At 42.1% G+C, this 70,542-nt stretch overlaps 6 protein-coding genes across 7 annotated transcripts; 5 read left to right on the forward strand and 1 right to left on the reverse strand.

Annotated features, from left to right (window-relative positions):
* Positions 1-4,353: 4,353 nt before the first annotated feature.
* LOC138215689 (hatching enzyme 1.2-like) lies at positions 4,354-10,228 on the forward strand. The gene is made up of 10 exons (XM_069177966.1): positions 4,354-4,459; positions 4,771-4,801; positions 4,897-4,962; positions 5,128-5,280; positions 6,907-7,024; positions 7,185-7,363; positions 9,079-9,160; positions 9,421-9,545; positions 9,764-9,821; positions 10,025-10,228. Coding segments are annotated over exons 1-9 (819 nt in total). The 5' UTR covers positions 4,354-4,396; the 3' UTR covers positions 9,766-9,821; positions 10,025-10,228.
* A 9,264-nt stretch (positions 10,229-19,492) lies between these two features.
* Positions 19,493-28,836, forward strand: LOC138215686 (high choriolytic enzyme 2-like). Its single transcript, XM_069177962.1, has 10 exons — positions 19,493-19,597; positions 19,909-19,939; positions 20,035-20,100; positions 20,266-20,418; positions 25,719-25,836; positions 25,997-26,175; positions 27,687-27,768; positions 28,029-28,153; positions 28,372-28,429; positions 28,633-28,836. Coding segments are annotated over exons 1-9 (819 nt in total). The 5' UTR covers positions 19,493-19,534; the 3' UTR covers positions 28,374-28,429; positions 28,633-28,836.
* Positions 28,837-34,835: 5,999 nt separating this feature from the next.
* Positions 34,836-40,710, forward strand: LOC138215688 (hatching enzyme 1.2-like). The gene is made up of 10 exons (XM_069177965.1): positions 34,836-34,941; positions 35,253-35,283; positions 35,379-35,444; positions 35,610-35,762; positions 37,389-37,506; positions 37,667-37,845; positions 39,561-39,642; positions 39,903-40,027; positions 40,246-40,303; positions 40,507-40,710. Coding segments are annotated over exons 1-9 (819 nt in total). The 5' UTR covers positions 34,836-34,878; the 3' UTR covers positions 40,248-40,303; positions 40,507-40,710.
* A 5,693-nt stretch (positions 40,711-46,403) lies between these two features.
* On the forward strand, positions 46,404-51,224 carry LOC138215676 (low choriolytic enzyme-like). 2 transcript variants are annotated; one of them, XM_069177954.1, is made up of 10 exons: positions 46,404-46,557; positions 46,833-46,863; positions 47,250-47,315; positions 47,444-47,596; positions 48,177-48,294; positions 48,396-48,574; positions 48,743-48,824; positions 50,039-50,163; positions 50,271-50,334; positions 50,999-51,224. In XM_069177954.1, the coding sequence occupies exons 1-9, from the start codon at positions 46,495-46,497 to the stop codon at positions 50,330-50,332; spliced, it is 879 nt and encodes a 292-aa protein (XP_069034055.1). In that variant the 5' UTR covers positions 46,404-46,494; the 3' UTR covers positions 50,333-50,334; positions 50,999-51,224. The 2 variants fall into 2 exon arrangements, with proteins under 2 accessions (XP_069034055.1, XP_069034053.1); XM_069177952.1 differs by having other exon boundaries at positions 46,406-46,557; positions 50,996-51,224.
* A 1,766-nt stretch (positions 51,225-52,990) lies between these two features.
* LOC138215679 (high choriolytic enzyme 2-like) lies at positions 52,991-54,281 on the reverse strand. The gene is made up of 4 exons (XM_069177957.1): positions 54,113-54,281; positions 53,807-53,837; positions 53,355-53,420; positions 52,991-53,226 (listed from the first exon to the last, which is right to left on the reverse strand). The coding sequence occupies exons 1-4, from the start codon at positions 54,173-54,175 to the stop codon at positions 52,991-52,993; spliced, it is 396 nt and encodes a 131-aa protein (XP_069034058.1). The 5' UTR covers positions 54,176-54,281.
* A 5,598-nt stretch (positions 54,282-59,879) lies between these two features.
* On the forward strand, positions 59,880-62,330 carry LOC138215677 (hatching enzyme 1.2-like). The gene is made up of 10 exons (XM_069177955.1): positions 59,880-59,885; positions 59,982-60,058; positions 60,212-60,229; positions 60,512-60,574; positions 60,691-60,846; positions 61,148-61,268; positions 61,355-61,533; positions 61,760-61,841; positions 61,932-62,056; positions 62,194-62,330. Coding segments are annotated over exons 2-10 (813 nt in total). The 5' UTR covers positions 59,880-59,885; positions 59,982-59,991; the 3' UTR covers positions 62,196-62,330.
* Positions 62,331-70,542: the final 8,212 nt, after the last annotated feature.

Here is a 70,542-nt window from a genome sequence, read left to right on the forward strand (position 1 = left end):
TGGAGGCCAGGGTCACCGAGGAGGAGGAGGAGGAGGAGTGTAGTTAGGGCTCTGGAGGGTCATAGAATTAGAATCACTGCTGTGCACCATGCTACACAACCAGCTAGCAGTAGGAGCTCCTCAGGGAGGGGGGTGGGGGGAGGGGGTGTACAGCTGTCCAGGATATAGGTTTAGTTAGCCGGTCCCCCGCAGCACCCGAACAGCCGGGCGGCCGGGGGACAGTACGAAGGAGACATCGTCCCAAGAAGAAGCCCACGGTTCACCACCGACCTTCACGTCTCCAACTGATGTTCCACATTCTGTGAAACACCTGCTGAGAAACCAACTCTGGTTATTGGAGACTCTATTTAACATGAAGTTAGTGAAACCAGGGGACAGAGACAGATGTCTTCCAGGGGACAGAGTCAGATGTCTTCCAGGGGACAGAGTCAGATGTCTTCCCGGGGACAGAGTCAGATGACTGCAGTATCTCTGCTCCAACTCTAGATGATGTCGCCCCTCTGAAGAAGAGAGTCATGAACCAGAGGAAGTTGTCTCCATGGTACAACTCAGAACTACGCTCTGCTAGGCAGCGACTAGAAAGATGGAAAGGAAATGGAGTTCCACTAATTTAGAAGAATTTCACCTGCCTGGAAGGAGAGTCTAATATTATATAAGAAAGCTCTTGGTAAGGCCAGAACTTTATATTATTCATCATTAATAGAGGACAACAAGAACAACCCCAGGTTTCTTTTCATCACTGCAGCAGGCTGACAAAGAGTCCCAGTTCTGTTGAGCCCTCTATTCCTTCAGCTCTCAGCAGTAATGACTTCATCAACTTCTTTACTAATAAAATTCTTACTATCAGGGAGAGAATCGGGCCGACCCTTCCTGACACCATCACTGATGTGTTGCTAAGCAACAGCAGCCCTGAAAGCAACTGTAGGACCAGATGTAAACTTGGAACATTTCTCTCCTGTTGAGCTCTCTGAGTTAACTAGAATTATTTCTTCATCTGGATCCTCTAGCTGTCTGTTAGATCTCATCCCAACTAAACTTTTTAAGGAAGTCTTCCCTTTAATTAATACTTCCATATTAGATCAGATCAACCTATCTATTGTAACCGGCTATGTACCGCAGGCTTTTAAAGTGGCTGTAATTAAACCTTTACTTCAAAAGCCGACTCTTGATCAGCTGTTTTAGGAAACTACAGACCAATTTACAACCTGATGTTTGTTTCTAAAATCCTTGAAAAAGTTGTTTCAAATCAACTTTGTGATCATTTCCAAAGGAATGATCTGTTTGAAGATGTTCAGTCTTTAGAGTTCATCATAGCACAGAAACAGCTCTGGTGAAAGTTACTAACGACCTTTTATTAGCCTCAGATAATGGACTCGTCTCTGTACTTGTTCTTCTGGACCTCAGTGCTGCTTTTGATACGATTGATCATACGATCTTATTACAGAGATTAGAAGACGTTACGAAGATTAAAGGAACTGCATTAGACTGGTTCAAATCCTACTTATCAGATAGAGTCCAGTTTGTCCATGTCAACAATGAGTCTTCCAGACAAACAAGAGTTCGTTATGGAGTTCCACAAGGCTCAGTGTTAGGCCCAATACTTTTTACTTTGTAGATGCTTCCATTAGGAGATGTCATCAGGAAGCACTGCATCAACTTCCATTGTTATGAAGATGACACTCAGCTATATCTTTCTATAAAACCAGATGAAACTAATCAGTTAGTAAAACTTGAAGCCTGTCTAAAAGACATAAAGGCCTGGATGACCAAAAACTTCCTGCTTCTAAATTCAGACAAAACAGAAGTTCTTGTACTTGGTCCTAAACACCTCAGAAACTCTTTCTGTAATCACTTAGTTACTCTAGATGACGTTGTCTTGGCCTCCAGCAAAACTGTGAGGAACCTTGGAGTCATCTTTGATGAGGATTTGTCCTTTAGACACCATATAAAGCAAATCTCCAGAACTGCCTTCTTTCATCTACGTAATATTAATAAAATCAGGAAAATCCTTCCTCAGCGTGATGCAGAAAAACTCATTCATGTGTTTGTTACTTCTAGACTAGATTATTGTAATTCCTTGTTGTTGGGATGTCCACATTACTCATTAAAAACCTGCAGCTGATCCAAAATGCTGCAGCAAGAGTACTGACGGGATTTATCAAGAGAGATCATATTTCTCCAGTTTTAGCTTCTCTTCACTGACTTCCTGTGAAATCAAGAATAGAATTTAAAATTCTCTTGATGACTTACAAAGCTCTACATGACCAGGCTCCATCATATCTTAGAGATCTTATAGAACCATATAATCCTAGCAGAGCACTTCTCTCTCAGTACGCTGGTCTACTTGTGGTTCCTAGAGTTTCCAGAAGTAGAATGGGAGGCGGAGCTTCAGTTTTCAGGCTCCTCCCCTGTGGAACCAGCTCCCAGTTTGTGTTGGAGGGGCAGAAACCCTCTCTAGCTTTAAGATTAGACTCAAAACGTTCCTTCTTGATAAAGCCTATAGTTAGAGCTGGCTCAGGTAGACCTGAACCAACCCTTAGTTATGCTGTTATAGGCCGAGGCTGCTGGAGGACCTCGTTACATGCTGAGCTTCTTTTCTTTCCTCCTACTCTTTAACTGATTCATACCTCACCATCTTCTTCTCTCCCATAGTTTCTTCTTATTATCTGTTGTCTCCATTCAGTTCCTTCACTCGTGTAGTTTCTGTTCTTTCTTTTCCAGATGTCCCGTCATGGAGCTGCATGTCTCTGCTCTGCGCTTGTCGTCTCCACCAACAGTTCTTCTCTTCTATCTCTATGCTGTCCTTTTCTCTCTCTGCTCTCCTCTCACCCCAACCGGTCGAGGCAGATGCTCCGCCCACCTCTGATCTTGGTTCTGTCAACAGATGCTCCGCCCACCTCTGAGCCTGGTTCTGTTAACAGATGCTCCGCCCACCTCTGATCCTGGTTCTGTAAACAGATGCTCTGCCCACCTCTGATCCCGGTTCTGTTAACAGATGTTCTCCACCTCTGATCCTGGTTCTTTTAACAGATGTTCTCCACCTCTGATCCTGGTTCTGTTAACAGATGTTCTCCACCTCTGATCCTGGTTCTGTTAACAGATGTTCTCCACCTCTGATCCTGGTTCTGTTAACAGATGTTCTCCACCTCTGATCCTGGTTCTGTCGGAGGTTTCTTCCTGTTAAAGGATGTTTTTCTTCCCTCTGTTGGAGGTTTTTCTCCCTTAAAGAGGAGTTTTTTCCTCCTAGTTTATGTGGGAATTGTTGAATTGTTGGTTTCTCTGTATAATATTGTAAAGTTCTGATGTAAGGACTTTAATGTGTTAAGTGCCATGAAATAACCTTTGTTGTGATTTGGCACTATATAAATAAAGTTGAATTGAATTGAATTAACTGCCCCTAAATGTTCCTTTCAAAGTGAGACATGGATCACTGTGTGAAAAGAAGCGAGACTTACTTTGGCAAGTTGCACACTAATCTTTAAGCTGGGGGTTCAAACCCCAGGTTCCTTCTGTCCACATGCCAACGTGTTCTTGTGCAAAACACTGAACCACAAGTTCCTCCTGATGGCCAGCGAGCCCTTTGTGAGGTGTGTGAATGTGTGTGTGAATGCAAACTGTAAAGCGCTTTGAGACTGCTCAGGTGATACAGAGCTGTATAAGAATGATTACATAATTATAAATAACTAATTTAAGAGTTTTGAACCTTTTTGCTGTGAGGCGACAATGCTAACCACTGCAAACTGAGCCACCCCACTGAGCAGCAGTTAAAGTCAAATGTCAGATTAAAGCTGGAGCAAAAAACGAATTTGCTGTTGTGTTAGTTTTGGATGACCAAATAATTAGATCTCAGACAATGTTGAATAATTTAATAGGAATAAATGACAAATGCACCTTTATTCATGTCAGTTTCTCACCACATCATTGCTGCTGTTTTTGTAAGACTGTGAACCAAACATTTAGTGCAACTGTGTCTCAATGTGGAGAAGTAACACAAACACAAAACAGGCTTTTGTAACTTGAATCACAAGATTTTGTGTAATTGTGCAGCCTGTAGTGTCACAACAGAAACAGAATAAAAAGGTAAATATCATCATAAAGATGTTTTATTTGCAGCATTTGACTGCAATGTTTAATAGTTTTTAGAAATATGAATAGGTAGAAATATATTCACATTTCACTGTGATACAAAGCAGCCAGTCTGATTTCACACTGAAGTGTTACACAGTCCCCTTTAAGTAATAACTGCCACTTCCAGTACATCTGAATTTGTCAACATGTCTTTGTTGTGCACCATATTAGGATGAAAGGCAGTTGGCTTCACCACCTATATAAGTTTGAGCACTTGAGTGTCTCTCAGGTGTTTTCTTGGTCTGCTGCTGCCGTCCAGTAACCAGCCATGATCCTCCAGACTGCTGTGCTCAGTGTGCTCCTCTGCTCCGTCCACAGCTTTACTCTACAGGTAAGAACCAGCAGACACGTTGCATTCATATGGACACATGGAGACTTCTGACATCTCTCATGCAATAAAAATGGAATATTTTCAAACCCAATTTTGAAATTTATTAAAAAACTTTACAACAACATGACAGCTGTCAACGTGACAACATGCAGCATTTTGATGTGTACTCTCTGGACGTCCCAAGTAAAGACTCAGCTTGATCTAAATTGTCAATTTGAACTTCTATAGTAGAACAGTTTACCAGCTTTAATTTTGATAATACCACTATGTCCATTTCTTTTTAACTCTATTTACCAAACTTCTTCTTTCAGGCTTCTTTTGAAAAGAGCGATGAAAACTCAGGTGAGACTCAGACACTTCTCATACAGTAAAATACCATAAATATACAGTCCTACAACATGGAACTGAAACCTGAACAAACTGTGTCTGTTCCCCAGGCAACACCATTGAGGATGAGGATGTCAGTATCTCTGCGCTGTTAGAAAAGGCCAATGCTAACGCTGGTATGTTCATCTGCTCTGCAGCTGCTTCATCCATTCCCTCCGGTGAAATGATCAACTTAAAAACAGAGCTGATATGTTCATCAAAGCATTCAGATGAAAGCGGTGACAATGAAAATTAGATACAGAAGACAATATTTTCTCTTCAATCCTCATGCCATTTTGCAGGAAAGAACCTGAATGGATCTCGGCTGATGTTTGGAGACATATTAGTGCCAACAGATCTGAAGAATGCTGATCCCTGCACACGTCAAGGCTGCATGTGGCCCAAAAACAGAGATGGAAAAGTCTACGTACCTTACCGCCTCTCCAACCAGTACTGTAAGTATCAGAAAGCCTTTAATTTTGGTGTCAGTGAAGATATTTCATGAAAGGGCTTTCAGTTCATCTCATTAACATCAGTGGGAGTAGTAGTTGGGTTTGCATCTAAAAGTCTCTCCTTCATATAGTGGCAGGATTACAGAGCCCGGGAGTCGCCATAGAGAGAAAGAAAAATTTAAACATTGCATGACATACTAAATCTTTCCCACAACATACTAAATTGTTTCTTGAAGACACTAAATCGTTCCCAAAAATAGTAAATCATTCTCAAGAGAGTTTAAATCGTCCCTACAAAATACTAAATTGTTCCCAAAGATACTAAATCATTCTCACAAGATACTAAATCGTTCTCACAAGATACTAAATCTTTTTAGCAAGATAATAAATCATTCCCAAAGATACTAAATTGTTCCATAAATATACTAAATCATTCTCACAACGTACTAAATTGTTCCTAAAAGATAGTAAATCATTCCCAAAGAACCTAAATTATTCTCACAAGATACTAAATCATTCCCAAAGTTACAAAATTGTTCCCACAAGACTTTAGATTGTTCCCAAAGATACTGAATCCTTCCCACAAGATAATAATTGTGCCCGACAGATACTAAATTGTTTCCACAAGGTACTAAGTTATTCCCACAGATACGAAATAGGTAGGTAGGTAGGTTGGTAGGTATTTACTTTATTAATCCCCAATGGGAAATTTTTTCGCTACAGCAACATACAGATACAAATAATCCTCAATATATACTAAATCATTCCCAAAGATACTAAATCGTTCCCAAAAGATACAAAATCATGCCCAAAAGACAATTAAACATTCCTACAATGTACTAAATCGTTCCCAAAAGTTACTAAATCATTACTACAAGATACTAAATCGTTCCCAAAGATACTGAATCATTCCTACAAGATACTAAATCGTTCCCAAAAATACTAAATCGTTCCCAATGATACTAAATCGTTCTCACAAGATATTATATCATTCCCAGATACTAAATCGTTCCCACGAGATACCAAATCATTCCTACGAGATACTTAATCATTCCAAAAAGACATTAAATTTCTCCAAAAGATACAAAATCATTCCCAAAGATACTAAATCCTTCCCTCAAGTTAAAGATTGTACCCACGAGACACTAAATTTTTCCCACAGATACTAAATAATTCCTAATAGATACGAAATCATTCCCAAAGAAAATAAATCGTTTCCAAAAATAGTAAATCATCCTCAAGATATTCTAAATCGTTCCTATAACCCACATTGTCCCCAAAGATATTAAATCTTTCCCAAAGATACTAAATCATTGTCACAAGATACAAAATTGTTCCAAAAGATACTAAATCATTTTCACAAGATACTAAATCGTTCCCAAAGATACTAAATCATTCCCACCTAATACTAAATAGCTCATAAAAGAAACTAAATTGTTCAAAAAAGATACAAAATCGTTCCCAAATATACTTAATCAATTTCAAAGATAGTTAATCACTCCCAAGTGTACTAACTAGTTCCCATCTGAAATTTAATTTTTTTTCTCTGTATGGCCACTCCCAGACTCCATACAGGATCAATCAGAAGATTTCAATAAAATGATGAATAAATGTTTTTTCTCTGTCAAGCCCAAAGTGAGAAAAACACCATCATCAAAGGCCTGCAGTCTTTTTCAGCGTCCACCTGCATCCGCTTCATCCCCCAGACACAACAGAAAGACTTCTTGAACATTTATTCTGACGACGGGTACGAACCACACGATGTGCAGATATGAATGCATCACAGTCTCTTTTTCCAGTCAGAGCCTGCAGATTTGTCATCAGACAGTGTGTCTCGGGTAAAGTGAAGCAGTGTGATATGATTCTCATGGGGCTGCTGAGCTCCTTTATTTACTCCTCTCTTTCAGGTGTTACTCATCTCTCGGACGTCAGCGTGGTTCCCAGACCCTGTCATTGCAACGCAGAGGCTGTACTGTGTTTGGAACTGTCCAACACGAGCTGCTCCACGCCCTGGGCTTCCATCATGAACAATCTCGGTCCGACAGGGACGAGCATGTTCGCATCCTGTGGGAGAACATCAAACGTGGTGGGTCACGTTACGAACACTGTTTTGACTCGGTGAATAATCAGGCTCGTTCCAAATCAGCACGAAACCATTTCACTCTTACAGAAAAAACTAAAACCCTGTTTCCAAAATAGTTGAGACGCTGTGAAAAATGTAGATAAAAACAACTGATTATTTACAAGTCACCCGAACCCATATTTAACTGAAAATAGACCAAAGACGACAAATCAAATGTAAAAGCTAAGAAATTGTATGGTTTTATAAAAAATATCTGCTCATTTTGAATTTGATGGCAGCAACACATCGCTATAAATTTAGGACAGGATGATGTTCACCACTGAGCTGCATCACCTCTTCTTCTAACAACACTCTGTAAACGTTGGGGAACTGAGGAGACCAGTTTCTGGAGTTTTGAAAGTGAAATGTGGTCCCATTCTTGCCTGATAGAAGATTTCAGCTGCTCAACAGTTGCTGAAATAAACAAGACCTTCCCTGAAAGAGACGTTGTCTGGATGGCAGCATATGTTGCTCCAAAACCTGAATATATCATTCAGCATTAATGCTTCCTTCCAGATGTTCAAGCTACCCATGCCATGTGCACTAATGCATTCCTGTACCATCACAGATGCTGGCTTTAGAACTGAGCTGATGACAAGCTGGATGGTCCCTCTCCTCTTTAACCTGGAGGATGCAGCGTCCATGATTTCCAAACAGAATCTCAGATTGTGATCCATCAGACCTCAGGACAGTTGTCCACTTCACCTCAGTCCATCTTCAATGATCTCGGTCCAGAGAAGGCGGCGGTGTTTCTGGGTCATGTTTCTATCTAGTTTCTTCTTTGGAGAGTTTTAACATCATTTGTGGACGCAGCGATGAACTGTGTTCACAGACGATGGTTTTCACAAGTGTTCCTGAGCCCATGCAGTGATTTCCACTCCAGAATAGTGTTTTTAATGCAGTGCTGCCTGAGGGCCCGAAGATCACCACCATCCAATATTGGTTTCCAGCCTTGTCCCTTGTGTTCAGAGATTTCTCCAGATTCTCTGAATCTTTTAATGATATTATGAACCGTAGATGATGAAATCCACTAATTCTTTGTAGTTTGACGTTGAGGAACATTATTCTTAGATTGTCACACTTTTTGCCCCTGTGGTCTTTCAGAGTGGTGAACCTCTCCAGGTGTTTTTTTTTCAGCTTTAAACAACTTTTCCAGTCTTTAGTTGATGTTGTCTCAACTTTTCTTTTCAACGTGTTGCTTCCATCAAATTCAAAATGAGCAGATATTTGTCATACAACAATAACATTTCTCAGTTTCAACATTTTATACATTGTCTTTGGTCTATTTTTAATGATATATGGGTTCACATGATTTTCAGAGCATTACGTTCTGATTTTATTTGAATTTTACACAATTTTCTTTGGAAACAAGTAAATATAAAATTATAACATGTAACATAAACATACATTATCATTCATGGAGAGATTTTTATCAGTCTCATATATTACAAAGTGCTCGTGAAAAATGTAGGGAACAAATAAATATGACTTTACTTATCTTGTTATTTCAGGTGTACAGCAGCTGCAGATGTGAAAAATGAGCGAGCAGTCTTGTGTACAGAATTAATGACCTGCAGATATAATTAACCCCTCTTTTCTCTTTAAGCATTTTCCGGCATTTTGACCGACAGCCTGCAATTAAAAAAAATAATTTGATTGAGTGTGTGACTTCCCTGCAGGAAAAAGTTCCCAGTTTCGGAAGGTTGATACAAGGAACCTCAACACTCCCTACGACTACAACTCTGTCATGCACTATGGAAGGTAACGTCTCACTTCGCTCATCAAACTAACAACAATGTACACTAACATCATTATTTAATCGTAAAATCATGTTGTATATAAAACAAATGAGCCTTTTAAATAACGTAATCCTGTATTAAATTGATACAGGCCTGTACTAGTTAGTGTAGACTGACTGTTGACAGATGAAGAAGACATTCTGAGCAGATTAGAGGTAAACTACAGGACACGCTGGTAGATGTACGGTTTAGACCTCTAATCACGTATTGTCTCCACTACAGGAAGTTCTTCAGTGGGAACGGAAAACCGACCATCGTTCCCATTCCCAATCCGAATGTGCCCATCGGCGAAGCCACCCGGATGAGTTCCAACGACATCCTTCGGGTGAATCGTCTTTATGGCTGCTGTAAGTATCTTTTTTAATTGACTGGACGACTACCTCCAAACAAAGGAACTGCCTACTTGTTTCTGTGTTTGTCTGCAGTGTTTCCTCTGACCGTCCTGCAGACAACTGAACTCAGTCCAGCAAAGACTAAAACCTGCGTATGATTATGTTCAGTGTCGCCATCTCACAAACAAATGAAACTGTTCTGCAGCTCTGATTTTTGAATTCATTCACTGCAGGAGCAGAAGCTTCCAGACGTGGACCTGAGCCATGAAACCATTTCCTCTGACGATGAAAGTAAGTGAGTCGAAGGTTTGAACTTGGTATGTTCACATCATCATCAATGTGACCTACAGTAAGTGTAATATTGAGTTGAACACAGCTGTATACTGTATTCAGTTGTTCATACTCTTACTGTTGCCATATGGCTCGAAGATTGAGTGTGTGTTCATATCCATGTTCATTCCTTAGTTTTAACATCTTCCTTCTGCTTCCAACAGGAAATCGAGAGGAAACGCGGCTGACTGGTGCAGCTTTTAATCAACATGCAAAATCACAAAATGCATCTTGTGCTTTAATCAAATTTGGTTCAATTAGCTTTTGTGCTGATCTAAAGAGAAATAAACAGGATTCTCTGAATTACATGAATAACTGCTTGCAAGCTTGATGAAGTATAAAAATGAATAAAAAAAGATATTCACCTACTGTTTGTCACTCTCCTTGTCTCTGAGTCAGACCCAAAGTAAGCTCTGAACGTAGCTGTGGCCATCGTGGCTGAATGTACAGGGACTAACATCATGTTCATTATATGTACCTGAAATGTACACCTGATAATATATGGTGTCATGAACGAGTCTTTGTTTCACACCTGGATTCATTCATGTTTATTATCACCACCTGTTTGCTTGTGGTTTGTCAGGGCTTCTAGACTTCATGTGAGAGAAAGGCTGAACAACACTATCAGACTATAGTGAGCACTGATGGGGTTTATTTTAAAAGTCCAGTCAGACATATCTGAGAGGAAACCTTTGGCACTGCAATTAAAACATGTTTCATTGCAAACAAAAACTCTCAAAATAGGTAGAAAGTAAAAAGTATTTGCAAGAAGAAGTTTCAGATGGTCAAATATTATATGGAGCTGTAACTCCATTGGCTGATCTCGTCTGACGTCACGGTGAGCATATGACATCACTTCCTGTCTACAAACATTGTGACTAGTGTTACTTCTGTTATTTCAGCTTCTCTTCCTGAATTCTACGTATCTAAATCTCTATCTATATATATCTATATATATACGTATCTAAATCTCTATCTATATATATCTATATATATACGTATCTAAATCTCTATCTATATATATCTATATATATACGTATCTAAATCTCTATCTATATATATCTATATATATACGTATCTAAATCTCTCCACTTCTTCTAATCTCAAGTTAAAACTCACCTTTGCTCTTCTTGAACAATTCTACTGTTAAATCTAAGGAGGAGGAGGAGGAGGAGGAGGAGGAGTGTAGTTAGGGCTCTGGAGGCCAGGCTCACCGAGGAGGAGGAGGAGGAGGAGGAGGAGGAGGAGTGTAGTTAGGGCTCTGGAGGCCAGGGTCACCGAGGAGGAGGAGGAGGAGGAGGAGGAGGAGGAGTGTAGTTAGGGCTCTGGAAGCCAGGGTCACCGAGGAGGAGGAGGAGGAGGAGGAGAAGTGTAGTTAGGGCTCTGGAGGCCAGGGTCACCGAGGAGGAGGAGGAGGAGGAGGAGTAGTGTAGTTAGGGCTCTGGAAGCCAGGGTCACCGAGGAGGAGGAGGAGGAGGAGGAGAAGTGTAGTTAGGGCTCTGGAGGCCAGGGTCACCGAGGAGGAGGAGGAGGAGGAGGAGTAGTGTAGTTAGGGCTCTGGAGGCCAGGGTCACCGAGGAGGAGGAGGAGGAGGAGGAGGAGGAGGAGTGTAGTTAGGGCTCTGGAGGCCAGGGTCACCGAGGAGGAGGAGGAGGAGTGTAGTTAGGGCTCTGGAGGCCAGGGTCACCGAGGAGGAGGAGGAGGAGGAGTGTAGTTAGGGCTCTGGAGGGTCATAGAATTAGAATCACTGCTGTGCACCATGCTACACAACCAGATAGCAGTAGGAGCTCCTCAGGGAGGGGGGTGGGGGGAGGGGGTGTACAGCTGTCCAGGATATAGGTTTAGTTAGCCGGTCCCCCGCAGCACCCGAACAGCCGGGCGGCCGGGGGACAGTACGAAGGAGACATCGTCCCAAGAAGAAGCCCACGGTTCACCACCGACCTTCACGTCTCCAACTGATGTTCCACATTCTGTGAAACACCTGCTGAGAAACCAACTCTGGTTATTGGAGACTCTATTTAACATGAAGTTAGTGAAACCAGGGGACAGAGTCAGATGTCTTCCCGGGGCCAGAGTCAGATGTCTTCCCGGGGCCAGAGTCAGATGTCTTCCAAGGGCCAGAGTCAGATGTCTTCCAGGGGCCAGAGTCAGATGTCTTCCCGGGGCTAGAGTCAGATGTCTTCCCGGGGCCAGAGTCAGATGTCTTCCAGGGGCCAGAGTCAGATGTCTTCCAAGGGCCAGAGTCAGATGTCTTCCCGGGGCTAGAGTCAGATGTCTTCCCGGGGCCAGAGTCAGATGTCTTCCAGGGGCCAGAGTCAGATGTCTTCCCGGGGCCAGAGTCAGATGTCTTCCAAGGGCCAGAGTCAGATGTCTTCCCGGGGCCAGAGTCAGATGTCTTCCCGGGGCTAGAGTCAGATGTCTTCCAAGGGCCAAAGTCAGATGTCTTCCAGGGGTCAGAGTCAGATGTCTTCCAGGGGCCAGAGTCAGATGTCTTCCAGGGGCCAGAGTCAGATGTCTTCCAGGGGCCAGAGTCAGATGTCTTCCAGGGGACAGAGTCAGATGTCTTCCCGGGGACAGAGCCGGCGACATTGAATCAAACCTGAAACTGCTGACTAAGGCGAATCATAAATCCAGTCAGATTGTTATTAACGTCGGCAGTAACGACACCCGGTTACACCAATCAGAGGTCACTAAAGTTAATCTTGAATCGGTGTCCAACTTTTGAAAAACAACGTGGGACTCCGTAGTTTTCTCTAGACTCCTTCCTACCCGGACCAGTGATGATATGTTCAGCCGTAAGTCTTCACTTCACCGCTGGTTGTCGAGGTGATGTCCCGCTAACAACGTGGGCTTCATTAACAACTGGAATACTTTCTGGGGGAATCCTGGTCTGATCCGGAGAGACGGCATCCATCCTACTTTGGATGGTGCAGCTCTTCTTTCTAGAAACATGGCCATGTCTCTTAACAGCCCTAAAACCTGACATCCAGGGTTGAGGTCAGGACGCAGAGCTGCAGTCTTACAGCTCCTCTGCAGCTTCTTTAGAGCTGTCACTCACCCAAAACCTTCAACATCCTGTAGAGGTTGTGTCTGTACCCAGACCACCGATATTTAAAAAACTCAACAAAAGATCTATCAATAAAAATGGAATAAAAATGGATCCTACCAAATTAATGGATCAAAAAAATCTGACAATTAAAAGCGGACTATTAAATATCAGATCTCTCTGGTCTAAATCTCTGTTAGTAAATGACTTGATAACTGATCATCAGATTGATTTACTCTGTCTCACAGAGACCTGGCTGCAACAGGAAGAATATGGTAGGATTAATGAAGCAACTCCTCCCGGTCATATTCATTATCATATTCCTAGAGATTCAGGAGGAGGAGGAGGGGGAGGAGGAGGAGTGGCAGCAATCTTCCACTCAAGTTTACCAATTAATCCAAAGCCTAAACTTAGTTATAAATCATTTGAGAGTCTGACTCTTAGTCTCTCACCCAAACTGGAAAGCAGAGAAACGGATTGTATTGTTGTTGTTTATCTCCCACCTGGTCCTTATTCAGAGTTTCTAACTGAATTCTGACTTTTGATCAGATTTAGTGCTGAGTTCAGATAAAGTGATGATAGTGGGAGACTTTAACATTCATGTTGACATGGACAACGACAGCCTCAGTTCTACTTTCAGCTCATTATTAGATTCTGTAGGCTTTTATCAGGATGTAAATAAACCCCGTCACCGTGGTAACCACACCCTCCATCTGGTTCTGTCGTATGGCATGGAAACTGAAAATGTAATAGTATTTCCTCAAAACCCTGTTTTGTCGGACCACTTCTTATTAACATTTGAAGTTCCAATAATGGACTACACAGCATGTGGGAATAAATCCCACTACAGTAGATGTCTGTCAGATGATGTCGTGGCCAAGTTTAAGGAAGCAGTTACATGTTTATCCTCTTCGATGCCGTGTGTTAAAGCAGTGGAAGACATCTACGTTGATCTTAGTCCCACACAAGTGGATCATCTGGTAGAAAACACTGCAGTATCTCTGCTACAACTCTAGATGATGTCGCCCCTCTGAAGAAGAGAGTCATGAACCAGAGGAAGTTGTCTCCATGGTACAACTCAGAACTACGCTCTGCTAGGCAGCGACCAACCTCCAGTAAAGATGGGACCACCCTCCAGTAAAGATGGGACCACCCTGCAGTAAAGATGGACCACCTCCATTAAAGATGGACCACCTCCAGTAAAGATGTTACCACCCTCCAGTAAAGATGGGACCACCCTCCAGTAAAGATGGGACCACCCTGCAGTAAAGATGGACCACCTCCAGTAAAGATGTTACCACCCTCCAGTAAAGATGGACCACCTCCAGTAAAGATGTTACCATCCTCCAGTAAATATGGGACCACCCTCCAGTAAAGATGGGACCACCCTCCAGTAAAGATGGGACCACCCTGCAGTAAAGATGGACCACCTCCAGTAAGGATGGACCACCTCCAGTAAAGATGTTACCACCCTCCATTAAAGATGGACCACCTCCAGTAAAGATGGACCACCCTCCAGTAAAGATGGACCACCTCCAGTAAAGATGTTACCACCCTCCAGTAAAGATGGACCACCTCCAGTAAAGATGTTACCATCCTCCAGTAAAGATGTTACCACCCTCCAGTAAAGATGGGACCACCCTGCAGTAAAGATGGACCACCTCCAGTAAGGATGGACCACCTCCAGTAAAGATGTTACCACCCTCCAGTAAAGATGGGACCACCCTCCAGTAAAGATGGACCACCCTCCAGTAAAGATGGACCACCTCCAGTAAAGATGTTACCACCCTCCAGTAAAGATGGACCACCTCCAGTAAAGATGTTACCACCCTCCAGTAAAGATGGGACCACCCTCCAGTAAAGATGGACCACCCTCCAGTAAAGATGGACCACCTCCAGTAAAGATGTTACCACCCTTCAGTAAAGATGGACCACCTCCAGTAAAGATGGACCACCTCCAGTAATGATGAGACCACCCTCCCTCCAGTAAAGATGGGACCACCCTCTAGTAAAGATGGGACCAACCTCCAGTAAAGATGGGACCACCCTAACCCTGCCCTGACGTTTGAGGGGCCCCCTGTTGGGTGGGAAGAGTGCCGGTGTTTGCTGGGGCCTGTGGATTGGAGGAATGATGGAGGGGTGGCGACCGTGGAGCTGATAGGGGCCGAGCCAGAGAGCCGCTGTAACTTCCTCCGTGGTCAGGGAGTTGGCCGGGCTGAAGCCAGCGGGCAACCGCTGTCCCCCTGACCGCTGTAATGGACAGCAAGGTGGTGCTTTGCCAGGATGATGGTGGTCTCCAGCGCCGTAGGGCGGTGGCAGTGGACCCATGCTGACGTTCTGACCGGCAGACACTCCACAAATTGTTCGATGACCACCTTCTTTATCACGGGCTGAAACCCTCCTGAACTCCCCGGTTGCAGCCACATGGTTGCAGCGTCCCTCAGCCACTGCGCATATGTGAAGGGCCGTCCTTGGGCCCCAGCCTGGCTTTGTGGAAGCTCCTCCGATGATCTTCCGGGGAAGGGCCCAGCATGTCCACGATGGCTTTCCATCGCGTAGGCATGCCTGGCTGCTGGGGACATCTGTTACTACAGTGGGTTCTTGTTGCACAAATCACACCATCCAGTATCAGTACAGTTCAATCAGTTTTATTCTACCAAAGTTTCAGATCAGCCACAGTCTGTGCACTCTGCTGCCGTGTTCTTTCTCGCAGAATGCCAGAAAGAGGTCTTTGTCCGCCAAGTGCAGACCTCCCAGGCCCGTGTAGAGAACCTCCTCAAGCAGGTGGAATCCCTCACTCAGCGTCTGGAGCATTACCAGATGCTGAGAAGGCTGATGGTTGTGTAAGGAAAGCAAGTAGAGAGAGCTGACCAAAGCCACTGTGTGCAGTGCTAGTAACTTCTCCACCGCAAGGACTCTCCACGGTGCATGGAGTGTCTGTGTCATAATGACAGCTGAAGCATCGAGTGTTTTGGGAGCTCCTGGAGGACGTTTGAAAGATCGTTGTACACCACATGAAGACAGTCACGGAGAGACTGTTTATCACACACACCTGCTGACATCATAACGCCCGCAAGTACACGCAGACACAAGTAGCAATAATGCACGTACAAAACAGACTCCCACATCATATGTTTTGCCACAACACACACATATTGACACTATTTGGCCGACACATACACTCACTGGCTCGTATATTGCATTCTCAGCCAGATAACACTTATACTGATTGATGCAAAACAACATATAGAGGAAACTACTGATCGAGGAAACAATATATAAAGGAAACCAACATATAGAGGAAAACAAATATACTCATTGTGTAACCCAACAAGTATTCCAATGTGCCTTAATGTGTGTTTTTCCCTGCACCCCGATCTGTTTGTTCAAAAAATACAAAAACGCTCTCCCCGTGGTACACGTGGAAACATGTATTATTCTACAGGCGGGGGCCCAATACAATTACATATATATATATATATATATTTGAATATTTTCATCATAACTTTTGCTTGCTCAAAATATGTTAACATCAAAAACAGCTCGAAGCTATGTTAATGCAATTGCCTTTTGTGTTTAATGATCATGTTATTAGTGTAGAGCAGGGGTCTTCAAAGTTTTTCAGACCAAGGACCCCCAACTATATATATTGTATAAAATAGTGTTTTATTTTAAACTGGAGGAGTGCAGGAGGCTTGGAGGGACAGGTCCAGGAATGGAGGGACAGGTCCAGGAATGGAGGGACAGGTCCAGGCGAGTCTCGCTGTGAGTGAACTGGTGTCCAGCTTGAGAGCTCCTGTGTGTCGCTGAATGTGTGCATTTCTGACTGAAAGATAACATCTTCTGCCTCCATTTATCTATTCACTACAATATGTTGGATTCCTGTTAATGTGTATTAATAGACATTTAAATTTGTGGGGGGGGGGGGAATAGTTTTGTTTTTTTATTTATTTTTATTATTATTTTTTTTTTAAACGAAAAATTGTCTCATCACCCAAAAATTTCACGGACACCCTGTTGAAGACCTATGGTGTAAGGGGAAAAGTAAAGTGTGCCTGTGGAAAGTCACAAAGGGGGGAATGTTGGAGGGAAAATTAAGGGTTAAAACATCTATGCTAACTGTGCTAGCATATCCAAACAAAAAAGGCTTCAACCTTTGACCATAGAGCCTGTTTTTAACAAGTTTGCCATGAGTAACTTGTAGGAGTCAGACAGTCCAAAGGGAGGGGCTGCGCTCAGAGTTTGCGCCTGTGCAGTGTCTATGAAGGCCAGCTGTGAGTCCGAGAGAGGGAAAAAAGCTGAGTCAGCAGTCTTGAGTCAAGTGGCCCAGTGGAAAATGCCAAGGTTGGGCGTAACGGATGACATTTCTGCTGACTCGGCACGTGGATGACATTTCTGCTGACTCGGCACGTGGGGGAGGGTCCCAAGTGGGTCGTAACGGATCATATTTCTGCTGGCTCAGCGGGAAATGACCAGATATGGGCGTGCCACCTGCGCATGGTGAGCAAAGGGGGCGCTGTTTTCATGCCAACAAAAACAAAGATAAAGGTAAAGGGAGGTGCCCAGAAAAGTATAAATAGAGGAGTCAGAAAGTCCGGGAGTACGAATGTCTGTTTGTCCCCCGTCATTTTATTGATGATTTTGCTCAATAAAATGTTTTGTATCAGACTTTGGAAGACTTCATTGCCTTGTTTCTGAGTCGTCTGAGTTTTTCAAGGAGTATTTTGACGAAGTGTTGACGAGCAGCCAGAGCCTTCTTCCCTATACAAGGCTGCACAATTTATCCACGACAAAGGTGCAGAGGGTTTAGTCTGCTTCACTCGGTAAACGAAGCACTGTGCTCACTGAAGCAGTGATGTCATTAAAAAAAAAGTAGAAAATGAATGTGTAAATTAATATCAGCACTTGTGGTAGTGGAGGTAACTATACAGTTACAACTGAATTTACAGAGTATTTCTACACCATGATATGCTGTATTTACTAAAGTAGAAGATCTTAGTTCTCTGATTAGAGAAGGAAGGTTTGCAAACCTTTTACATTTATTTTCATCAGGGAAGTCTCAGATGTGAAAACATTAAAGTTCAAGAGAAAAATCTTACTGCAAGTAATCACATGCAATCGGAATTTATCAAAGCTTTCCCCATTGTTGTCATGGTTTGCAAGACTATGTGTCAACCAAACATTTACTGCAACCTTTCCCACAATTTGGAGAAGCAACACAAAACCAAAACCGTCTTTTGCAACTCTGCCTGTCTGATTTAAACGAGGCAGATGTTGAGTAAATGTGCCTGTTGATTAGTGCAATAATAAAGGCCCTCTCAGCTTATACATCCCCTTCTAACATGGTTTAACAAGTTTCTGAAATATTTGAATAATAATAGTTTTTTCACTCAAAAGTTTTAATTATCGTTTAGAAATCCTTAAATTTGATCTACTCCCTCTATTCACTCATTAAAAGTCCAAATTGTACGAACATGCAAATATGTTTCATTTCTCAAGTTTAACTCGTAGAAACACGACATGTTTTACTTCGCTGTGAACTTCCTTGTCAGGGTTTGTGCTCTGGAGGTTTCAGGTTTCCACAGGTGTGAGCTGGACATCATTCTGCACAGTGAAGCTCAAACAAGAAGAAAAACTAAACAACCATACAGGGGGTTTGTCCCCGGCCTTTAATGTGTCCTACAGGAGCACACAGCAGGAGAGGTGAATAACTGGTAAAGGTTTCATTAGGGTTGAAGACCATCACTGTGTTTGTCAAAGTAATGAAGAGGCCACATTGGAACAGTCACGGCAGAAAGGACCAACGGATTCCTGTGAAGTCCAGTGATTTGTGAGCCATCAACAAGTCTTATCAAATTCATTTTACACTGAACTCCAATTTATCTTTCCAGACCAGATCACTACTATTGCTTCTTATCTTGCACACAGGTTTGAACACAAAGATCCAGTTATGTGCAAGAAATGTCTGGCTGAGGTTTGGGAAAATGTGTTTAAAATTATCAACAAGATGTGAAATATTTATAAAAACCTTGAGATGTTTATGCCAAAAAGTTTTTGTGTTTCAACTTTACCTGAGAAGTGGAACATAAAACCTTCCTGAAAAGTCATAGATTCTGTCTTTCATACCTGATGATCATTAACGTAAGATGATTCTGTTGTGTTGAGTCCTAAATAAAATCATTTTGGCCAAAGAATTGATCAATTTGACCTTTTTTCTTTCTTTGTCATCAATGACAGGACAAACAGCTGAAAAAAGTATTCTGGTTACCTAATATTAATGATGCAGGTTAGTCTTTACTTGTATAAACATAATTTTATCTGCTTGCATTTCTAGTTAACCCCACGTTCAGCTGTAAAACCCTATAATATGTTTCACAGCAGTAAACTGTTAAGTTAGATTCCAGTGGTGACTGTGTAGTAATAGCAGGGTAAAGTTGACCACAAAGTTTGTTACATGGAACAACAGTTTAAGTAATATCACTTCCAGTACATCTGAATTTGTCAACATGTCTTTGTTGTGCACCATATTAGGATGAAAGGCAGTTGGCTTCACCACCTATATAAGTTTGAGCACTTGAGTGTCTCTCAGGTGTTTTCTTGGTCTGCTGCTGCCGTCCAGTAACCAGCCATGATCCTCCAGACTGCTGTGCTCAGTGTGCTCCTCTGCTCCGTCCACAGCTTTACTCTACAGGTAAGAACCAGCAGACACGTTGCATTCATATGGACACATGGAGACTTCTGACATCTCTCATGCAATAAAAATGGAATATTTTCAAACCCAATTTTGAAATTTATTAAAAAACTTTACAACAACATGACAGCTGTCAACGTGACAACATGCAGCATTTTGATGTGTACTCTCTGGACGTCCCAAGTAAAGACTCAGCTTGATCTAAATTGTCAATTTGAACTTCTATAGTAGAACAGTTTACCAGCTTTAATTTTGATAATACCACTATGTCCATTTCTTTTTAACTCTATTTACCAAACTTCTTCTTTCAGGCTTCTTTTGAAAAGAGCGATGAAAACTCAGGTGAGACTCAGACACTTCTCATACAGTAAAATACCATAAATATACAGTCCTACAACATGGAACTGAAACCTGAACAAACTGTGTCTGTTCCCCAGGCAACACCATTGAGGATGAGGATGTCAGTATCTCTGCGCTGTTAGAAAAGGCCAATGCTAACGCTGGTATGTTCATCTGCTCTGCAGCTGCTTCATCCATTCCCTCCGGTGAAATGATCAACTTAAAAACAGAGCTGATATGTTCATCAAAGCATTCAGATGAAAGCGGTGACAATGAAAATTAGATACAGAAGACAATATTTTCTCTTCAATCCTCATGCCATTTTGCAGGAAAGAACCTGAATGGATCTCGGCTGATGTTTGGAGACATATTAGTGCCAACAGATCTGAAGAATGCTGATCCCTGCACACGTCGAGGCTGCATGTGGCCCAAAAACAGAGATGGAAAAGTCTACGTGCCTTACTGCCTCTCCAACCAGTACTGTAAGTATCAGAAAGCCTTTAATTTTGGTGTCAGTGAAGATATTTCATGAAAGGGCTTTCAGTTCATCTCATTAACATCAGTGGGAGTAGTAGTTGGGTTTGCATCTAAAAGTCTCTCCTTCATATAGTGGCAGGATTACAGAGCCCGGGAGTCGCCATAGAGAGAAAGAAAAATTTAAACATTGCATGACATACTAAATCTTTCCCACAACATGCTAAATCGTTTCTTGAAGACACTAAATCGTTCCCAAAGATAGTAAATTATTCTCAAGAGAGTTTAAATTGTCCCTACAAAATATTAAATTGTTCCCAAAGATACTAAATCATTCTCACAATATACTAAATCGTTCTTACAAGTTAATAAATCATTCCCAAAGATACTAAATCATTCTCACAAGATACTAAATTGTTCCTAAAAGATAGTAAATCATTCCCAAAGAAACCAAATCATTCTCACAACATACTAAATCGTTCCCAAAGATACTAAATCAATTCCAAAGATAATTAATCATTCCCAAGCATACTAACTAGTTCCCATCCAAAACTAAATAGTTCCCAAAGATATCAAATTGTTCCCACAAGATTCTAGATTGTTCCCAAAGATACTAAATCATTCCCACCTGATACTAAATCGTTTACAAAGATGCTAAATTGTTCAAAAAAGAAACTAAATCATTCTCAAAGATACTAAATCATTCCCAAAGACACAAAATGGTTCCCAAAAGATTTTAGATTGTTCCCAAATATACTTAATCCTTCCCACAAGATAATAATTGTACCCACAAGATAATAATTGTTTCCACAAGATACTAAATTGTTCCCACAGTTACGAAATAATTCTCAATAGCTATTAAATCTTTCCCAAAGGTACTAAATCGTTCCCAAAAGATACAAAATCATGCCCAAAAGATAATTAAACATCCCTACAACGTACTAAATCGTTCCCAAAGATACTAAATCATTCCCAAAGATACTAAATATTTCCCACAAGATAGAAATTGTACCCACGAGATACTAATTTGTTACTACAGATACTAAATAATTCCCAATAGATACGAAATCATTCCCAATGAAACCAAATCGTTCCCAAAAATAGTAAATCATCCTCAAGAGATTCTAAATCATTCCTATAAGATACTACATTATTCCCAAAGATGTTAAATCTTTCCCAAAGATACTAAATTATTGTCACAAGATACTAAATTGTTCCCAAAGATACTAAATCGTTCCATAGAGATGCTAAATTATTTTCACAAGATCCTAAATCGTTCCATACAGATGCTTAATTACTTTCACAAGATACTAAATCGTTCCCAAAGATACTAAATCGTCATCACAAGTTACTAAATTGTTCCTAAAAGATACTAAATAGTTCCCAAAGAAGCAAAATCTTTCCCTTGAGAAATTAAATCGTTCCCAAATATACTAAATCATTACCACTCGATACTAAATCATTCATAAAAGATTCTAAATTGTTCAAAAAAGATACAAAATCATTCCCAAAGATACTTAATCGACTCCAAAGATAATTAATCATTCCCAAGTATACTAACTAGTTCCCATCCGAAACTAAATCATTCCCAAAAGTGACTAAATCGTTCCTAAAAAAATACTAAATTATTCAAAAAAGATACTAAATTGTTCCCCAAAATACTAAATCATTCCCAAAGATATCAAATTGTTCCCACAAGATTCTAGATTGTTCCCAAAGATACTAAATCATTCCTAAAGACACAACATCTTTCCCACGAGATACTTAATCAGTCCCAAAGATACTAAATCATTACCACCTGATACTAAATCGTTTGCAAAGATACTAAATTGTTCAAAAAAAGAAACTGAATCGTTCTCAAAGATACTAAATCATTCCCAAAGACACAAAATGTTTCCCACAAGATTTTAGATTGTTCCCAAATATACTTAATCTTTCCCACAAGATAATAATTGTACCCACAAGATACTAATTGTTTCCACAAGATACTAAATTGCTCCCACAGATACAAAATAATTCTCAATAGATATTAAATCATTCCCAAAGATACTAAATTTTCTCAAAAGATACAAAATCATGCCCAAAAGATACTAAATCATTCCTACAAGATTCTAAATCATTTCCAAAGATGCTAAATCATTCCTACAAGATACTAAATCGTTCCTAAAAGGTAAAACAAATCCTTCCCAAAGATACTAAATCATTCCTACAAGATACTAAATCGTTCCTGGAGGTAAAAAAATAATTCCCAAAGATTCTAAATCATTCCAAAAAAAATACTAAATCGTTCCCAATGATACTAAATCGTTCTCACAAGATATGACATCATTCTCAGATACTAAATCGTTCCCACGAGATACCAAATCATTCCTACAAGATACTTAATCATTCCAAAAAGACATTCAAGTGTTCCAAAAGATACAAAATCATTCCCAAAGATACTAAATCCTTCCCACAAGATAAAAATTGTACCCACAAGATACTAAATTGTTCCTACAGATACTAAATAATTCCCAATGGATACGAAATCTTTTCCAAAGAAACTATATCGTTCCCAAAAATAGTAAATCATCCTCAAGAGATTCTAAATCATTCCTATAAGATACTACATTGTTCCCAAAGATATTAAATATATCCCAAAGATACTAAATCATTCTAACAAGATACTAAATTGTTCCCAAAGGTAATAAATTGTTCCATAGAGATACTTAATTATTTTCGCAAGATAGTAAATCGTTCCAAAAGATACTAAATCATTCTCACAAGATACTAAATCATTCCCAAAGACACAACATCTTTCCCACGAGATACTATATCGTTCCCAAAAATAGGAAATCATCCTCAAGAGATTCTAAATCATTCCTATAAGATGCTACGTTGTTCCCAGAGATATTAAATCTTTCCCAAAGATACTAAATCATTCTAACAAGATACTAAATTGTTCCCAAAGGTACTAAATCGTTCCATAGAGATACTTAATTATATGCACAAGATACTAAATCGTTCCAAGAGATACTAAATCATTCTCACAAGATACTAAATTATTCCAAAAGATACTAAATCATTCCCACAAGATTCTAGATTGTTCCCAAAGATACTAAATCGTTCCCAAAGACACAAAATCTTTCCTACGAGATACTAAATCGTTCTTAAAGATACTAAATCATTCCAAAAGATACTAAATCGTTCCATAGAGATACTAAATTATTCTCACAATATACCAAATCGTTCCCAAAGATACTAAATCATCATCACAAGATACTAAATTATTCTCACAAGATACTAAATCGTTCCTGAAGACACAAAATCGTTCCCACGTGATACTAAATCATTCCCAAATGTACTAAATAATTCCCACCTAATACTAAATCGTTTCCATTGATACTAAATCGTTCCCACCCGATACTAAATAGTTCATAAAAGATACTAAATTGTTCAAAAAAGATACTAAATCGTTCCCAAAGATACTTAATCGAGTCCAAAGATAATTAATCATTCCCAAGTATACTAACTACTTCCCATCCGATACTAAATCGTTCCCAAAGATACTTAATTGATTCCAAAGATAATTAATTATTCCCAAGTATACTAACTAGTTCCCATCCGATACTAACTCGTTCCCAAAAGTGACTAAATCTTTCCTAAAAGATACTAAATTGTTAAAAAAGATACAAAATCATTCCCAATGATACCAAATGGTTCCCACACGATTCTAGATTGTTCCCAAAGATACTAAATCATTCCTAAAGACACAAAATCTTTCCCACGAGACACTAAATCATTCCCAAAGATACTAAATCATTCCCACCTGATACTAAATCGTTTACAAAGATTCTAACTCATTCCCACCCGACACCAAAAGTGACTAAATCATTCCTAAAATATACTAAATTGTTCAAAAAAGATACTAAATCATTCCCAAAATTACTAAATCATTCCAAAAGATACAAAATGGTTCCCACAAGATTTTAGATTGTTCCCAAAGATACTGAATCCTTCCCACAAGATAATAATTGCACCCGCGAGATACTAAATTGTTTCCACAAGAAACTAAATTGCTCCCACAGATACAAAATAACCCCCAATAGGTATTAAATCATTCCCAAAGATACTAAATCATGCCCAAAAGATAATTAAACATTCCTACACCCTACTAAATCGTTCCCAAATATATTAAATCATTCCTATAAGATACTAAATCGTTACCAAATATACCAAATCATTCCTACAAGATATTAAATAGTTTCCAAAAGATACTAAATCATTACTACCAGATACTAAATTGTTCCCAAATATATAAATCATTCCTACAACATACTAAATCGTTCTGAAAGATACTAAATCGTTCACAAATATATAAATCCTTCCTACAAGATACTAAAACAATCATCCAAGATATTAAATCATTCCTACAATATACTAAATCATTCCATAAAGATACTAAATCTCTGCTCTCTGCAGCCTTCTGCACATGTAGTTGGGCTCGTTTATCCGGACCTGTACCGGTACATGTAACCGAGTGCGTCCGTGAACTGCATCTGTCTCCGGTCCAAGTTGAAACTGTCCGTCGTGAAATGGTCACTGCAGAGGTGGCTGTTGGTGTTAATCCTAAGGTATCCTTTAGCGAGGCTCTTCAATAAATCAATCCACTCCTTTTTCCCTTTTTCATCACTAGGAAATTTAAATAGCGATGCAGTGCTGCTTTGGAGGTTCTTGCATCCAAGAAAGATGCACTTGCGGGTGGAGGGAGACATCCTGTAGCAGCGAGCTGATGTACAATAACAACCTGACTACGGCAGGAGTAGCACTGAAGTCGAGTCGGATGACCTCTTATGCAAATGAGCTCAAGGCTTTTATAGCGTTTCAACGTATGAACTGACGTTTAATACAGAGCGTATCCTTATCTGTCATCGATTAGTCAGACTGGCTGTAGTGGCTACGCCAACTACAACAACTCCATTTACTAAGGACAGCTGTAATACAAGGGAGGCAAAAGATTATTGTTGGTAAAAGGCAATGACGATGATATTGAAAGTTTTTGGATTATATTGTTGGTAACATGCTAACTGTGAGGATATTATCAACTTTATAGTTTCTGAACTGACAGTTGAAGGAGGTTCAGTGAACTTCATACTGAGAGAAGGAAGTCTGTTGTGAGGTGCTGATTCTCTCTCTATAAACTTGTCTCGTGCTTTTTTGTGGTCACAATTTTAATTTTTTTTTCTCTGTATGGCCACTCCCAGACTCCATACAGGATCAATCAGAAGATTTCAATAAAATGATGAATAAATGTTTTTTCTCTGTCAAGCCCGAAGTGAGAAAAAAACCATCATCAAAGGCCTGCAGTCTTTTTCAGCGTCCACCTGCATCCGCTTCATCCCCCGGAAACGACAGAAAGACTTCTTGAACATTTATTCTGACAACGGGTACGAACCACACGATGTGCAGATATGAATGCATCACAGTCTCTTTTTCCAGTCAGAGCCTGCAGATTTGTCATCAGACAGTGTGTCTCGGGTAAAGTGAAGCAGTGTGATATGATTCTCATGGGGCTGCTGAGCTCCTTTATTTACTCCTCTCTTTCAGGTGTTACTCATTTCTCGGACGTCAGCGTGGTTCCCAGACCCTGTCATTGCAACGCAGAGGCTGTACTGTGTTTAGAATTGTCCAACACGAGCTGCTCCACGCCCTGGGCTTCCATCATGAACAATCTCGGTCCGACAGGGACGAGCATGTTCGCATCCTGTGGGAGAACATCAAACGTGGTGGGTCACGTTACGAACACTGTTTTGACTCGGTGAATAATCAGGCTCGTTCCAAATCAGCACGAAACCATTTCACTCTTACAGAAAAAACTAAAACCCTGTTTCCAAAATAGTTGAGACGCTGTGAAAAATGTAGATAAAAACAACTGATTATTTACAAGTCACCCGAACCCATATTTAACTGAAAATAGACCAAAGACGACAAATCAAATGTAAAAGCTAAGAAATTGTATGGTTTTATAAAAAATATCTGCTCATTTTGAATTTGATGGCAGCAACACAACTATAAAGTTAGGACAGGATGATGACCTGAATATATCATTCAGCATTAATGCTTCCTTCCAGATGTTCAAGCTACCCATGCCATGTGCACTAATGCGTCCCTGTACCATCACAGATTCTGGCTTTAGAACTGAGCTGATAACAAGCTGGATGGTCCCTCTCCTCTTTAACCTGGAGGATGCAGCGTCCATGATTTCCAAACAGAATCTCAGATTGTGATCCATCAGACCTCAGGACAGTTGTCCACTTCACCTCAGTCCATCTTCAATGATCTCGGTCCAGAGAAGGCGGCGGTGTTTCTGGGTCATGTTTCTATCTGGTTTCTTCTTTGGAGAGTTTTAACCTGCATTTGTGGACGCAGCGATGAACTGTGTTCACAGACGATGGTTTTCACAAGTGTTCCTGAGCCCATGCAGTGATTTCCACTCCAGAATAGTGTGTTTTTAATGCAGTGCTGCCTGAGGGCCCGAAGATCACCACCATCCAATATTGGTTTCCAGCCTTGTCCCTTGTGTTCAGAGATTTCTCCAGATTCTCTGAATCTTTTAATGATATTATGAACCGTAGATGATGAAATCCACTAATTCTTTGTAGTTTGACGTTGAGGAACATTATTCTTAGATTGTCACACTTTTTGCCCCTGTGGTCTTTCAGAGTGGTGAACCTCTCCAGGTGTTTTTTTTTCAGCTATAAACAACTTTTCCAGTCTTTAGTTGATGTTGTCTCAACTTTTCTTTTCAACGTGTTGCTTCCATCAAATTCAAAATGAGCAGATATTTGTCATACAACAATAACATTTCTCAGTTTCAACATTTTATACATTGTCTTTGGTCTATTTTTAATGATATATGGGTTCACATGATTTTCAGAGCATTACGTTCTGATTTTATTTGAATTTTACACAATTTTCTTTGGAAACAAGTAAATATAAAATTATAACATGTAACATAAATATACATTATCATTCATGGAGAGATTTTTATCAGTCTCATATATTACAAAGTGCTCGTGAAAAATGTAGGGAACAAATAAATATGACTTTACTTATCTTGTTATTTCAGGTGTACAGCAGCTGCAGATGTGAAAAATGAGCGAGCAGTCTTGTGTACAGAATTAATGACCTGCAGATATAATTAACCCCTCTTTTCTCTTTAAGCATTTTCCGGCATTTTGACCGACAGCCTGCAATTAAAAAAAATAATTTGATTGAGTGTGTGACTTCCCTGCAGGAAAAAGTTCCCAGTTTCGGAAGGTTGATACAAGGAACCTCAACACTCCCTACGACTACAACTCTGTCATGCACTATGGAAGGTAACGTCTCACTTCGCTCATCAAACTAACAACAATGTACACTAACATCATTATTTAATCGTAAAATCATGTTGTATATAAAACAAATGAGCCTTTTAAATAACGTAATCCTGTATTAAATTGATACAGGCCTGTACTAGTTAGTGTAGACTGACTGTTGACAGATGAAGAAGACATTCTGAGCAGATTAGAGGTAAACTACAGGACACGCTGGTAGATGTACGGTTTAGACCTCTAATCACGTATTGTCTCCACTACAGGAAGTTCTTCAGTGGGAACGGAAAACCGACCATCGTTCCCATTCCCAATCCGAATGTGCCCATCGGCGAAGCCACCCAGATGAGTTCCAACGACATCCTTCGGGTGAATCGTCTTTATGGCTGCTGTAAGTATCTTTTTTAATTGACTGGACGACTACCTCCAAACAAAGGAACTGCCTACTTGTTTCTGTGTTTGTCTGCAGTGTTTCCTCTGACCGTCCTGCAGACAACTGAACTCAGTCCAGCAAAGACTAAAACCTGCGTATGATTATGTTCAGTGTCGCCATCTCACAAACAAATGAAACTGTTCTGCAGCTCTGATTTTTGAATTCATTCACTGCAGGAGCAGAAGCTTCCAGACGTGGACCTGAGCCATGAAACCATTTCCTCTGACGATGAAAGTAAGTGAGTCGAAGGTTTGAACTTGGTATGTTCACATCATCATCAATGTGACCTACAGTAAGTGTAATATTGAGTTGAACACAGCTGTATACTGTATTCAGTTGTTCATACTCTTACTGTTGCCATATGGCTCGAAGATTGAGTGTGTGTTCATATCCATGTTCATTCCTTAGTTTTAACATCTTCCTTCTGCTTCCAACAGGAAATCGAGAGGAAATGCGGCTGACTGGTGCAGCTTTTAATCAACATGCAAAATCACAAAATGCATCTTGTGCTTTAATCAAATTTGGTTCAATTAGCTTTTGTGCTGATCGAAAGAGAAATAAACAGGATTCTCTGAATTACATGAATAACTGCTTGCAAGCTTGATGAAGTATAAAAATGAATAAAAAAAGATATTCACCTACTGTTTGTCACTCTCCTTGTCTCTGAGTCAGACCCAAAGTAAGCTCTGAACGTAGCTGTGGCCATCGTGGCTGAATGTACAGGGACTAACATCATGTTCATTATATGTACCTGAAATGTACACCTGATAATATATGGTGTCATGAACGAGTCTTTGTTTCACACCTGGATTCATTCATGTTTATTATCACCACCTGTTTGCTTGTGGTTTGTCAGGGCTTCTAGACTTCATGTGAGAGAAAGGCTGAACAACACTATCAGACTATAGTGAGCACTGATGGGGTTTATTTTAAAAGTCCAGTCAGACATATCTGAGAGGAAACCTTTGGCACTGCAATTAAAACATGTTTCATTGCAAACAAAAACTCTCAAAGTAGGTAGAAAGTAAAAAGTATTTGCAAGAAGAAGTTTCAGATGGTCAAATATTATATGGAGCTGTAACTCCATTGGCTGATCTCGTCTGACGTCACGGTGAGCATATGACATCACTTCCTGTCTACAAACATTGTGACTAGTGTTACTTCTGTTATTTCAGCTTCTCTTCCTGAATTCTACGTATCTAAATCTCTATCTATATATATCTATATATATACGTATCTAAATCTCTATCTATATATATCTATATATATACGTATCTAAATCTCTATCTATATATATCTATATATATACGTATCTAAATCTCTATCTATATATATCTATATATATACGTATCTAAATCTCTATCTATATATATCTATATATATACGTATCTAAATCTCTCCACTTCTTCTAATCTCAAGTTAAAACTCACCTTTGCTCTTCTTGAACAATTCTACTGTTAAATCTAAGGAGGAGGAGGAGGAGGAGGAGGAGGAGGAGTGTAGTTAGGGCTCTGGAGGCCAGGCTCACCGAGGAGGAGGAGGAGGAGGAGGAGGAGGAGGAGTGTAGTTAGGGCTCTGGAGGCCAGGGTCACCGAGGAGGAGGAGGAGGAGGAGTGTAGTTAGGGCTCTGGAGGCCAGGCTCACCGAGGAGGAGGAGGAGGAGGAGGAGAAGTGTAGTTAGGGCTCTGGAGGCCAGGGTCACCGAGGAGGAGGAGGAGGAGGAGGAGTAGTGTAGTTAGGGCTCTGGAGGCCAGGGTCACCGAGGAGGAGGAGGAGGAGGAGGAGGAGGAGTAGTGTAGTTAGGGCTCTGGAGGCCAGGGTCACCGAGGAGGAGGAGGAGGAGGAGGAGAAGTGTAGTTAGGGCTCTGGAGGCCAGGGTCACCGAGGAGGAGGAGGAGGAGGAGGAGGAGGAGGAGGAGTAGTGTAGTTAGGGCTCTGGAGGCCAGGGTCACCGAGGAGGAGGAGGAGGAGGAGGAGAAGTGTAGTTAGGGCTCTGGAGGCCAGGGTCACCGAGGAGGAGGAGGAGGAGGAGGAGTAGTGTAGTTAGGGCTCTGGAGGCCAGGGTCACCGAGGAGGAGGAGGAGGAGGAGGAGAAGTGTAGTTAGGGCTCTGGAGGCCAGGGTCACCGAGGAGGAGGAGGAGGAGGAGTGTAGTTAGTGCTCTGGAGGCCAGGGTCACCGAGGAGGAGGAGGAGGAGGAGTGTAGTTAGTGCTCTGGAGGCCAGGGTCACCGAGGAGGAGGAGGAGGAGGAGTGTAGTTAGGGCTCTGGAGGGTCATAGAATTAGAATCACTGCTGTGCACCATGCTACACAACCAGCTAGCAGTAGGAGCTCCTCAGGGAGGGGGGTGGGGGGAGGGGGTGTACAGCTGTCCAGGATATAGGTTTAGTTAGCCGGTCCCCCGCAGCACCCGAACAGCCGGGCGGCCGGGGGACAGTACGAAGGAGACATCGTCCCAAGAAGAAGCCCACGGTTCACCACCGACCTTCACGTCTCCAACTGATGTTCCACATTCTGTGAAACACCTGCTGAGAAACCAACTCTGGTTATTGGAGACTCTATTTAACATGAAGTTAGTGAAACCAGGGGACAGAGACAGATGTCTTCCAGGGGACAGAGTCAGATGTCTTCCAGGGGACAGAGTCAGATGTCTTCCCGGGGACAGAGTCAGATGACTGCAGTATCTCTGCTCCAACTCTAGATGATGTCGCCCCTCTGAAGAAGAGAGTCATGAACCAGAGGAAGTTGTCTCCATGGTACAACTCAGAACTACGCTCTGCTAGGCAGCGACTAGAAAGATGGAAAGGAAATGGAGTTCCACTAATTTAGAAGAATTTCACCTGCCTGGAAGGAGAGTCTAATATTATATAAGAAAGCTCTTGGTAAGGCCAGAACTTTATATTATTCATCATTAATAGAGGACAACAAGAACAAGTCCAGGTTTCTTTTCATTACTGTAGCAGGCTGACAAAGAGTCCCAGTTCTGTTGAGTCCTCTATTCCTTCAGCTCTCAGCAGTAATGACTTCATCAACTTCTTTACTAATAAAATTCTTACTATCAGGGAGAGAATCGGGCCGACCCTTCCTGACACCATCACTGATGTGTTGCTAAGCAACAGCAGCCCTGAAAGCAACTGTAGGACCAGATGTAAACTTGGAACATTTCTCTCCTGTTGAGCTCTCTGAGTTAACTAGAATTATTTCTTCATCTGGATCCTCTAGCTGTCTGTTAGATCTCATCCCAACTAAACTTTTTAAGGAAGTCTTCCCTTTAATTAATACTTCCATATTAGATCAGATCAACCTATCTATTGTAACCAGCTATGTACCGCAGGCTTTTAAAGTGGCTGTAATTAAACCTTTACTTCAAAAGCCGACTCTTGATCAGCTGTTTTAGGAAACTACAGACCAATTTACAACCTGATGTTTGTTTCTAAAATCCTTGAAAAAGTTGTTTCAAATCAACTTTGTGATCATTTCCAAAGGAATGATCTGTTTGAAGATGTTCAGTCTTTAGAGTTCATCATAGCACAGAAACAGCTCTGGTGAAAGTTACTAACGACCTTTTATTAGCCTCAGATAATGGACTCGTCTCTGTACTTGTTCTTCTGGACCTCAGAGCTGCTTTTGATACGATTGATCATACGATCTTATTACAGAGATTAGAAGACGTTACGAGGATTAAAGGAACTGCATTAGACTGGTTCAAATCCTACTTATCAGATAGAGTCCAGTTTGTCCATGTCAACAATGAGTCTTCCAGACAAACAAGAGTTCGTTATGGAGTTCCACAAGGCTCAGTGTTAGGCCCAATACTTTTTACTTTGTAGATGCTTCCATTAGGAGATGTCATCAGGAAGCACTGCATCAACTTCCATTGTTATGAAGATGACACTCAGCTATATCTTTCTATAAAACCAGATGAAACTAATCAGTTAGTAGAACTTGAAGCCTGTCTAAAAGACATAAAGGCCTGGATGACCAAAAACTTCCTGCTTCTAAATTCAGACAAAACAGAAGTTCTTGTACTTGGTCCTAAACACCTCAGAAACTCTTTCTGTAATTACTTAGTTACTCTAGATGACGTTGTCTTGGCCTCCAGCAAAACTGTGAGGAACCTTGGAGTCATCTTTGATGAGGATTTGTCCTTTAGACACCATATAAAGCAAATCTCCAGAACTGCCTTCTTTCATCTACGTAATATTAATAAAATCAGGAAAATCCTTCCTCAGCGTGATGCAGAAAAACTCATTCATGCGTTTGTTACTTCTAGACTAGATTATTGTAATTCCTTGTTGTTGGGATGTCCACATTACTCATTAAAAACCTGCAGCTGATCCAAAATGCTGCATCAAGAGTACTGACGGGATTTATCAAGAGAGATCATATTTCTCCAGTTTTAGCTTCTCTTCACTGACTTCCTGTGAAATCAAGAATAGAATTTAAAATTCTCTTGATGACTTACAAATCTCTACATGACCAGGCTCCATCATATCTTAGAGATCTTATAGAACCATATAATCCCAGCAGAGCACTTCGCTCTCAGTACGCTGGTCTACTTGTGGTTCCTAGAGTTTACAGAAGTAGAATGGGAGGCGGAGCTTCAGTTTTCAGGCTCCTCCCCTGTGGAACCAGCTCCCAGTTTGTGTTGGAGGGGCAGAAACCCTCTCTAGCTTTAAGATTAGACTCAAAACGTTCCTTCTTGATAAAGCCTATAGTTAGGGCTGGCTCAGGTAGACCTGAACAACCCTTAGTTATGCTGTTATAGGCCGAGGCTGCTGGAGGACCTCGTTACATGCTGAGCTTCTTTTCTTTCCTCCTACTCTTTAACTGACTCATACCTCACCATCTTCTTCTCTCCCATAGTTTCTTCTTATTATCTGTTGTCTCCATTCAGTTCCTTCACTCGTGTAGTTTCTGTTCTTTCTTCTCCAGATGTCCCGTCATGGAGCTGCATGTCTCTGCTCTGTGATTGTCGTCTCCACCAACAGTTCTTCTCTTCTATCTCTATGCTGTCCTTTTCTCTCTCTGCTCTCCTCTCACCCCAACCGGTCGAGGCAGATGCTCCGCCCACCTCTGATCTTGGTTCTGTCAACAGATGCTCCGCCCACCTCTGATCCTGGTTCTGTTAACAGATGTTCTCCACCTCTGATCTTGGTTCTGTCAACAGATGCTCCGCCCACCTCTGAGCCTGGTTCTGTTAACAGATGCTCCGCCCACCTCTGATCCTGGTTCTGTTAACAGATGCTCCGCCCACCTCTGATCCTGGTTCTGTAAACAGATGCTCTGCCCACCTCTGATCCCGGTTCTGTTAACAGATGTTCTCCACCTCTGATCCTGGTTCTTTTAACAGATGTTCTCCACCTCTGATCCTGGTTCTGTTAACAGATGTTCTCCACCTCTGATCCTGGTTCTGTTAACAGATGTTCTCCACCTCTGATCCTGGTTCTGTCGGAGGTTTCTTCCTGTTAAAGGATGTTTTTCTTCCCTCTGTTGGAGGTTTTTCTCCCTTAAAGAGGAGTTTTTTCCTCCTAGTTTATGTGGGAATTGTTGAATTGTTGGTTTCTCTGTATAATATTGTAAAGTTCTGATGTAAGGACTTTAATGTGTTAAGTGCCATGAAATAACCTTTGTTGTGATTTGGCACTATATAAATAAAGTTGAATTGAATTGAATTAACTGCCCCTAAATGTTCCTTTCAAAGTGAGACATGGATCACTGTGTGAAAAGAAGCGAGACTTACTTTGGCAAGTTGCACACTAATCTTTAAGCTGGGGGTTCAAACCCCAGGTTCCTTCTGTCCACATGCCAACGTGTTCTTGTGCAAAACACTGAACCACAAGTTCCTCCTGATGGCCAGCGAGCCCTTTGTGAGGTGTGTGAATGTGTGTGTGAATGCAAACTGTAAAGCGCTTTGAGACTGCTCAGGTGATACAGAGCTGTATAAGAATGATTACATAATTATAAATAACTAATTTAAGAGTTTTGAACCTTTTTGCTGTGAGGCGACAATGCTAACCACTGCAAACTGAGCCACCCCACTGAGCAGCAGTTAAAGTCAAATGTCAGATTAAAGCTGGAGCAAAAAACTAATTTGCTGTTGTGTTAGTTTTGGATGACCAAATAATTAGATCTCAGACAATGTTGAATAATTTAATAGGAATAAATGACAAATGCACCTTTATTCATGTCAGTTTCTCACCACATCATTGCTGCTGTTTTTGTAAGACTGTGAACCAAACATTTAGTGCAACTGTGTCTCAATGTGGAGAAGTAACACAAACACAAAACAGGCTTTTGTAACTTGAATCACAAGATTTTGTGTAATTGTGCAGCCTGTAGTGTCACAACAGAAACAGAATAAAAAGGTAAATATCATCATAAAGATGTTTTATTTGCAGCATTTGACTGCAATGTTTAATAGTTTTTAGAAATATGAATAGGTAGAAATATATTCACATTTCACTGTGATACAAAGCAGCCAGTCTGATTTCACACTGAAGTGTTACACAGTCCCCTTTAAGTAATAACTGCCACTTCCAGTACATCTGAATTTGTCAACATGTCTTTGTTGTGCACCATATTAGGATGAAAGGCAGTTGGCTTCACCACCTATATAAGTTTGAGCACTTGAGTGTCTCTCAGGTGTTTTCTTGGTCTGCTGCTGCCGTCCAGTAACCAGCCATGATCCTCCAGACTGCTGTGCTCAGTGTGCTCCTCTGCTCCGTCCACAGCTTTACTCTACAGGTAAGAACCAGCAGACACGTTGCATTCATATGGACACATGGAGACTTCTGACATCTCTCATGCAATAAAAATGGAATATTTTCAAACCCAATTTTGAAATTTATTAAAAAACTTTACAACAACATGACAGCTGTCAACGTGACAACATGCAGCATTTTGATGTGTACTCTCTGGACGTCCCAAGTAAAGACTCAGCTTGATCTAAATTGTCAATTTGAACTTCTATAGTAGAACAGTTTACCAGCTTTAATTTTGATAATACCACTATGTCCATTTCTTTTTAACTCTATTTACCAAACTTCTTCTTTCAGGCTTCTTTTGAAAAGAGCGATGAAAACTCAGGTGAGACTCAGACACTTCTCATACAGTAAAATACCATAAATATACAGTCCTACAACATGGAACTGAAACCTGAACAAACTGTGTCTGTTCCCCAGGCAACACCATTGAGGATGAGGATGTCAGTATCTCTGCGCTGTTAGAAAAGGCCAATGCTAACGCTGGTATGTTCATCTGCTCTGCAGCTGCTTCATCCATTCCCTCCGGTGAAATGATCAACTTAAAAACAGAGCTGATATGTTCATCAAAGCATTCAGATGAAAGCGGTGACAATGAAAATTAGATAAAGAAGACAATATTTTCTCTTCAATCCTCATGCCATTTTGCAGGAAAGAACCTGAATGGATCTCGGCTGATGTTTGGAGACATATTAGTGCCAACAGATCTGAAGAATGCTGATCCCTGCACACGTCAAGGCTGCATGTGGCCCAAAAACAGAGATGGAAAAGTCTACGTACCTTACCGCCTCTCCAACCAGTACTGTAAGTATCAGAAAGCCTTTAATTTTGGTGTCAGTGAAGATATTTCATGAAAGGGCTTTCAGTTCATCTCATTAACATCAGTGGGAGTAGTAGTTGGGTTTGCATCTAAAAGTCTCTCCTTCATATAGTGGCAGGATTACAGAGCCCGGGAGTCGCCATAGAGAGAAAGAAAAATTTAAACATTGCATGACATACTAAATCTTTCCCACAACATACTAAATTGTTTCTTGAAGACACTAAATCGTTCCCAAAAATAGTAAATCATTCTCAAGAGAGTTTAAATCGTCCCTACAAAATACTAAATTGTTCCCAAAGATACTAAATCATTCTCACAAGATACTAAATCGTTCTCACAAGATACTAAATCTTTTTAGCAAGATAATAAATCATTCCCAAAGATACTAAATTGTTCCATAAATATACTAAATCATTCTCACAACGTACTAAATTGTTCCTAAAAGATAGTAAATCATTCCCAAAGAACCTAAATTATTCTCACAAGATACTAAATCATTCCCAAAGTTACAAAATTGTTCCCACAAGACTTTAGATTGTTCCCAAAGATACTGAATCCTTCCCACAAGATAATAATTGTGCCCGACAGATACTAAATTGTTTCCACAAGGTACTAAGTTATTCCCACAGATACGAAATAGGTAGGTAGGTAGGTTGGTAGGTATTTACTTTATTAATCCCCAATGGGAAATTTTTTCGCTACAGCAACATACAGATACAAATAATCCTCAATATATACTAAATCATTCCCAAAGATACTAAATCGTTCCCAAAAGATACAAAATCATGCCCAAAAGACAATTAAACATTCCTACAATGTACTAAATCGTTCCCAAAAGTTACTAAATCATTACTACAAGATACTAAATCGTTCCCAAAGATACTGAATCATTCCTACAAGATACTAAATCGTTCCCAAAAATACTAAATCGTTCCCAATGATACTAAATCGTTCTCACAAGATATTATATCATTCCCAGATACTAAATCGTTCCCACGAGATACCAAATCATTCCTACGAGATACTTAATCATTCCAAAAAGACATTAAATTTCTCCAAAAGATACAAAATCATTCCCAAAGATACTAAATCCTTCCCTCAAGTTAAAGATTGTACCCACGAGACACTAAATTTTTCCCACAGATACTAAATAATTCCTAATAGATACGAAATCATTCCCAAAGAAAATAAATCGTTTCCAAAAATAGTAAATCATCCTCAAGATATTCTAAATCGTTCCTATAACCCACATTGTCCCCAAAGATATTAAATCTTTCCCAAAGATACTAAATCATTGTCACAAGATACAAAATTGTTCCAAAAGATACTAAATCATTTTCACAAGATACTAAATCGTTCCCAAAGATACTAAATCATTCCCACCTAATACTAAATAGCTCATAAAAGAAACTAAATTGTTCAAAAAAGATACAAAATCGTTCCCAAATATACTTAATCAATTTCAAAGATAGTTAATCACTCCCAAGTGTACTAACTAGTTCCCATCTGAAATTTAATTTTTTTTCTCTGTATGGCCACTCCCAGACTCCATACAGGATCAATCAGAAGATTTCAATAAAATGATGAATAAATGTTTTTTCTCTGTCAAGCCCAAAGTGAGAAAAACACCATCATCAAAGGCCTGCAGTCTTTTTCAGCGTCCACCTGCATCCGCTTCATCCCCCAGACACAACAGAAAGACTTCTTGAACATTTATTCTGACGACGGGTACGAACCACACGATGTGCAGATATGAATGCATCACAGTCTCTTTTTCCAGTCAGAGCCTGCAGATTTGTCATCAGACAGTGTGTCTCGGGTAAAGTGAAGCAGTGTGATATGATTCTCATGGGGCTGCTGAGCTCCTTTATTTACTCCTCTCTTTCAGGTGTTACTCATCTCTCGGACGTCAGCGTGGTTCCCAGACCCTGTCATTGCAACGCAGAGGCTGTACTGTGTTTGGAACTGTCCAACACGAGCTGCTCCACGCCCTGGGCTTCCATCATGAACAATCTCGGTCCGACAGGGACGAGCATGTTCGCATCCTGTGGGAGAACATCAAACGTGGTGGGTCACGTTACGAACACTGTTTTGACTCGGTGAATAATCAGGCTCGTTCCAAATCAGCACGAAACCATTTCACTCTTACAGAAAAAACTAAAACCCTGTTTCCAAAATAGTTGAGACGCTGTGAAAAATGTAGATAAAAACAACTGATTATTTACAAGTCACCCGAACCCATATTTAACTGAAAATAGACCAAAGACGACAAATCAAATGTAAAAGCTAAGAAATTGTATGGTTTTATAAAAAATATCTGCTCATTTTGAATTTGATGGCAGCAACACATCGCTATAAATTTAGGACAGGATGATGTTCACCACTGAGCTGCATCACCTCTTCTTCTAACAACACTCTGTAAACGTTGGGGAACTGAGGAGACCAGTTTCTGGAGTTTTGAAAGTGAAATGTGGTCCCATTCTTGCCTGATAGAAGATTTCAGCTGCTCAACAGTTGCTGAAATAAACAAGACCTTCCCTGAAAGAGACGTTGTCTGGATGGCAGCATATGTTGCTCCAAAACCTGAATATATCATTCAGCATTAATGCTTCCTTCCAGATGTTCAAGCTACCCATGCCATGTGCACTAATGCATTCCTGTACCATCACAGATGCTGGCTTTAGAACTGAGCTGATGACAAGCTGGATGGTCCCTCTCCTCTTTAACCTGGAGGATGCAGCGTCCATGATTTCCAAACAGAATCTCAGATTGTGATCCATCAGACCTCAGGACAGTTGTCCACTTCACCTCAGTCCATCTTCAATGATCTCGGTCCAGAGAAGGCGGCGGTGTTTCTGGGTCATGTTTCTATCTAGTTTCTTCTTTGGAGAGTTTTAACATCATTTGTGGACGCAGCGATGAACTGTGTTCACAGACGATGGTTTTCACAAGTGTTCCTGAGCCCATGCAGTGATTTCCACTCCAGAATAGTGTTTTTAATGCAGTGCTGCCTGAGGGCCCGAAGATCACCACCATCCAATATTGGTTTCCAGCCTTGTCCCTTGTGTTCAGAGATTTCTCCAGATTCTCTGAATCTTTTAATGATATTATGAACCGTAGATGATGAAATCCACTAATTCTTTGTAGTTTGACGTTGAGGAACATTATTCTTAGATTGTCACACTTTTTGCCCCTGTGGTCTTTCAGAGTGGTGAACCTCTCCAGGTGTTTTTTTTTCAGCTTTAAACAACTTTTCCAGTCTTTAGTTGATGTTGTCTCAACTTTTCTTTTCAACGTGTTGCTTCCATCAAATTCAAAATGAGCAGATATTTGTCATACAACAATAACATTTCTCAGTTTCAACATTTTATACATTGTCTTTGGTCTATTTTTAATGATATATGGGTTCACATGATTTTCAGAGCATTACGTTCTGATTTTATTTGAATTTTACACAATTTTCTTTGGAAACAAGTAAATATAAAATTATAACATGTAACATAAACATACATTATCATTCATGGAGAGATTTTTATCAGTCTCATATATTACAAAGTGCTCGTGAAAAATGTAGGGAACAAATAAATATGACTTTACTTATCTTGTTATTTCAGGTGTACAGCAGCTGCAGATGTGAAAAATGAGCGAGCAGTCTTGTGTACAGAATTAATGACCTGCAGATATAATTAACCCCTCTTTTCTCTTTAAGCATTTTCCGGCATTTTGACCGACAGCCTGCAATTAAAAAAAATAATTTGATTGAGTGTGTGACTTCCCTGCAGGAAAAAGTTCCCAGTTTCGGAAGGTTGATACAAGGAACCTCAACACTCCCTACGACTACAACTCTGTCATGCACTATGGAAGGTAACGTCTCACTTCGCTCATCAAACTAACAACAATGTACACTAACATCATTATTTAATCGTAAAATCATGTTGTATATAAAACAAATGAGCCTTTTAAATAACGTAATCCTGTATTAAATTGATACAGGCCTGTACTAGTTAGTGTAGACTGACTGTTGACAGATGAAGAAGACATTCTGAGCAGATTAGAGGTAAACTACAGGACACGCTGGTAGATGTACGGTTTAGACCTCTAATCACGTATTGTCTCCACTACAGGAAGTTCTTCAGTGGGAACGGAAAACCGACCATCGTTCCCATTCCCAATCCGAATGTGCCCATCGGCGAAGCCACCCGGATGAGTTCCAACGACATCCTTCGGGTGAATCGTCTTTATGGCTGCTGTAAGTATCTTTTTTAATTGACTGGATGACTACCTCCAAACAAAGGAACTGCCTACTTGTTTCTGTGTTTGTCTGCAGTGTTTCCTCTGACCGTCCTGCAGACAACTGAACTCAGTCCAGCAAAGACTAAAACCTGCGTATGATTATGTTCAGTGTCGCCATCTCACAAACAAATGAAACTGTTCTGCAGCTCTGATTTTTGAATTCATTCACTGCAGGAGCAGAAGCTTCCAGACGTGGACCTGAGCCATGAAACCATTTCCTCTGACGATGAAAGTAAGTGAGTCGAAGGTTTGAACTTGGTATGTTCACATCATCATCAATGTGACCTACAGTAAGTGTAATATTGAGTTGAACACAGCTGTATACTGTATTCAGTTGTTCATACTCTTACTGTTGCCATATGGCTCGAAGATTGAGTGTGTGTTCATATCCATGTTCATTCCTTAGTTTTAACATCTTCCTTCTGCTTCCAACAGGAAATCGAGAGGAAACGCGGCTGACTGGTGCAGCTTTTAATCAACATGCAAAATCACAAAATGCATCTTGTGCTTTAATCAAATTTGGTTCAATTAGCTTTTGTGCTGATCTAAAGAGAAATAAACAGGATTCTCTGAATTACATGAATAACTGCTTGCAAGCTTGATGAAGTATAAAAATGAATAAAAAAAGATATTCACCTACTGTTTGTCACTCTCCTTGTCTCTGAGTCAGACCCAAAGTAAGCTCTGAACGTAGCTGTGGCCATCGTGGCTGAATGTACAGGGACTAACATCATGTTCATTATATGTACCTGAAATGTACACCTGATAATATATGGTGTCATGAACGAGTCTTTGTTTCACACCTGGATTCATTCATGTTTATTATCACCACCTGTTTGCTTGTGGTTTGTCAGGGCTTCTAGACTTCATGTGAGAGAAAGGCTGAACAACACTATCAGACTATAGTGAGCACTGATGGGGTTTATTTTAAAAGTCCAGTCAGACATATCTGAGAGGAAACCTTTGGCACTGCAATTAAAACATGTTTCATTGCAAACAAAAACTCTCAAAGTAGGTAGAAAGTAAAAAGTATTTGCAAGAAGAAGTTTCAGATGGTCAAATATTATATGGAGCTGTAACTCCATTGGCTGATCTCGTCTGACGTCACGGTGAGCATATGACATCACTTCCTGTCTACAAACATTGTGACTAGTGTTACTTCTGTTATTTCAGCTTCTCTTCCTGAATTCTACGTATCTAAATCTCTATCTATATATATCTATATATATACGTATCTAAATCTCTATCTATATATATCTATATATATACGTATCTAAATCTCTCCACTTCTTCTAATCTCAAGTTAAAACTCACCTTTGCTCTTCTTGAACAATTCTACTGTTAAATCTAAGGAGGAGGAGGAGGAGGAGGAGGAGGAGTGTAGTTAGGGCTCTGGAGGCCAGGCTCACCGAGGAGGAGGAGGAGGAGGAGGAGGAGGAGGAGTGTAGTTAGGGCTCTGGAGGCCAGGGTCACCGAGGAGGAGGAGGAGGAGGAGTGTAGTTAGGGCTCTGGAGGCCAGGGTCACCGAGGAGGAGGAGGAGGAGGAGAAGTGTAATTAGGGCTCTGGAGGCCAGGGTCACCAAGGAGGAGGAGGAGGAGGAGGAGTAGTGTAGTTAGGGCTCTGGAGGCCAGGGTCACCGAGGAGGAGGAGGAGGAGGAGGAGGAGGAGTAGTGTAGTTAGGGCTCTGGAGGCCAGGGTCACCGAGGAGGAGGAGGAGGAGGAGGAGAAGTGTAGTTAGGGCTCTGGAGGCCAGGGTCACCGAGGAGGAGGAGGAGGAGGAGGAGTAGTGTAGTTAGGGCTCTGGAGGCCAGGGTCACCGAGGAGGAGGAGGAGGAGGAGGAGAAGTGTAGTTAGGGCTCTGGAGGCCAGGGTCACCGAGGAGGAGGAGGAGGAGGAGTGTAGTTAGTGCTCTGGAGGCCAGGGTCACCGAGGAGGAGGAGGAGGAGGAGTGTAGTTAGGGCTCTGGAGGGTCATAGAATTAGAATCACTGCTGTGCACCATGCTACACAACCAGATAGCAGTAGGAGCTCCTCAGGGAGGGGGGTGGGGGGAGGGGGTGTACAGCTGTCCAGGATATAGGTTTAGTTAGCCGGTCCCCCGCAGCACCCGAACAGCCGGGCGGCCGGGGGACAGTACGAAGGAGACATCGTCCCAAGAAGAAGCCCACGGTTCACCACCGACCTTCACGTCTCCAACTGATGTTCCACATTCTGTGAAACACCTGCTGAGAAACCAACTCTGGTTATTGGAGACTCTATTTAACATGAAGTTAGTGAAACCAGGGGACAGAGTCAGATGTCTTCCAGGGGACAGAGTCAGATGTCTTCCAGGGGACAGAGTCAGATGTCTTCCCGGGGACAGAGTCAGATGTCTTCCAGGGGACAGAGTCAGATGTCTTCCCGGGGACAGAGTCAGATGTCTTCCAGGGGACAGAGTCAGATGTCTTCCCGGGGACAGAGTCAGATGTCTTCCAGGGGACAGAGTCAGATGACTGCAGTATCTCTGCTCCAACTCGAGATGATGTCGCCCCTCTGAAGAAGAGAGTCATGAACCAGAGGAAGTTGTCTCCGTGGTACAACTCAGAACTACGCTCTGCTAGGCAGCGACTAGAAAGATGGAAAGGAAATGGAGTTCCACTAATTTAGAAGAATTTCACCTGCCTGGAAGGAGAGTCTAATATTATATAAGAAAGCTCTTGGTAAGGCCAGGACTTTATATTATTCATCATTAATAGAGGACAACAAGAACAAGTCCAGGTTTCTTTTCATTACTGTAGCAGGCTGACAAAGAGTCCCAGTTCTGTTGAGTCCTCTATTCCTTCAGCTCTCAGCAGTAATGACTTCATCAACTTCTTTACTAATAAAATTCTTACTATCAGGGAGAGAATCGGGCCGACCCTTCCTGACACCGTCACTGATGTGTTGCTAAGCAACAGCAGCCCTGAAAGCAACTGTAGGACCAGATGTAAACTTGGAACATTTCTCTCCTGTTGAGCTCTCTGAGTTAACTAGAATTATTTCTTCATCTGGATCCTCTACCTGTCTGTTAGATCTCATCCCAACTAAACTTTTTAAGGAAGTCTTCCCTTTAATTAATACTTCCATATTAGATCAGATCAACCTATCTATTGTAACCGGCTATGTACCACAGGCTTTTAAAGTGGCTGTAATTAAACCTTTACTTAAAAAGTCAACTCTTGATCAGCTGTTTTAGGAAACTACAGACCAATTTACAACCTGATGTTTATTTCTAAAATCCTTGAAAAAGTTGTTTCAAATCAACTTTGTGATCATTTACAAAGGAATGATCTGTTTGAAGATGTTCAGTCTTTAGAGTTCATCATAGCACAGAAACAGCTCTGGTGAAAGTTACTAACGACCTTTTATTAGCCTCAGATAATGGACTCGTCTCTGTACTTGTTCTTCTGGACCTCAGAGCTGCTTTTGATACGATTGATCATACGATCTTATTACAGAGATTAGAAGACGTTACGAGGATTAAAGGAACTGCATTAGACTGGTTCAAATCCTACTTATCAGATAGAGTCCAGTTTGTCCATGTCAACAATGAGTCTTCCAGACAAACAAGAGTTCGTTATGGAGTTCCACAAGGCTCAGTGTTAGGCCCAATACTTTTTACTTTGTAGATGCTTCCATTAGGAGATGTCATCAGGAAGCACTGCATCAACTTCCATTGTTATGAAGATGACACTCAGCTATATCTTTCTATAAAACCAGATGAAACTAATCAGTTAGTAAAACTTGAAGCCTGTCTAAAAGACATAAAGGCCTGGATGACCAAAAACTTCCTGCTTCTAAATTCAGACAAAACAGAAGTTCTTGTACTTGGTCCTAAACACCTCAGAAACTCTTTCTGTAATTACTTAGTTACTCTAGATGACGTTGTCTTGGCCTCCAGCAAAACTGTGAGGAACCTTGGAGTCATCTTTGATGAGGATTTGTCCTTTAGACACCATATAAAGCAAATCTCCAGAACTGCCTTCTTTCATCTACGTAATATTAATAAAATCAGGAAAATCCTTCCTCAGCGTGATGCAGAAAAACTCATTCATGCGTTTGTTACTTCTAGACTAGATTATTGTAATTCCTTGTTGTTGGGATGTCCACATTACTCATTAAAAACCTGCAGCTGATCCAAAATGCTGCATCAAGAGTACTGACGGGATTTATCAAGAGAGATCATATTTCTCCAGTTTTAGCTTCTCTTCACTGACTTCCTGTTAAATCAAGAATAGAATTTAAAATTCTCTTGATGACTTACAAAGCTCTACATGACCAGGCTCCATCATATCTTAGAGATCTTATAGAACCATATAATCCCAGCAGAGCACTTCGCTCTCAGTACGCTGGTCTACTTGTGGTTCCTAGAGTTTACAGAAGTAGAATGGGAGGCGGAGCTTCAGTTTTCATGCTCCTCCCCTGTGGAACCAGCTCCCAGTTTGTGTTGGAGGGGCAGAAACCCTCTTTAGCTTTAAGATTAGACTCAAAACGTTCCTTCTTGATAAAGCCTATAGTTAGGGCTGGCTCAGGTAGACCTGAACCAACCCTTAGTTATGCTGTTATAGGCCGAGGCTGCTGGAGGACCTCGTTACATGCTGAGCTTCTTTTCTTTCCTCCTACTCTTTAACTGACTCATACCTCACCATCTTCTTCTCTCCCATAGTTTCTTCTTATTATCTGTTGTCTCCATTCAGTTCCTTCACTCGTGTAGTTTCTGTTCTTTCTTTTCCAGATGTTCCGTCATGGAGCTGCATGTCTCTGCTCTGTGATTGTCGTCTCCACCAACAGTTCTTCTCTTCTATCTCTATGCTGTCCTTTTCTCTCTCTGCTCTCCTCTCACCCCAACCGGTCGAGGCAGGTGGACGCCCACCTCTGATCCTGGTTCTTTTAACAGATGTTCTCCACCTCTGATCCTGGTTCTGTTAACAGATGCTCTGCCCACCTCTGATCCCGGTTCTGTTAACAGATGTTCTCCACCTCTGATCCTGGTTCTGTTAACAGATGTTCTCCACCTCTGATCCTGGTTCTGTTAACAGATGTTCTCCACCTCTGATCCTGGTTCTTTTAACAGATGTTCTCCACCTCTGATCCTGGTTCTGTTAACAGATGTTCTCCACCTCTGATCCTGGTTCTGTTAACAGATGTTCTCCACCTCTGATCCTGGTTCTGTCGGAGGTTTCTTCCTGTTAAAGGATGTTTTTCTTCCCTCTGTTGGAGGTTTTTCTCCCTTAAAGAGGAGTTTTTTCCTCCTAGTTTATGTGGGAATTGTTGAATTGTTGGTTTCTCTGTATAATATTGTAAAGTTCTGATGTAAGGACTTTAATGTGTTAAGTGCCATGAAATAACCTTTGTTGTGATTTGGCGCTATAGAAATAAAGTTGAATTGAATTGAATTAACTGCCCCTAAATGTTCCTTTCAAAGTGAGACATGGATCACTGTGTGAAAAGAAGCGAGACTTACTTTGGCAAGTTGCACACTAATCTTTAAGCTGGGGGTTCAAACCCCAGGTTCCTTCTGTCCACATGCCAACGTGTTCTTGTGCAAAACACTGAACCACAAGTTCCTCCTGATGGCCAGCGAGCCCTTTGTGAGGTGTGTGAATGTGTGTGTGAATGCAAACTGTAAAGCGCTTTGAGACTGCTCAGGTGATACAGAGCTGTATAAGAATGATTACATAATTATAAATAACTAATTTAAGAGTTTTGAACCTTTTTGCTGTGAGGCGACAATGCTAACCACTGCAAACTGAGCCACCCCACTGAGCAGCAGTTAAAGTCAAATGTCAGATTAAAGCTGGAGCAAAAAACTAATTTGCTGTTGTGTTAGTTTTGGATGACCAAATAATTAGATCTCAGACAATGTTGAATAATTTAATAGGAATAAATGACAAATGCACCTTTATTCATGTCAGTTTCTCACCACATCATTGCTGCTGTTTTTGTAAGACTGTGAACCAAACATTTAGTGCAACTGTGTCTCAATGTGGAGAAGTAACACAAACACAAAACAGGCTTTTGTAACTTGAATCACAAGATTTTGTGTAATTGTGCAGCCTGTAGTGTCACAACAGAAACAGAATAAAAAGGTAAATATCATCATAAAGATGTTTTATTTGCAGCATTTGACTGCAATGTTTAGTAGTTTTTAGAAATATGAATAGGTAGAAATATATTCACATTTCACTGTGATACAAAGCAGCCAGTCTGATTTCACACTGAAGTGTTACACAGTCCCCTTTAAGTAATAACTGCCACTTCCAGTACATCTGAATTTGTCAACATGTCTTTGTTGTGCACCATATTAGGATGAAAGGCAGTTGGCTTCACCACCTATATAAGTTTGAGCACTTGAGTGTCTCTCAGGTGTTTTCTTGGTCTGCTGCTGCCGTCCAGTAACCAGCCATGATCCTCCAGACTGCTGTGCTCAGTGTGCTCCTCTGCTCCGTCCACAGCTTTACTCTACAGGTAAGAACCAGCAGACACGTTGCATTCATATGGACACATGGAGACTTCTGACATCTCTCATGCAATAAAAATGGAATATTTTCAAACCCAATTTTGAAATTTATTAAAAACATACAATGATCAGCAGTCGAAGGACATGTTATATTGATATTGATTTATATACTACTTTTATATGAATTTGAGGAAATTGTTGAATTTAATGATGGATTATAATCTTAAATCTGGCATTCAAACATTTTGACCGTTGTTTTATTAAACAACTTCTTTTATTACAGGCTCCTTTTGAAAAAAGTGATGGGAACTCTGGTAAGAAGATCTATATGTGATCTCAGTATTTTTTACTCTCATCTGCACTTTAATTACATCATTTTTGTGCGTGCTTGGAATTTATTAATACCGCACTGAGTTGCACTTCCAGGCAAATATTGTTTCAATAATGGAGTCTCAGGTATTGAAATGTAAACATTGAGAATAGCTTTTATTTATTATCTCTTTATTTCTTCTATACTTTTTTTTCTTAATATAAAAAAAAAAAAAAAATCATCTGATCCCATTCCAACAGCCCCATTTTTGTTTTCTGACCTCTTCATGTCTTTGTGCTGCTGTAACATGCAGTCGTATCTGAGTGCCGTGCTGTGAGAATATCCAACATCATGTGAGTGAAACCTGAACCGACTGTGTCTGTTCCCCAGGCAACAACATGGAGGATGAGGATGTCGGCATCGCCGCGCTGTTAGAAAAGGCCAACGCTAATGTTGGTAGGTTCATCTGCTCTGCAGCTGCTTCATTTATTCTCTTTGGAGAAACAAACACAAGCACAGAGCTGAAGTGTTCATTCAAACTGTTTACAGGTTCAAAAATAATTTTTCCTCAAAACACTATGCAGGAAATAACTCGGATGAACCTCTGGTGATGTTTGGAGACATAGCAGTGCCCGTAGGTCTGCAGAACGCCGATCCCTGCACAGCTCGAAACTGCCTGTGGCCGAAAGCCAACGATGGCAACGTCTACGTACCGTACCGCATCTCCAACCAGTACTGCAAGTATCAGAAAGCCTTTTATTTTGGTTCTCTGTCACAACTCACCCATATCAACCCAGTGTCAAGGCAAAACATGAAATAGATAGATAGATAGATAGATAGTTACTTTATTATCTGCAGATGGTTTATTATCTATCTATCTGTTTTATGTTTTGCCGTGACACTGGGTTGATATGGGTGAGTTGTGACAGAGAACCAAAATAGACACGCCTGTCCACCACAGCGAAACATGAAATAGACACGGCTGTGGCTATCCAACTTTTAGGTGTGTCTATTTCACACTTTTCAGTGACACAGTGACACTGGGTCCAGGACGGTCTCCAGTCCGTAAGACAGAACCAGAGGAACAAACACACCTATTCTTCTTTAAATTCCACATGTATCATTCCCAGACTCATACTCACTGTCACTATAATTGTCTCGCAGGACTTTTCCAGCACCGTTTCCCAAACATGAAGACAAATCAGGCCTTTGCACTCTTTTCATGGTTTTTATGTTTTTTTTGCCTCAAAGTCTCATTTTAAACTGATGCATGATGAATAATTAGCTCACAACAACAACGTTTTTTTTCCTGTCCAGCCCAAAGACAGAGAGACACCATCGTCCGAGGTCTGAGGTCATTTGCTGAATCCACCTGCATCCGCTTCGTGCCCCAGAAAAGACAGAGAGACTTCGTGAACATCCAGTCTCGCTCAGGGTAAACACCCCACAAAGTCTGAGTGCTTCATACTTCCTGTTTGCTGGCTGCTCTCAGGTCACAGTTCTGCTGAGGGTGTTTTATTTCCTCATCTCCTCCAGGTGTTACTCGTTCGTCGGGCGTCGTGGGAATGGACAGACGGTGTCTTTGAGTCGCAATGGCTGCGTGTTCCAGTCCATCATCCAACACGAGCTGCTCCACGCTCTGGGCTTCAACCACGAACAGACCCGGTCCGACAGGGACATGCACGTTCGCATCCTGCTGCAGAACGTCATTCGTGGTGGGTCCCAGTCCAGACACGTCTTCAGCAACAATGTCAACAAGGTTTTCAGTGTGGAGAATGTGGATGGAGCTTTTAACGTGCTTTTGTTAAAAAATACAAAGAATAAGGTGTTCCCCAAATATAACTCAGCAATAAAAGAACATGACATGTGTGACTGTCTTGCAGGAATGGAGCATAACTTTGACAGAATCAGGACAAGGAACCTCAACACTCCCTACGACTACAACTCGGTGATGCACTACGGAAGGTGACGTCTCACTTCACTCACTGAACATTCACGCAATAAATAAATCAGCATATTTTAAGGACACACATTTTGTCTTAAATCAACGTCCACGTGTACGTTGGAAGATTTACTGGATGCTGTAAGTCAGTGTCTCTCCTGACATGGCAGACATGAGAGTGTCCAGCGAGGAGACGAGGGACAGAGTCCTCATTGTGTGCAAATGTTCACTCTAAAGCTCAGCTGAAGCTAATTAAAGGCTTGCATTCAGACAAATTGAGTGGGGATCTTCCAAAGTTACTCTTTCACAATAATAGTGGAGAAGCAACAAGGGCTGGACTGAGATCTGTAAACAGAGACATGCACAGGCTTTCTGTGCCATGCTCGCTGAAGATTTTGTTTTCTCTTTGATATTGTTTAAATCCTTGCACAATTGTTTAGTTAGTTTTAATTTAATTATTCTATTTTATTGTATATACTGTGTATTTTTATATTTAATATTTTGCTGTTATTTTATTTCTTTCCTGTATCTATAAATGCTGCTGTAGTTAATTTTTTTCCCCTTGTGGGATTAATAAAGTAACTATCTATCTATCTATCTATCTATCTATCTATCTATCTATCTATCTATCTATCTATCTATCTATCTATCTATCTATCTATCTATCTATTATCTATCTATCTATCTATCTATCTATCTATCTATCTATCTATCTATCTATCTATTTATCTATCTATCTATTATCTATCTATCTATCTATCTATCTATCTATCTATCTATCTATCTATCTATCTATCTATCTATCTATCTATCTATCTATCTATCTATCTATCTATCTATCTATCTATCTATCTATCTATCTATCTATCTATCTATCTATTAGATGAGGACAGAAGTGATCCTGTTGTAACATCTTGACTTTAATGCTAATAGTTCCTTAAGTCTGTGAGTGATGTTTGAGGAAAAGATCTCCATCCTCCTGCTGGTTTCTTTTAAAATCCACTTCCATAGATGCTGAAACGTCCTCCATTGTCACACAGAGGGCAGTAATACCACGTTGGCTCATATATCTGTGATGGGGAAATATCTGGCTCCTAATGTTCCACTTTGTTGCCCAGCTGGTTTGTAACTGGGTCTGTCTGCTGCAGGTTGGGTGTTCGATGAAGAGGATCTGATGGTTTTTCTCTGCTGAGACTGAGATCAAACCTCTCATCCCAGCTGTTTGTTGTTACCACAGGTTTGCCTTCTCGAGAAACAGGGAGCCGACCATCATTCCCACCCCCGACGCCAACGTGGCCATCGGCAGAGCCACCCAGATGAGTCGCAACGACATCCTGCGAGTGCAACGCCTCTACAACTGCAGTACGAAACCGGTTTCCTAACCAGCTGAACACCTCTGGTGTTTCCTCAGATCCACCTTCAATCTGGGACATCAACTCAGTCTTTTTAACTTCTTTAATTCATTACAGGTCAAACTGCATCCCTACATGAGGGGAAACCTTTGCAAAGAAAGCAGATCTTCTGGAAATGAAAGTCAGTGGGTTTGGATGTTTACTTTAACTATAACCAAACAGTGTTTCCAAGAAATAATGTTCCTATCCCAAAATATATATCTAGCTGTAAAATAATCTCTGTCTGGATTATATTCATAAATGAAATGTCACATCCAGTATATGAATCAGAGCGAGCTGGAGGTGGTTGGCATGAGTATATACCAGAGACCCGAGTTCACATCCATTTCTATCTTACTGTCATGGTGCCAACGGTGTTAATCAACAATTTAATAGTGATAGGAAACATAATCATTCTTCAAAACATATCTGCTGTTACAATTTAACCAGCATTTCAAGGAGACTTTATGTACACATCATCATCTTTGTGATTTTTTTATTTCGTCGAACAGATATATATTCTGTCATTTCATTGATTTATTGATTTCATGTTCATCAGAAATGCTTTTTTTGCCAATCAGTCTAAAAGTCTGACATCAAACTCTAATCTTTATTATTCATAGAAACAAACAAAAAAAAAACATGAGAGGTGAGAGGGCAGCACGCCGTCAAACCAGAGATAAAAACCACAATCAGGAATAAATTCAGTTTTTCATGAAGTAACAGACATTTCAAAAGTCTTACTGAACGTGCATGTCAATGTGTTTCCTTCATTATTTTTAAAACCGTCCTTCTGTTTCCAGCAGGAAATCCAGGAAATGAAGCCGACTGATGCAGCTTTTAATCAACATGCAAAACTAAATCTGTGCTTTCTGAATCAACGTGAGAATTTGGTTAAATTAGCTTTTGTACTGACCCTAATGAGAAACTGCTGATTGACATATTTGCATATTTGAATAAAATGTAAATAACGGCTTGTGAGCTTGATTAAATACAAATTAATAAAAGAATAAATATTGATCTTAATCTGCAGTCAGCCTGTTTCTGTTTTTACCATCAGTCCATGTTTTACAGTAAAAAGATCTGTGACTGTGTTTTACTGTGAAATAAGGATATAAACCATCAGTTCTTTGAACACACACACACACACACACACACACACACACACACACACACACACACACACACACACACACACACACAGATCTACACAGGTGATCGGCAACACTCCCATTTTCTGTCACTCTTGAATCGTTGACCTTCATGAATGCAGCTGCTGGACAAACACGCAGCTGATCAAACGTACATTCTGTCCCTGATATGACTTTTTCCTGGCCTGTCTGCGAGGTGCTGACTCAGCACACACCTGTGGGGAACCTTTACAGGACCAATCAAAATACTGATTCACTTCTACAGTGCGGGGCAGAACTGAAAACATCAAAATTATAAAATAACACAAGTCATTGGCGTCTTTTTTTTTTTTTTTTTGGAACCAGAAGTGACCATATTTGGACAAAAGAGTGAAGCAGGGGAGGAGTGAGGGGTGGATCTGACTGAGTACCTGAGGACACTATGGCCTGCCAGCGTATACTGGAAACCTTACTGCACCACAGGCCTGCCAATGAAACTGCACCCAAACATAGCTGTGTTTGAGATATTCCTGATATTTAATCATGGCTGGAATTAGGGGACTATATCTATCTATATCTATATCTATATATATCTATATCTATAGATATAGATATATATAGATATATATGTATTTATATTTATACCAAAGACAACATATTAAATGTTGAAACTGAGACATGTTATTGTTTTATGAAAAATATTTGCCAGGTGTGACAGGTCTGGACTGCAGGAGGCCAGTTTATCAGCGGACTCTTCTACTAGAGAACCATGCTGTTGGAATACGTGCAGAATGTGGTTGGACGTTGTTCTGCTGAAATAAACAAGACCTTCCCTGAAAGAGACGTTGTCTGGATGGCAGCATATGTTGCTCCAAAACCTGAATATATCATTCAGCAGTAATGCTTCCTTCCAGATGTTCAAGCTACCCATGCCATGTGCACTAATGCATCCTGTACCATCACAGATGCTGGCCTTAGAACTGAGCTGATAACAAGCTGGATGGTCCCTCTCCTCTTTAACCTGGAGGATGCAGCGTCCATGATTTCCAAACAGAATCTCAGATTGTGATCCATCAGACCTCAGGACAGTTGTCCACTTCACCTCAGTCCATCTTCAATGATCTCGGTCCAGAGAAGGCGGCGGTGTTTCTGGATCATGTTTCTATCTGGTTTCTTCTTTGGAGAGTTTTAACATCATTTGTGGACGCAGCGATGAACTGTGTTCACAGACGATGGTTTTCACAAGTGTCCCTGAGCCCATGCAGTGAGTGCAAAGGCCTGATTTGTCTTCATGTTTGGGAAACGGTGCTGGAAAAGTCCTGCGAGACAATTATAGTGACAGTGAGTATGAGTCTGGGAATGATACATGTGGAATTTAAAGAAGAATAGGTGTGTTTGTTCCTCTGGTTCTGTCTTACGGACTGGGTGGGAGACCGTCCTGGACCCAGTGTCACTGTGTCACTGAAAAGTGTGAAATAGACACACCTAAAAGTTGGATAGCCACAGCCGTGTCTATTTCATGTTTCGCTGTGGTGGACAGGCGTGTCTATTTTGGTTCTCTGTCACAACTCACCCATATCAACCCAGTGTCACGGCAAAACATAAAACAGATAGATAGATAATAAACCATCTGCAGATAATAAAGTAACTATCTATCTATCTATCTATCTATTTCATGTTTTGCCTTGACACTGGGTTGATATGGGTGAGTTGTGACAGAGAACCAAAATAAAAGGCTTTCTGATACTTGCAGTACTGGTTGGAGATGCGGTACGGTACGTAGACGTTGCCATCGTTGGCTTTCGGCCACAGGCAGTTTCGAGCTGTGCAGGGATCGGCGTTCTGCAGACCTACGGGCACTGCTATGTCTCCAAACATCACCAGAGGTTCATCCGAGTTATTTCCTGCATAGTGTTTTGAGGAAAAATTATTTTTGAACCTGTAAACAGTTTGAATGAACACTTCAGCTCTGTGCTTGTGTTTGTTTCTCCAAAGAGAATAAATGAAGCAGCTGCAGAGCAGATGAACCTACCAACATTAGCGTTGGCCTTTTCTAACAGCGCGGCGATGCCGACATCCTCATCCTCCATGTTGTTGCCTGGGGAACAGACACAGTCGGTTCAGGTTTCACTCACATGATGTTGGATATTCTCACAGCACGGCACTCAGATACGACTGCATGTTACAGCAGCACAAAGACATGAAGAGGTCAGAAAACAAAAATGGGGCTGTTGGAATGGGATCAGATGATTTTTTTTTTTTTTTTATATTAAGAAAAAAAAGTATAGAAGAAATAAAGAGATAATAAATAAAAGCTATTCTCAATGTTTACATTTCAATACCTGAGACTCCATTATTGAAACAATATTTGCCTGGAAGTGCAACTCAGTGCGGTATTAATAAATTCCAAGCACGCACAAAAATGATGTAATTAAAGTGCAGATGAGAGTAAAAAATACTGAGATCACATATAGATCTTCTTACCAGAGTTCCCATCACTTTTTTCAAAAGGAGCCTGTAATAAAAGAAGTTGTTTAATAAAACAACGGTCAAAATGTTTGAATGCCAGATTTAAGATTATAATCCATCATTAAATTCAACAATTTCCTCAAATTCATATAAAAGTAGTATATAAATCAATATCAATATAACATGTCCTTCGACTGCTGATCATTGTATGTTTTTAATAAATTTCAAAATTGGGTTTGAAAATATTCCATTTTTATTGCATGAGAGATGTCAGAAGTCTCCATGTGTCCATATGAATGCAACGTGTCTGCTGGTTCTTACCTGTAGAGTAAAGCTGTGGACGGAGCAGAGGAGCACACTGAGCACAGCAGTCTGGAGGATCATGGCTGGTTACTGGACGGCAGCAGCAGACCAAGAAAACACCTGAGAGACACTCAAGTGCTCAAACTTATATAGGTGGTGAAGCCAACTGCCTTTCATCCTAATATGGTGCACAACAAAGACATGTTGACAAATTCAGATGTACTGGAAGTGGCAGTTATTACTTAAAGGGGACTGTGTAACACTTCAGTGTGAAATCAGACTGGCTGCTTTGTATCACAGTGAAATGTGAATATATTTCTACCTATTCATATTCCTATCTGTATTTCCAAGATGGCGCCGCGCTAGCGGCAGCCCGTTGCAGCAGCTCCCCTCCCCTTGTTATTTGTATTATTAGTATTTTTTAAGCCTTTCTCCTCTTCAGAGTTGTTGTTTTTTTTCTTTCTCTCGTGTTAAGTTAACGGTCCGTAATGGACCGTAATTTTTCCACGGTTCTGGTTGGGGGCTCTGTTATTGTTTACTCGCGTGATCAGCTGATCGCGCTGAGTAGGCCTCTACTGCTGCTGCCCGGAGCGACGCCTGAGATCCCCGTTGAACTTCAGAGAAGACGGCGGGGTTGCAGAGCTGGAGCTAAGCTAAAGGCGGAAAGGAGGAAATATAAACCATTGGTACCGGCGATCTTAACGGGGAACGTGAGGTCGTTGGCCAACAAGACGGACGAGCTCGGCGCTGGTAAAGACCCAGAGAGAGTACCGGGAGTGCAGCATCATGTGTTTCACCGAGACATGGCTGCACTCACATCTCCCGGACCACAGTGCAGCCGTACCCGGCTTCAGGACCGTTCGGGGGGACGGAGACGTTGTTCGGAGCGGTAAGAAGAAAGGTGGAGGGATTGAAGTCTATGTGAACGAGAGGTGGTGTAATCCCGACCACGTGTGTGTGAAGGAACGTTTCTGTAGCCCGGACATTGAACTTCTAGCCGTGGGGATGCGTCCTTATTATTTACCGAGGGAGTTCTCGTCTGCCATTGTTATCGCTGTGTACGTTCCTCCATCAGCTGACGTAGAGGCAGCAGTGGACACCATCTACTCCACTGTGTCTAAACTTCAGACTCAGCATCCCGGTGCATTTTTGTTAGTTACTGGAGACTTTAACCAGTCTGGATAAAGTACTGCCAACTTTGCACCAGTATGTGAACTGCCCCACACGGAACAATAAAACTCTGGACCTCCTGTATGCTAATGCCATGGATGCATACAGTACTACTGCCCTTCCCCCCCTTGGTAGATCAGACCACAACCTGGTCCTGCTGACTCCCAAGTATGTCCCCCTGGTGCAGAGGCAGCCTGTGACCACCAGGACTGTGAGGAGGTGGACACAGGAGGCTAAAGACGCCCTGCAGGACTGCTTTGAGTCCACGGACTGGAATGTGCTGTGTGGACCACATGGGGAGGACATCAACAGCAGGACGGACTGTATCACAGAATACATTAAATTCTGTGAACACACCACCGTACCATCCAGGACTGTAAAATGCTTCCCCAACAACAAGCCGTGGATCACCAGTGACCTGAAAGTTCTTCTTATTAAGAAGAAAGCAGCCTTCAGGTCTGGGGACAGGGAGGAGCTCAGGAGAGTGCAGCGCCACCTGAAGGAGAAGATGAGGGAGTGCAAGGACTCCTACAGGAGGAAGCTGGAGGCCAAACTCCAGCAGAACAACGTGAGGGAGGTGTGGACCGGAATGAAGGAGATTACTGGGTTCAAGGGGAGAGAGACAACCAGGGGGAACCTGGAGAGGAACAACCAGGGGGAACCTAGAGAGGAACAACCAGGGGGAACCTAGAGAGGAACAACCAGGGGGAACCTGGAGAGGAACAACCAGGGGGAACCTGGAGAGGAACAACCAGGGGGAACCTGGAGAGGAACAACCAGGGGGAACCTGGAGAGGTCAAATGAACTAAACTGTTTCTTCAACAGGTTTAGTTCACCACCCTCATCTGTCTCCTCCACACCTCACACCTCCAAAACACCTCTGCTGCCTCCCCCCCTCCCCCCTCTGCGCCCCCTGGTGAACTGCACAGAGCCCTCAATCTCAAAGGGCTCTTCCTCCATCGACACCTTGACCCCCCCTTCCACCCTCTCTGTGACGACTGGCCAGGTTAGGAGACAGCTGGAGAGACTCCACCAGCGCAAGGCTGCAGGACCTGAAGGCATCAGCCCCGTGGTCCTGAAGACCTGACGGCATCGGCCCCGGGGTCCTGAAGACCTGAAAGCATCAGCCCCGTGGTCCTGAAGACCTGCGCCGTCCAGCTGGCTGAGGTCCTACAACACCTCTTCAACCTGAGCCTGAAGCAGGAGGAGGTCCCGGTGCTGTGGAAGACGTCCTGTCTGGTTCCAGTCCCTAAGAAGACGACTCCATCTGGCCTCAACGACTACCGACCGGTTGCCCTCACATCTCATGTGATGAAGGTGCTGGAGAGGCTGGTCTTGGCCCACCTCAGGCTGCTGGTGAAATCTTCTCTGGACCCTCTACAATTTGCGTACCAGCCTCATGTGGGAGTGGACGATGACATCATCTACCTGCTGCAACGAGCTCAGTCTCATCTGGATGGAACCGGTGACTCTGTGAGAATCACTTTCTTTGATTTCTCCAGTGCATTTAACACCATCCAACCACTGCTGCTGAGTGAGAAGCTGCGGGTGGTGGGGGTGGACACGTCCACCGTCTCCTGGATCAATGACTACCTAACAGGCAGACCACAGTTTGTCCATCTGGGCAGTGTGCTGTCTGATACGGTGGTCAGTGGTCGGTGTATAAGGGATGGACGGGAGGAGTACAGGACAGTAGTGGAGGACTTTGTGGAGTGGGCTGGTAGAAATCACCTCCTCCTGAACGTAGCCAAGACCAGAGAGATGGTGGTCGACTTCAGGAGGAAGACGACGGCTCCACAACCGCTGAGAGTTCTGGGAGAGGAGGTGGACATGGTGGAGGAGTACAAGTACCTGGTGTCTCCATGACAACAGACTGAACTGGAAGACCAACATCAATGCTGTCTACAAGAAGGGGATGAGTCGACTCTTTTTCTTGAGGAAACTTCGATCCTTCAATGTGTGCAGCAAGATGTTGGAGATGTTCTACCATCTGTTGTGGCCAGTGCATTGTACTTCGCTGAGGTCTGCTGGGGAAGCAGCATTGGAGCCGGTGACACCAACAGACTTAACAAACTGGTTAAGAAGGCCGGCTCCATCATCGGCTACAAACTGGACAGCCTAGAAAAGGTGGTGGAGAGGAGGATGCTGAACAAACTATTGTCCATCTTGGATAATCCTGTCCACCCTCTCCACCTGCTGCAGGGACAGCGGAGCACTTTCTCTAAAAGGTTCCTCCAGCTCCGCTGTCACAGGGACAGATACAGGAGATCATTCCTGCCCACTGCAATAAGACTTTACAATAACTCACCTCTGGCAAAATCCATCACACAACAATAACACTGTTGACTGTGTTTCTTGGTTGATTGTATATTATATATATAGATATATACTGTACTGTATGTATATATATACATATATATATATATATATGTTGACTGTGTTTATTGGTTTGTTGTATATAATATATATAGACATATAATGTACTGTATATATACTGTATATACTGTGCATTTTATATTTTATATTTATATTTTTTACTGCTATTTAATTTTATTGCTTTTCTATTATATTATTCTATTCTATTATTTTATTCTATTGTTTCTATTATTGCTTCTGTATGTATGCTGCTGTGGCGAAAAAATTTCCCCTCGGGGATTAATAAAGTATATACCTACCTACCTACCTAAAAACTACTAAACATTGCAGTCAAATGCTGCAAATAAAACATCTTTATGATGATATTTACCTTTTTATTCTGTTTCTGTTGTGACACTACAGGCTGCACAATTACACAAAATCTTGTGATTCAAGTTACAAAAGCCTGTTTTGTGTTTGTGTTACTTCTCCACATTGAGACACAGTTGCACTAAATGTTTGGTTCACAGTCTTACAAAAACAGCAGCAATGATGTGGTGAGAAACTGACATGAATAAAGGTGCATTTGTCATTTATTCCTATTAAATTATTCAACATTGTCTGAGATCTAATTATTTGGTCATCCAAAACTAACACAACAGCAAATTAGTTTTTTGCTCCAGCTTTAATCTGACATTTGACTTTAACTGCTGCTCAGTGGGGTGGCTCAGTTTGCAGTGGTTAGCATTGTCGCCTCACAGCAAAAAGGTTCAAAACTCTTAAATTAGTTATTTATAATTATGTAATCATTCTTATACAGCTCTGTATCACCTGAGCAGTCTCAAAGCGCTTTACAGTTTGCATTCACACACACATTCACACACCTCACAAAGGGCTCGCTGGCCATCAGGAGGAACTTGTGGTTCAGTGTTTTGCACAAGAACACGTTGGCATGTGGACAGAAGGAACCTGGGGTTTGAACCCCCAGCTTAAAGATTAGTGTGCAACTTGCCAAAGTAAGTCTCGCTTCTTTTCACACAGTGATCCATGTCTCACTTTGAAAGGAACATTTAGGGGCAGTTAATTCAATTCAATTCAACTTTATTTCTATAGCGCCAAATCACAACAAAGGTTATTTCATGGCACTTAACACATTAAAGTCCTTACATCAGAACTTTACAATATTATACAGAGAAACCAACAATTCAACAATTCCCACATAAACTAGGAGGAAAAAACTCCTCTTTAAGGGAGAAAAACCTCCAACAGAGGGAAGAAAAACATCCTTTAACAGGAAGAAACCTCCGACAGAACCAGGATCAGAGGTGGAGAACATCTGTTAACAGAACCAGGATCAGAGGTGGAGAACATCTGTTAACAGAACCAGGATCAGAGGTGGAGAACATCTGTTAACAGAACCAGGATCAGAGGTGGGCGGAGCATCTGTTAACAGAACCAGACTCAGAGGTGGAGAACATCTGTTAACAGAACCAAGATCAGAGGTGGGCGGAGCGTCTGCCTCAACCGGTTGGGGTGAGAGGAGAGCAGAGAGAGAAAAGGACAGCATAGAGATATTATGAACCGTAGATGATGAAATCCATTAATTCTTTGTAGTTTTATATTTAGTTTTATGTCAAAAAGTGTTGAACTATTTGCCCAGGCAGTCTTTCACAGAGTGGTGAACCCCTAACCCTCTTCAATTAAATATGGGTTTGCATGATTTGCTAATCATCACGTTCTGTTTTTATTTACATTAAACACTCCAAATGAATATACGAATAGAATATTACATCAGCCAATATAAAACCTATTTTTGAGAACATAATTTCAACCTTATAGGAATTATAGATAGACTGTAATTGTGTTTATCATCCTCTTTTGAAGAATATTAACAAAAGTTTTATTTTGTACACCTTTGCATCGTAAGATTCAGGGTTATTTTTCCAAGTAGGTGTCGATACATCTAAGGAAGCCCAGGGAACAGACAACATGCTGAGAGGTACAGGTAAAACTCCATTTTTCATTAGATATCTTTGTACAGTTTGATGCTAAATGCAACAGGTGTCTGTTTTCCCACCAACATTGAAGGGTGGCGTTTCTTTTCGCACGTCTGTCTGAACACGTGACTGATAAGTCTGTACGTTCAGCTGATTCTTTAGGGTTTCTCCGTCCTCAGATAAGCCATATTTGGGCCGACTGACACAGCTGACGGTTTATAAAATGCTGGAGTGAAACCTGTGCTGCACACGTCCACACAGGATCCAAGGTGAGAGTGCAGTGTAGACATGGGCCCTTCCTGTCAGTGGATGAAGGTGGACCTCTGTGTTCCCACTCTGCTCTGATTCCTGTCTGTGTCCTGCAGATCTGCTGCGATGGCTCGCTCGTCTGTTTTCTGGGCTCTGGCTCTGCTGCTGCTGTCTGCCTGCTGTTGGGCTGACAGCGAGGTAGGATCACCGCGGGACGTCTGCTCATTCATCCTCCTGTAAATGTGGATGTGGGAACTTGACTGTGGCAGACACCAACATGAACAGCGTCCTGTCTCACATATGAAGTCTCACATTATTTTCACAGCTGTTAGGTCCTTTCTCACAGACAGATTTGAGGATTTGGGTGACAGACTTTATCTAAAAGCTTTTGGTTCCACAATGCAGAAAGTGTGTCTCATCATGTGAATGTGCGTTCTTCCCAGTTTAACGTGTAGTTGTTAGTGTGAGGACGTCTGCTGACGTGGAGCTGTGATTTCATGTGTAACGCCGTGTGTTCTTCTCCCCTGATCCCTCGCTGCAGCTGCAGGCAGGTATGTATCTGTCCTATGGTATTGACAGTCTCAGTATGGGACTGCTGTGTTGTTCTGCAGTCCAGTGAAATTGTGCTGTTGTTGATGTGTGTGAGCAGAGGACGCTGCAGAGGGTCTTTCTGTTTCTGAACTTCTGGAGAGAGCCAACAGCAATCTGAGTGAGTGAGAGCTGCTGCAGTCCCTCTTCCTCAGGACCGCTGATGAAGCTTCAATCCTTCCTTCTTCTATCAGTAGCACTGCAACAGGATTTGAAGTTGTGCACGATGTGTTTCAGTCCGTTCTGCCGACGATCCCATCCTGACCGAAGGAGACATCGCCGTTGACACCGAGGCCGAGAGAAACGCCGACCCTTGCACCAGCTGGGGCTGCACGTGGGGCAAGTGGACCGACGGGAAGGTCTACATTCCTTATTACATCACCAACCACTTCAGTGAGTGTCTGAGGCTGGGAGGCCTCAAAATATGAAGAAATGAACTGAAATGACCCACATAATGTGAAGAAATAGCAGCGTTGACATTTAGTCAAACTGCTTTTATTTCTGCACATCCTCATCCGGTTCAACTCCTTCAGGTGGGTCCGCCTCAGATCTGGTCCTGGTCTGGTTGGACCAGTGTTGGCTGACTAACTCTAAATGTTACAGTGTACATGGAAACTCAGAGAAACTCACTGGTTTAGTTTGTGGTGCTGCTGGATGGAAAAAAGCTAAATGTTGTGTCCTGTCATCCTGCCAGACTCCCGTGAGAAGGCCATCATCACCCGTGGACTGGAGTCCTTCTCCTCCTTCTCCTGCATCCGCTTCAGGCCCAGCAGCAGCAGCGACCGCGACTGGCTGAGCATCGAGTCCCAGAACGGGTAAGAAGCTGAGAACGATAAGCAGCCTGTGTTGAACGCTGTCCTCCGACTTCACTGCTCTTCAACGTCTCTCTGGTCCTGTCCAGCTGCTACTCCTACGTCGGCCGTCGTGGCGGGAAGCAGGTGGTGTCTCTGGCCCGTAGTGGATGCCTTTACCACGGCACCGTGCAGCACGAGCTGCTCCACGCTCTGGGATTCAACCACGAACAGACCCGCTCCGACAGGGACAACCACATCAAAGTCCTGCTGCAGAACGTCCATTCCGGTAAAGGAACGGTTCCGTATTCTCACTAGAGGTTAGAGGGGTGACCGGTGAGCTGCAGACGAGTGCATTCAGAGGGAAGCACTGATCTGAGACCTGTTCTTCCTACGAGACTCTGCAGGCCTCGTGTAGATATCATGGGGAACCCTTGTGAACAAATACACTGAAAGGAGTTGTCTAAACAACTGATTTCAAACAGAGACTTTGTCCTCTTTATTGTGTTTTGTAGGAATGGAGCACAACTTCAGGAAGATCGCCACCCTCAACCAGGGCACTGCCTACGACTACAACTCTGTCATGCAGTATCACAGGTGAGAACAGCTGCTTCTACTTCAGCCCTGAGGTGAGGTGTGTTCAGGATGTGTGGTGGTCGGGTCTCACAGCTCTGTGTGCTGTTGCAGGTACGCTTTCTCCAAGAACAACCAGCCCACCATGGTCCCCATCCCCAACGCCAGCGTCAACTTTGGCAACGCTAAGGAGATGAGCAGGAGCGACATCGCCAGGCTGAACACGCTCTACAAGTGCTGTGAGTCCACATGAGAGCAATATGAGCACACACACACACACACACACACACACACACACACACACACACACACACACACAGTCCATCGTTACAATCAGCTCTGACCTCATCCACCTCGGTGCTCTTGGCTCTTCCAGAGGAGGCCTGTCCAGATGTGGCCGACAGATCAGAGAGAAGACTGAAGCAGCAGAACTCATGAACACCACAAACTCTGTCTCCCGGTTCTTTGCATGTCTCGTTGTTATCTGAAGAATAAAAGCTGCGTTACAACCGACGATCTGTCTGCGTGTTCTTATGAGGTGGATATTTTGTGAAAGTTATTGATGACAAAAGGAAATCTACAACCACCATGAAAAGATAATTACTTTAATAAGACCGCAGTGCTTCAACACACATTAAAAAATGACCAACGACACAACGATAATGATGATGATGAATTACCTATAGACCTGTCTCTCTGTCTCATACACACACACACACCCTTTTAACAGTCTCCAGTTATCTCGGTGTTGTTAGCTAAAGTCACTCCTTCTTCTTAGTTTTCTGGAGGTCCATCTGAAAATAATCCCTCATTCATTAGAAAAGAAGATTCAAGAAGACCTGTTTTTGGGGGCGTGTCTGTTTGATTGACAGGCCTGTGGTGCAGTCAGGTTACAGCTATCGGTGGGCGGGACGTAGTATCGTCAGGTTTCTGATCAGATTGGTCAGATCCACCGCTGGCTCCTCCCCCAGCTCGTCCAAATATGGTCACTTCCTGCTCCAAACCGCTCCGAACTATCAAGATGGTGACGGACAGAATCTGAACTGGAGGATTCATAACGTTCACAAACCAACGATGACGTCACTGATGGTTGATGACATCACTGATAGTTGATATTAACACACATAGAAGCAGCCACTCTGTAACACATCTGTACACAGAACAATTGAGCAGAGTGTTTTTCACTCACAATAAATACGAACATCAAACACAACTTAATAACAGATATCTGATCTGAGAGCATTGACATAATTTTGTCCTCAGACTATTACAGGTATGGTGCCTGCTGTAATCCTTACCCATAATCCCTTTCTGTTACTCCTGAGTGCAGCTGTGCAGTTTTCTAGCAGCAGATGGCGGCGTCGTACCGTCCAGAAGGACTGAAGAGGAACTTTGAAACTGTCAGAGCCTCACTGGCAGCTGCAGACAGTGTTCATATGTAATCAGCTGTGTTTGTGAATCTGTTGCAAAACCACTTTACCGATCTGACATGTGCGTGTTGACTCATCAGATGTCAGCCAAGGAGGAGGAATGATGCCGTGTTTTGTGCTGCAGGTCAGAACGGCTCCTTCACATCTTTCAATACAAACCATGAAGAAATGCATCACAGCTGGAGGTTGAGTTTAAAGTTCATAACTTACTTTCTGTCTGAGCTTTCAGCTGCATGTCATTACCTTCATCAGCAGGAGTTTGCTCATATATAAAGGTTGATGTTTGATGATAGACATCCATCAGCCTGTGTGTGGATGCTGATGAAGACCACCGCATGTGGCAGAAAGGTCCTCCAAGTGTTGCAGCTGCATCAGCTCAGGTGTGTCTGTGACTGTAGGCCGACAGGTGAGGTCAGTGTGTCACTATGGGGAGTCATTACCTCACTGCTTTCTGAATCCTTCATGTATGACAAGCTGTCAGTAACAGGTTGCTATGGTTGCAAACCTGCAGTGACATTCAGTCCGCAGTGTGTTTTAAACTGATCCCTAGATGGCAGCGCTTCATGTGAAGTGACAAAGCGGAGCAGCGTGAGAGAGCGACAGCAGGCACGCTTCAAGTATTCAGACGTTTCTGAATAAAACTGTACAAACATGTAACTTCATATTAATAACACACAGAAGTCATGTGAAGCCCACGAGGCTGCTAACCTGTTCAGGTCATCAAGCACAGGCGGGATAGAAAAGTGTTCGTAGCTTCTGATCCAGAAGTGTCTTCAGCTGCAATACCAGCGAGTGCCACTAGAGGTCGGCTCCAAAAAGCCTCCGGCTCCATAGACTCCCATTCAACTTCTCTCATCAAATCCAAAGTGAATAAAATGTGTCCATCAGTTATCTCGGTGTTGTTAGCTAAAGTCACTCCTTCTTATTAGTTTTCTGGAGGTCCATCTGAAAATAATCCCTCATTCATTAGAAAAGAAGATTCAAGAAGACCTGTTTTTGGGGGCGTGTCTGTTTGATTGACAGGCCTGTGGTGCAGTCAGCATTTTATAATGGGAACAACACACCATCCTCATCCTCCATCACCTCCATCACCTATGATACCATCCTAACTCCATCACCTCTGATACATCCTGACTCCACCACCTCCATTCACTGATACCAACCTGACCTCATCACCATCATTCTGCCATCTCCAACACCTCGACTCCACCCCTTTCCAACTTTACCTGGTAAAGAACAAGTGCACGACACAACGTTTTTAAGAAGTGATCTCATTATTTAGTTATTTTCTGTAATGTACGTTTTCATAAACACGTTTCCCTCCATCAGGATTTAATAAATAAACAACTACGTCTACAACACATTCTCTCTGAATGTGTGCTGATCCAGTAACGTCTTGATATTGTATGATACTGTACCAGTGTTGTCAGAGAGAGAGCTTGGTGGCATTTGCTCCACTGTGCAACTGAAACATGTGAAGCTCCAGAACCAGCTGAACATTTGTGCCTCCTCTGAGGGTTGTGAATAACGGGAGCTGCTGGGTCTCACCGCTGACGACTACTGGGAGGTCTCTTCAGATTCCTGTCTGACAGCGAGGGTCCTCCACTCTCTGTGGAGAGCCCCTTCACCTCCAATGACCAGAGAGCAAAGCCTGAGCCCTGGACACACACACACACACACACACACACACCACACACACACACACACACACACACACACACACCAGACACACACACACACACACACACACACACACACACACACACACACAGACACACACACACACACACACACACACACACACACACACACACACACACACACACACACAGACACACACACACATACACACCAGACACACACACACACACACACACACACACACACACACACACACACACACACACAATTATTCCAGACAAATTATGGACACTGGGGGGGACGCTTCGGCCTCCATGTGGTCTGCAGGGGAACATTTAACTCATTGTTGCCCCCTAATCCTCACCTCCACCCTTCCTGTGACCCCCCGCTACCAGCCCACCACCCCCCATCCTCCCACCCCCCATCCCTTCACCACATCTTCTTTGGTGAAACTGTAAAATTACTTCTATTTTGAAATTGTAATCTTTTTGAGAAAGCAGCACCAACACAGACAACCTGTTCTTAATATGTCTTTGGGATTTAAGTTATTTTAGTTTGTCAAACAATCTTATTTCAAAATAAAACCTGATTTTTATTCTATTTTGAAGGATGGTTTTTATCACATTAAGATGTTTCCCATCTTTATTCTGACATGATCTTTAAGGTTTGACCAGCAGACGAAAAGAAGAGGGAAGAAAGAGAAAAAAAAAAAATCTTGATTGTCCGTAGGGAGATGGAGGTCAGAAGTCAGATGGGCCGCAATGAGAGACTGACTGACTCATTAGATGAGATGACAATGTGAGCTGATGAGGACGGTCAGGTGTAACGAGCAGCACAGCAACGCTGGTCAGCAGACAGGACGTTCACGATCATTCAGTGACGTCAGTCAGAGCTCGGTGGTCCGCTGGTTCTCGTCTCTGTTTTATACAGAAGGAAACATGACAGACCACAGGAACATAAGAGGAGGTACAGGAAACTGTTCACGGCAGGAGGCCAGTGAGAGGAGAGTTGGATAAACACCAAGAAGGAAGAGAGTCTTCCTCAATGAGGAGGAGAGTGTTTCATCATGTCACTCAGAGTTAAAGCCTAACCCTTCACTGATCAGACAGTGACTGTAGACGAAGTGAACGTAAGTGACGTCTGTGCAACAGTTTTAAAAAGTGTTTGAATTTTGAAGTTGCTGTGAGGAAAGAAAAAGTCAGGCGTCAAACTGTCCATCACTGAGCAAGCTCGGCGGGTCGGCGACGGACCCTCCGGACCTCAGATCTCAGTTACAAACAAACGTCACATGACAGAATGAAAACAATGTCAGCTTCATAGATGTTTTTCATCAGTCACTGTGTTCTCAGTCACTGAGGAGTCTGCTAGAGGAAGTTATTACTCCCTAAAAGAGATGTGAGGACTTGCTTGTCTGCTGCGTGAGCTGGTGAAGAGGGAGATTCAAACTCTTATCAGGTACAAAGGTTTTTTCTCGCATTGACATCAGGTTTATTGTTGCAGCTGTTTGAGAAGTGTTGATTCATGAGCACTTTTTTTTACAGGGACATAGATATTACACTATATCCTGATATATACAACTCTGCTTCCAAAGAAGTTGGGTGCTGTTTATAATGTAACTAAAAGCAGAATTTGATGATTTGTAAATAATATTAACCAGTTTCTGGAGTTTAGAAAGTGAAATGTGGTCCCATTCTTGCCTGATAGAGGGTTTCAGCTGCTCAACAGTTCAGGGTCTCCTTTGTTGTATTGTTCATGTCCTGATGCTCCAGATGTTTTCAATGATTGACAGGTCTGGACTGCAGGAGGCCAGTTTATCAGCGGACTCTTCTACTAGAGAACCATGCTGTTGGAATACGTGCAGAATGTGGTTGGACGTTGTTCTGCTGAAATAAACAAGACCTTCCCTGAAAGAGACGTTGTCTGGATGGCAGCATATGTTGCTCCAAAACCTGAATATATCATTCAGCATTAATGCTTCCTTCCAGATGTTCAAGCTACCCATGCCATGTGCACTAATGCATCCTGTACCATCACAGATGCTGGCTTTAGAACTGAGCTGATAACAAGCTGGATGGTCCCTCTCCTCTTTAACCCGGAGGATGCAGCGTCCATGATTTCCAAACAGAATCTCAGATTGTGATCCATTAGACCTCAGGACAGTTGTCCACTTCACCTCAGTCCATCTTCAATGATCTCGGTCCAGAGAAGGCAGCGGTGTTTCTGGATCATGTTTCTATCTGATTTCTTCTTTGGAGAGTTTTAACATCATTTGTGGACGCAGCGATGAACTGTGTTCACAGATGATGGTTTTCACAAGTGTTCCTGAGCCCATGCAGTGATTTCCACTCCAGAATAGTGTGTTTTTAATGCAGTGCTGCCTGAGGGCCCGAAGATCACCACCATCCAATATTGGTTTCCAGCCTTGTCCCTTGTGTTCAGAGATTTCTCCAGATTCTCTGAATCTTTTAATGATATTATGAACCGTAGACGATGAAATCCACTAATTCTTTGTAGTTTTACGTTGAGGAACATTATTCTTAGATTGTTGAACTATTTTCCAACACAGTCTTTCACAGAGTGGTGAACCTCTCCCCATCTTCACTGCTGAGAGACTCCGCCTCTCTGAAATCATCTTTTTATAGCCAATCATGTTACTGATCTGTTGCCATGGTAACCTCATTAGTTCCTAGATGTTCCACCAGGTGTTTTTGTTTTTTGCGTTACACAACCTTTTTAGTCCTTTGTTGATCCTGTCCCAATTTGTATTTGTATTTGGAGACGTGTTGCTGCCACCAACTTTAAAATGAGCAAATATTTTTCGTAAAACAATAAAATGTCTCAGTTTCAACATTTGATATGTTGTCTTTGGTCTATTTTGAAATAAATATGAGTTTATGTAATTTGTCACTGCATTTTTTTCCCCCAACGTTTTGGGAAACTGTGTTGTATTTTGAACCCCAAAGACTGTAGAGCTGCTGTGTTTCTACAAGGTGAAATACTGTAACAGTTTTACAACTATGTCAGAATACAGACAGCAGGGTAACAAAACAAAATTAATAACATTTCAGCAGCAGAAAGACACTTTGCTATTTAAAAAATAAAATCTGACTTTCCGTGTCATTATTGAGCCAGGCTGAGGCAGCGCAGTGTAACACAGGGGACACCTGCATACTGGAGTGTGCAGCAGCACCTAACCCTGTACCTGACCAGGTGTCCTCCTGGTGCCAGCTGACGACTACAACAGTGAGTGAACCTTTCTGAATCATCTACAATTATGTGCATTTGTGAGTAAAGATCTACAGTGCTAACATCAGCAGGCTTCCACCGTCTAAACTGAACACTACCTCAGTGTGGTGTCCTGTTATGAAGGGACTCAGATGATGTCTTGTTCTCTAAAAGAATGGAAACAGGTAACTCAGTGGATCCAACCTGTGTGAATAAGAGGCAACAATGAGCTGCATCTGTTTGTGACCCTGTTTTCTGCATCTGTAGATTATTTAAACTGCGTCAGAGTATTTCACTGAAACCAAGCTGAAATGTGACCCCTGTTTGGTCTGGAGCCTCATCTTGGACATCCCTGCTCTCACCAACTGATTTACAGCAGATCCTCCTGTGAGCCTGCTTCCTGCCGCCGACAGCTTACTCACTTGTGAGTGACAGCGCCGCATGCTTGGCTGAGACAGTGTTAAGGTGTGTGTGATGGATGAGCCGACATGCAGGAGCTCTGTTTGCCTTGCTGCTTTCAAAGGCCGAGCGTGACCTGCCGGCACGGATCAAGATGTAAGGCTCACCACGGCAGCACCGGAACACCAGCAGGTTGTGACCTCTGACAACATGATCCAACATCATGTGGAGACTGCAAATCAATATACACTTTGAAAGTGCACCGCCGGCCTCCGCAGCCACCCACAGCCCCGACAGAGCCTCGCTGCGACACAATGACAACACATTTGGAAAACAGGAATGCTTGAGCTGAGAAGAGGAAGGGCTCGGTAGTAGAGGGGTGATTCAAAAAACAAATAATTGGTTGCAGAAGCTGGGCAGCAGCCATCTGACTGCCTGCAGGACTGTGTGCACGGTGACTTCAGGCCTGTGGGCTCTAAAGTGATGCAGCTTCTGAAAAGAGCCTCTGAAGTGACAGCTTTTTCTCTCGCTCTCTGTCGCTGTGTGGTGCGGGGACCCGACCGGGGCCCCGAGACACTTATATCACTGGGCCGTGACAGCTACACACATCCATGAACACACAAACACACAGAGCGCCGGCTCCAGACCCTTTTGTTGCAGGGTCCTGGTCCACTGATCTTCCTAGCTGCTGGAGGACAATAAGGGGAAGCCAACAACATAGCAGGCAATCGCACGGGCAGAACTAATCTGGGAAAGTCTTCTCCAAAAACTCATCTTTGATGAGGATTAAAACAAAAGAAACCCACGGATCCTCCACTGAAGCTGCACTCAGTGTTAGTATGGGACCTCATTTAACCATTAATCCTCAACATCTGGATACAACTGGCTCCTTCATTCACAGGAAAACTCACAAAAAAGTTTGTGATGCAGTTGGATTTAAGACCTTTGTGTATTTCCTGATACAGTCCAAGAACATGTAAATAAAAAAAGGTGTTAGCAGTAAAAATGTAAATATATTTCAACAGGAAAACAACGAGATACTCATCTGGAAACGTACAGTGCATCCTGAAAGTATTCACAGTGCTTCACCTTTTCCACATTTTGTTGTTACAGATTTATTCCAAAATGGATTCAATTATTTTTTTCCCTCAAAATTATACACACAATACCCCATAATGATAACATGAAAAAAGTTTTTTTGAAACTTTTGCCAGTCTATTAAAAATTAAAAAATTAAAAAATCACGTACATAATTATTCACAGCCTTTACCATGACACTCAAAATTGAGCTCAGCTGCTTCCTGTTTCCACTGATCATCCTTGAGATGTTTCTACAACTTGATTGGAGTCCACCTGTGGTAAATTCAGTTGATTGGACATGATTTGGAAAGACACACACCGTCTATATAAGGTCCCACAGTTGACATGTCAGAGCACAAACCAAGCCATGAAGTCCAAAGAGTCATCTGTAGACCTCCGAGACAGGATTGTATGGAGGCTCAGATCTGGGGAAGAGTACAGAAACATTTCTGCAGCATTGAAGGTCCCAATGAGCACAGTGGCCTCCATCATCTGTAAATGGAAGAAGTTTGAACCACCAGGACTCTTCCTAGAGTCGGCCGCCCGGCCAAACTGAGCGATCGGGGGAGAAGGGCCTTAGTCAGGGAGGTGACCAAGAACCCGATGGTCACTCTGACAGAGCTCCAACGTTGCTCTGTGAAGAGAGGAGAACCTTCCAGAAGGACAACCATCTCTGCAGCACTCCACCAAGCAGGCCTGTATGGTAGAGTGGCCAGACAGAAGACACTCCTCAGTAAAAGGCTCATGACAGCCCACCTGGAGTTTACCAAAAGGCACCTGAAGGACTGTCAGACCATGAGAAACTAAATTCTCTGGTCTGATGAAACAAAGATTGAACTCTTTGGTCTGAATGCCAAGCGTCATGTTTGGAGGAAACCAGGCACCGCTCATCACCTGGCCAATACCATCTCTACGGTGAAGCATGGTGGTGGCAGCATCATGCTGTGGGG

This window comes from Embiotoca jacksoni, unplaced genomic scaffold (genome assembly GCF_022577435.1).
Source record: "Embiotoca jacksoni isolate LCO1_2020_lvr unplaced genomic scaffold, fEmbJac1.0.p SCAF_79, whole genome shotgun sequence".
NCBI lineage: Eukaryota > Metazoa > Chordata > Actinopteri > Embiotocidae > Embiotoca > Embiotoca jacksoni.

Excerpts from the sequence above, each read along its gene's own strand:
- LOC138215689 (XM_069177966.1), top strand. The coding sequence starts at position 4,397 with ATGATCCTCCAGACTGCTGTGCTCAGTGTGCTCCTCTGCTCCGTCCAC. Across the intron at positions 4,802-4,896 it reads AAAGAGCGATGAAAACTCAG|GCAACACCATTGAGGATGAG; the intron begins GTGAGACTCAGA and ends TCTGTTCCCCAG. Across the intron at positions 5,281-6,906 it reads CCGCCTCTCCAACCAGTACT|CCCAAAGTGAGAAAAACACC; the intron begins GTAAGTATCAGA and ends TTCTCTGTCAAG.
- LOC138215677 (XM_069177955.1), top strand. The coding sequence starts at position 59,992 with ATGGCTCGCTCGTCTGTTTTCTGGGCTCTGGCTCTGCTGCTGCTGTCT. Across the intron at positions 60,847-61,147 it reads TTACATCACCAACCACTTCA|ACTCCCGTGAGAAGGCCATC; the intron begins GTGAGTGTCTGA and ends TCATCCTGCCAG. Across the intron at positions 61,269-61,354 it reads AGCATCGAGTCCCAGAACGG|CTGCTACTCCTACGTCGGCC; the intron begins GTAAGAAGCTGA and ends GGTCCTGTCCAG.
- LOC138215676 (XM_069177954.1), top strand. The coding sequence starts at position 46,495 with ATGATCCTCCAGACTGCTGTGCTCAGTGTGCTCCTCTGCTCCGTCCAC. Across the intron at positions 46,558-46,832 it reads TCCACAGCTTTACTCTACAG|GCTCCTTTTGAAAAAAGTGA; the intron begins GTAAGAACCAGC and ends CTTTTATTACAG. Across the intron at positions 48,575-48,742 it reads GCTGCAGAACGTCATTCGTG|GAATGGAGCATAACTTTGAC; the intron begins GTGGGTCCCAGT and ends ACTGTCTTGCAG.
- LOC138215679 (XM_069177957.1), bottom strand. The coding sequence starts at position 54,175 with ATGATCCTCCAGACTGCTGTGCTCAGTGTGCTCCTCTGCTCCGTCCAC. Across the intron at positions 53,421-53,806 it reads AAAAAGTGATGGGAACTCTG|GCAACAACATGGAGGATGAG; the intron begins GTAAGAAGATCT and ends TCTGTTCCCCAG. Across the intron at positions 53,227-53,354 it reads AAAGGCCAACGCTAATGTTG|GAAATAACTCGGATGAACCT; the intron begins GTAGGTTCATCT and ends AACACTATGCAG.
- LOC138215686 (XM_069177962.1), top strand. The coding sequence starts at position 19,535 with ATGATCCTCCAGACTGCTGTGCTCAGTGTGCTCCTCTGCTCCGTCCAC. Across the intron at positions 20,101-20,265 it reads AAAGGCCAATGCTAACGCTG|GAAAGAACCTGAATGGATCT; the intron begins GTATGTTCATCT and ends GCCATTTTGCAG. Across the intron at positions 20,419-25,718 it reads CTGCCTCTCCAACCAGTACT|CCCGAAGTGAGAAAAAAACC; the intron begins GTAAGTATCAGA and ends TTCTCTGTCAAG.
- LOC138215688 (XM_069177965.1), top strand. The coding sequence starts at position 34,879 with ATGATCCTCCAGACTGCTGTGCTCAGTGTGCTCCTCTGCTCCGTCCAC. Across the intron at positions 35,445-35,609 it reads AAAGGCCAATGCTAACGCTG|GAAAGAACCTGAATGGATCT; the intron begins GTATGTTCATCT and ends GCCATTTTGCAG. Across the intron at positions 37,507-37,666 it reads AACATTTATTCTGACGACGG|GTGTTACTCATCTCTCGGAC; the intron begins GTACGAACCACA and ends CCTCTCTTTCAG.